At 40.6% G+C, this 71,023-nt stretch overlaps 1 protein-coding gene across 1 annotated transcript; it reads left to right on the forward strand.

Annotated features, from left to right (window-relative positions):
* Nucleotides 1-22,242: 22,242 nt before the first annotated feature.
* Nucleotides 22,243-48,060, forward strand: Smim13 (small integral membrane protein 13). The gene is made up of 2 exons (XM_046453516.2): nt 22,243-22,419; nt 43,807-48,060. The coding sequence occupies exons 1-2, from the start codon at nt 22,344-22,346 to the stop codon at nt 43,992-43,994; spliced, it is 264 nt and encodes an 87-aa protein (XP_046309472.1). The 5' UTR covers nt 22,243-22,343; the 3' UTR covers nt 43,995-48,060.
* Nucleotides 48,061-71,023: the final 22,963 nt, after the last annotated feature.

The raw sequence follows: 71,023 nt of genomic DNA on the forward strand, positions 1-71,023 counted from the left end.
GGGAGGTGGGGTAGAGCCTTTAGGAAGTGGGATCCAACTGGAAGAGATGAGTCACTGGGGACATGCCTTTGAAGGGTAGATTTTACTTCCTCTTTCTCTCTCTCTCTCTCTCTCTCTCTCTCTCTCTCTCTCCCTCTCTCCCTCTCTCCCTCTCTCCTTCTCTCCCTCCCTCATTCCCTCCCTCTCCTCTCTGATTTCTGGTCACCACAGGTGAGCAGCTGTGTTCCACCATGTGCTCTCTGCCATGATGCTCTGCGTCCCCACAGCCCCAGAATCAATGAAGCCCGAATGTCCATGGACTGACACCTCTGAACTCATAAGCCAGAATAAATATTCTCTACTCTAAGTTGATTTTCTCGGGTATTTTATCTCAGTAGCAGAAAGCTAACTAATAGTTGTCTGTATATATTATCTCCTTTCAACTATTTTTTTAAATTTTAATTCTATGCTGGATTTGAATAGGGCCTCATGCTTGCTAAGCATGGGTTTTTATCACTGAGCTATGCTCCTGGCCCCTACTATATCATGTAATCATTATAATAACACAGCCGGCTAGGTATTGTCAGCCCCTTTTTATACACAGAAAGCTGAGGGTTGGAAAGGTGAAGTAATTTGCCTGAAACACATAGTTAATCAGAAACAGAGCAGATGTTGAAATCCATGTCATTCTGACTCCAAAGTCCATGTCTTTAACCTCTAGGGTCTATCATCTAAGTAAAGGCATCCATAGAAATGAATATACTGCTGAGGGAGCACTATATTATTCTTAGTACTTTTACAGGTGTTGGAAATGTTTCTTAGGTTAACAAAGGAAATTGGAGGCCATCACAAAATCGCCATGTGATCCAGCTACACCAACAGATAGGTATTAAGCCACTTCTGTGTACATGGAACTGGGTGAAATCAGCAAATAAACCATATTGATCACTGTCTCTTCTAAATGCTCACAACCCTGAGACTGGGTGGAGGGAGACTGTGGGGAATGCTCTGATGGTGCTACTCACGGTACATGGTGGAGACAAAAAGAATCTTTTTGTCTCATTTGGGGGACTTGGGGAGCCTTTTCATCTTTTCCTCTTGGGGAACGTGGGAGCTGTAACGTGCTGGAATGATGGGTAGGGTGGTTCCAGGCAAGGCTTAGTGGGTGGGGACCACATTCCAGGCAGCTCACAGGGCTTCCTTTTGCCCCTGTTAATTACATGGCAATGCAGAAGCATCCACTGCCCCTTTCTCCATAAATCCGCAACTTGCTCCATGAGCAGATGGGAGCTGTTGGCGGGCTCCAGGCTAAGGGCATATTGCCTGTCCATGGGAGCTGCCATGTCTTTTTCGTCTGTCTCTTATAAAAAAAAAAAAAAAGCCCGGGATTGTCCTTGGATCAGTAATAGCCCCGGTCCCTTTGATCCCTGTTGTCCTTTATCTCACCAGCACACTGACATAACACATCCTTTCGTTTTGTTTAGGTCAGGCAACCTGCCAGCTCCACCTTGGCAGGAGAGCCCAGTTCCCAAGATAACCACTTTTGTGTGTCTCTGATTACACCTTGATCACAACTCTGGATGGCTCTTGGTGAGCAAGGAGCAGTTTTCACTGCAGGAGGCAGCCAAACCCTGTGCTCAGCGCAGACCCATCTGAGACTGCTTTTAGTTGGCCACCTTAGAAATGAAGCTCTTCTTCCCAGGGCCTGGGAGGACTACTTTATTTGGCATCTTTATCAGAGAAAGCTGCTACCATGGATGTAGGAGGCTGAGTAAAAGGGCTAGGCCCAGCATCCTATTTCTATTTTGTCACCTATCAGCAGCTGAAGCTTAGATTCAGACTCCCTGACCCTTTCCCCCCAAGCCTAGTGCACCCCTTCCTTACACACCCAGCAGTTGTGGTCTTCTCAGGAAAGACAAGTAGATTTGAACATTAATCAGAGAAAAATGTACACTGAGAACTAACATTGATGGCCAGTGCCTGCCCTCCAAACTGTACATTGCAATAATGAATCTAATTTTGCCAGAAGCAAAATAGTTTACCTGTCCATGCTAGCAGCTCTTGTTATTAAGTGACAACAGTGACTTAGTCATATAACCCACAGGCCCTTATTTTGAAGATATAAGGATAACTTCATGGCTATATTATCTCTGATGATGTTTTTTTATATTGACATTTTCTATTATTATGACATGGATAGTGGTGGTAGTTGTTCCTACTATCCATCCTATATTTCTGGTTTTCCTCACAGATGCAAAAAAGCATTGAATTTCTGAACTCTGGGGGTTTGGTGTGGCTGAACCATTTGCTTTAATTAAGGCAATGTACCTGGGTACCTGTAATCAGTGACTTGGGAACCCGGAGTAGGAGGATCACAAGTTTGAGACCAGGCTGGGCAAAAAAAACCAAACAAACAAACAAACAAACAAAAAAACCCAGTGTACAATGTAAGCTTCGTCTCCTCAGGTCCCCCCAGGCTTTGAGCAGCAACTCATGACTGTCCATGCTTTCTTTACCCTGCCATGGCAGCCAGAGCCTCCCTGCTGCTCCCTCAGCCTCCTTACCTTGATGATGTCAGTTGCCACCTGATGGACATGCAGCAGGAGCTCCAGATAAAATCTGATGCTTTAAGTGTCTGCAACTCTGAAGCTGGATGTGCCCTGCACCTCCTGGCCTACCTGACTGAGGCACAGGGTCTCTAAAAACCTGAGGGCTGTGGGGTAGCTCAGTGGTGGAGCACATGCTTAGAGGGGAAGCTTCTAATGAGTAAAACAAGCCTGTGGATAACCCTTGAAATAATGCCCAAAAAGGAAAAAAAATTGATTTGATCAAACATTTGCACTCTAGAAATTGGAACTAATAATAGTTTTGCCATGCTTTCTAAAAAAGTCTCGTTTTCTGATCCTCTGGACACTTATTGTGTGTGTGTGTGTGTGTGTGAGAGAGAGAGAGAGAGAGAGAAAGAGAGAGAGAGAGAGAGAGAGAGAGAGAGAGAGAGAGAGAGAAAGAGAGATACTAAATCTTCTAACAAGATTTTTTTTTTTCCAAAAACATTATAAGTTCTGGGCATGATGGTGCACGCCCATAATCCCAGAGGCTTGAGAGGCTGACCTCATCAATTGAGCTAAGCCCTAAGCAACGTAGTGAGACCCTGTGTCAAAATAAAATATAAAAATGGGCTGGAGATATGGCTCAGTGGTTAAGCACCCCTGGGTTCAATACCTGGTACCAAAAAAAAAAAAAAAAAGTTTTTTGTCAAGTGACAAGTGACCTGGGGGAAATTGCCATTGTATCTAAAAGTTAAAACTTCTCATTAAAAAAAAATTAGCTTCTAAGACCTCCTATACCCATATCCTGCAGGATTGGTCCTCTTTGAATATATTTGTTGCAAGAATCTGACAAGCCTAAATTGGCAAATCCAATATTGAACAAACTTCTGCTAATCTTCACTGTGCCAAATTCATATTTTAGCACCCTCTGCTGGAGAAATTATGTAAATCTTAGGCAAATACAGGCGATCCCTGCCAACTTGAATTTTTGAATTATGCCTTTTAAATATAGGCTCTGGAGAAGTTATTATTTAAAATATGTGCGACAAGAAGTTTCTCCCTTAAGCAAATGCCCTTCTGATACTGTCCACAAGCCAAAGATATTTTTCTCCTGTAGATCCCATAGAAAAAGAAATTTAGATGTACATATAGTCATTAATACATGTATAATTTACACACATTAAAATATACCTAAGGAAAGTGAGAAATTTGTAATATTATGCTTTTCTCCATCACAACACTCCTCTGCCACACACTCCTGTGAGTGAGCATTTGTACACATATATCAGCTTCCAGTCTTCCTACAATGTCTTCTGATTCATCTGCCAAATCTCAGTACAAATGATGTTTTCCCTGCTCATTCATTCAGCCCACAGTGCTAAGTGCTGGGAATTCCATTTTGAGTTCAACAGATGTTATTTCTGTCCTCGGTGAGTTTACAGTCTTACTGGGAAGCAGACTTTCCCCAAATGAAAAGATCAGTAGTGCTTAATTTGTAAACTACCATGTGTGCTGTGAGAGGCTACGACTCCAGGTGAAAATGTAATGAGAGACATGAGCTAGGCAGGCCAGGTCACAGGTGGGAATGGGCAGAGATAACTGAACTCAGTAAACAGGCTCTAACTAGCCGACCAGCAGGGTGAGCTGGGGTCTCAGGCTGTACCCAGAGAGAGCTTTTGATGGCTCTCCCAATGCCAGACAAACAAGGCCCCAGAGCTGAGAGATCAAGAGAGGGATAGGGGAGGGAGATCAGGTCTGGATAGACCCAGGGGACCTGTCAGTCATAGTAGGGAGTTTTTCTCTTTAATTTAAAAGTAATGGGATTTAAAAGTAATTTAATTGAATTGAAAAGTAATTGAATTTAAAAGTAAGAGCTGGGATAAGGGATTGGGTAGGACACCATCAGCTCTGTTTCAGAACACAATTACTCTTGCTGTGTTCAGAAAAGGAAGACCTATCTGGATATAACAAGAGTGACAGAATTAAACCTACTGAGAAGCATAACATTTAGGACTTTCTAACTAGGCCCTGTTTTCCCAATTTCATCCTCCCACATGCTCTATGAGAATGCCTACAACCATGCTCACTTGAAATGCCCTTGTGTGTTCTCCCCATTTTTGTACCCCTGTAGAAATGCCAGTCATCATTTTAAAAGACCAAAAACCATCTCCTTTGAGAAGCATTTTTTCTGAGTCCCCACTCACAATAAAATTTTGCTTCTACTTCCTCTGCACTTCCATAATATTGCACTTGCATTATTTCTATGTAAAGTATTTTATACTTCTCTCCATCATGAGATTGTAAAGACTATGATAGGGACAGTGTCCCCTTCTTCTTTACACCCACCTCCTCCATATTTCCTTGATCATTGCTTTAAACTCAATAAATGCAGTTTAAGGTGAAATTTCACTATGCATTTTATTATCCCTTTAATCAATTTCATTAAGTCCCCCAGAGATGCAGACTACTAAGGACACATCCACACACGTATGTGTATTTAGATGCACTCCTAAGAACAGAATGAGCCAAGGAGTAAGGAAATCATATTGCTTGATTTGAGAGAGAACAGAAAAGAAATAAGAGAGAAAGGGAGAGGAGGTGGGACTGAATAAGGAGGCGAATTAGAGCAGATGGACAAGCAGGTGAGAGGGGGACTAGTAACCAAGTGACCAGGGGGTGAGCACATCAATAACCATGCTGATCTCAAGCCAAAGGCTTGCTTCAGACCACTAATGTCTTTCTCACACATATACATTAAGGGTTGGAAAACTGATACACAACAGTTATAGAAAAAGTAGTTGAAATATTCAGGCATCCCTTGGTACCCAAGGAGAATTGGTTCCACAACCCCTGCAGATACCCAAATCCCCTGATACTCAAGTCCTTTATGTAAAGTGGTGTAGAATTTGCAAATAGCCTGTGAACATTTTCCCCAAGACTTTAGATCATCTCTAGATGACTTCTAATACCTCCTACAGTGTCAGTGCTGTGTAAATAGTTATCGTACTCTATTATTTAGGGAATGATGACAGAAAAAAAAAAGTCTGTACATGTTTGGTAGAGATAAATTTTTCCCTGATATTTTTGGTTCCAGGTTAATTGCATACGTGGATGCGGATCACGTGGGTACCAAGAGCTGACTGCATATGTGTACCTCAAGATGTAAGACAAGGTGCGATGGGTACTTACTACCCTCTTTTGCCATTTTCTACTTTGGGAAAAGCTCTAGTAGACCTACATTGATCAATGTTGCTCCCCTGCAGAGAGACCAAGGCTGAGATCTGAGCCCAAGTGTCATTTGGGAATCATTGACAACATGGGTTCTGACTGTCTGGGGAGATCTGGGATGGGGCGGGTGGGGGGAGTGTGCTGAGATTCTGCCTCAGGTGATGCAGATTCTGTTCATCTGTGCCTACACTTAAGCTCCAAGAGACGGAGGAATGGTTTGGGCTAATGCTTTCCACTTCGTTTTGCAATTATCATATTGGAAGAACTCTACCCCTGTGTAGATCTTCACCTCTCACAGCTCAATCTTGAACTCTCTGCACACACAAGCACTGGAACCGTGGTGCCAAGTTTCTTTTTATCTAGATGTACCACCATCATGATCCAAGTCCCACATGACAAATGTCACCTAATCTCCTCCCCAAGTCAAAGATTTCTGCTCACCCACTTTTATTCTGTCTCCCAGGCTAACAGTCTAGAATGTATATATATATATATCATCAGCTCTTCCCCGATCCACAGCAGCAACGCTGGAGCCTGTCTCCACAGTGTCGCTCCCATCTGTCCTTCCTTCCTTAACTTTTAGTTCTTGTGGCTTTTTACCCAGTGTAATTATGCAGTAGAATACATTAAAAGCCTAAGAAGAAAAGATGAAGAAAAAAATATGCTTTGTTTTATTATTTTTCGTTTTTTCTACTAAATTTTTTTTTTAAATAATATGTCTTTACTTTTAAACATAAGTGCTATAGTTTGAGTCTGGGATATGTCCCAAAGGCCCATGCTTGAAAGCCTTCGTCCCCAGGGTGGTGCTATTGGGAGGTGAGGGAACCTTTAAGAGGTGGAGCTTAGTGAGAGGAAGTGGGTCACTTGAGGAGGTGCCATTAAAAGGGATTTGGGGTCCTTGGTCTCTTCTTTCCTCTATTTTGTGTTCTGGACACGTGGTGAGAAGCTTGGCTGTACCACGTGCTCCCTGCTGTGACGTTCTGCCTTGCCATAGGCCCAAAGCAGCTGGGCTAGTCAGCGATGGACTGAAACCTCCAACACCGTGAGCCAGAATAAATTCTTCCTCTTTGTAATCTCATTGTTCCAGGCATTTGGTATGGCAGTGGATGTTTGACCAATACAGTAAGAGATTAGCTTTCCTAATAGTTGCCATCAAGACTAACACTGAGCCGGGCATTGTGGCCCACGCCTGTGATCCCAGCAACTTGGGAAGCTGAGACAGACCTGTTATTTTAAAGTCTTGCTTTAAATTTACAAAATTAGGCCATTAAAAACAAGGAATTTGGGGTCCTTGTGATCCCAGCAATTTGGGAGGCTGAGACAGGGGATTGTAAATTCAAAACCAGCCTCAGCAATTTAGCGAGGCCCTAATCAACTCAATGAGACCCTATCTCTAATGAAATATAAAAAAAAGGGGCTGGGGATGAGGCTTGGCGGTTAAGCAAAAAAAAAAAAAAAAGATTAACACTAGAGCCCTTACTTGGTCCTTGTTCCTTATATTATATGGTCATATATAGTAGGAAGCATCCTGAGAGCATAGTAGGAGTTTTATGTTCAGTGTATTATAGTATATTGCTGTTTCCTTGCTACAAGTTGTTGGTTTTTTCGGGGGGAGTACTGGGGGATTGAACTCAGGGGTACTCAACCACTGAGCCAGATCCCCAGCCCTAATTTGTATTTTATTTAGAGTCAGGGTCTCACTGAGTTGCTTAGCGTCTGGCTTTTGCTCAGGCTGGCTTTGAACTTGTAATCCTCCTTTTTCAGCCTCCCAAGCCACTGGGATTACAGGCATGCACCACCACACCTGGCTACAAATTGTTTTTAATGTCTAATTTTGTAAATTTAAAGCAAGACTTTAAAATAATAGGTCATCACTAGAACAGCCAAGCAAATCTTTTATACCACACAGGAGTTTTCTCTGGGCAAAATATTTAAAGGCAAGTTACACATTTTTTTTTTTTCATTTAAAATGTGTTGTATTTTGGGTTCCTAAAAAGGAAACTCCAAGGCAAATTCTGCAAATAATTATTAGGGCATGCCCTGGATTTTAACACCGGTTAAAGGTGGGGAAGAAGGAAGGAGACTGAACAGAGGGAACAGTCAAGATACATTTTAGGCCAGAGACCCCTAAAGGCCAGTTGACCCCATAGGAGATCTGGATCTAGAATGGCACTTTAAAGTTGTCCCCAGCTGGGCTGAGCTGAACAGCTCTGTATATTCCTGCATGTATCAGGCCCTGGATGGAGGCTGCCAGGAAGGGGTGTGGGTAAGGCAGTCCCTGAAGAGTCACCAGCACTCCTACAGCTGGAGCAGTACAATTATTGGATCACTGTTCATCCCAGTAGATAAACACACAAGGCTTGTTGACCACTGTGGTCTGTATGTTTTTCACCCATTTTCCCACCCCAAATCCATATGTTGAAATCTAATCTCCAAGATGATGGTATTAGGAGATGGGAGCTTTGGGGTGATGAGGCTATCAGGATAGAGCTTCATGAGTAGAATTAATGCCCTGATAAAAGGGACCCCTGAGAGCTGCCTGCCTCTCTGGCCATGTGAGTACACAGTGAGAAGGCATCTCCATGAACCAGGAAGCCCTCACCAGATACCAAGGGCCCTTGATCCTGGACTTCCAAGGCTCCAGGACTGTGAACACTAAATTTCTGTACTTTATAAGCCACCCAGCCTATGCTGTTTAGCTGGGTTATACCAAGATGCTGAACTTCTATGCAACAAAAAGAGTGATTCTCTATAGCACACCACATACTAAATGCTTTTGGGGAAAATAACAATATTTAATCTGTTTTCTCATAGAAGAAAGGATATCTTAACAATAAATGAGGAAGTCATTACTTTAGAAAGAAATTTATGGGAATTTCTTTCCTACGGAAAGAGTACTTTTTCAAGAAATGTTTAAAAACATTTCCACTGTTATGTGATTTAAGTGTCAAAAGCCATACAACAATGATACCTCCTCTGCACACAAACATGGACACAGAGTTGCCTCACTTGCACACATATTTTCTAAACAAAGTTTCTCATGGTTTTTAACCTATTTATAAAAACAACAACAACAAAATTGTAGCACCTTTCATTAGTGTTCAAGAACAACATTAGCGGGTTCAGTGGCACATGCCTTGGGAGGCTGAGGTAGATGGATCATAACAGGGAGGCACTAAGCAACTCAGTGAGCCACTGTCTCTAAATAAAATACAAAATAGGGCTGGGGATGTGGCTCAGTGGTCAAGTACTCCTGAGTTCAGTTCCAAATTACTGACCACCCCCCCCCCAATAGGACAACACATCAGCACCAGAAATATGGAAATTTCCCAGCTGAATTTTAACAAGAATCTTTGTATCATTAAGATGGATGACTCTCCCCCTCCCTAATCTCAGGGGAAACAGGATTCCCTTTCTTCCCCATCTTAGGCAGAGTTATCTGTCCTTGAGCACACACCCACCTTAGGAAGGAAGTAATCTAGACTTTGGGGAGGGCACCAGAAGATCTCAGAAATGACTGTCTCCCAAATTAACAAAGGAATCACAACTCCGACAGAGAACACATGGAATGTAACCCTTGAATCACCTCTTTAAAATCCCCCTGTGATTCTGCTGATGGGCAGAATCACAGCCTCTGGGACAGGAGTCCCCTGCATTTTTCCTTTGCTAGCAAAGCAATAAATCTTTTTCCTTTTTCTCAAAGTAAATAAATAAAGTGCATGGGATTAAAAAAATATGAGTCCCAATTCAAAAGTCAGTCAGAGATGGGCTGCTTTTATTTGAATCTCTCTATCCAATGAGATATAGAAGGAAAACATTCTCTACTCACCACACTGCTCACACACACACACACACACACACACACACACACACACACACAGAGAGAGAGAGAGAGAGAGAGAGAGAGAGAGTAGTGTTTTCACACCAATCAGTTCCATGGGTCCAGACACCCACTGGGTCTCCTACAATTCAACTCTGATACCAACTACGCAGAATTGGTGCAGACCCCACAGGTTAAGTGCTCAGTCTCAAAAAACTGTTTTCCCTTCAAATGCAGGTTACATACTCTAGCCAACCGATGGTAAATTGTGGGCTCCCATTATCTCATCCTCAGATTCCATAATTTGTTAGAGCTGTTCACAGAGCTCTGGGAAGCCTTTCACTTCTTTTACTGGTTTATAATAAAGGATATAATACAGGATACAAATGAATAGTTAAATCAAGAAGGTCCAGAAGGGTCCTCAGCACAGGGGCTTCTGAACCCATGGAGTTGGGGTGCACCACCCTCCTGGCATATGTATATATTCAGCAATACAAAAGCTCTGTAAACACAGTGTAGGGATTTTTTGTGGTGGTTTCATCACATAGAAATAAAGAGATCCTTACTCTATCTCTAGTCTTCTCCCCATGGGGTGAGGATAGGGGCTGAACATTTCAAGCTTCTAATCATGAAGCTACTAATCATGACTTGATCTTTCTGGTGATCAGCCCCCAACCAAGAGGCCACCAAGAGTCACCTCATTAAAATATAAGATGTTCCTATCACCAAGGAAATTCTAAGCCATTAAGAGCTCTGTTTCTGCAATCCAAGTTAAAGATTAAATGGTAGAATAAAAGATATTTCTAGTAACCTTAGTGTTCAGGAAACTTCAAGGGTTTTTGGAGCTCTGTTAGGCACCAGAGGCAGGGACCAAATATATTTTATATAGTTTTTCTTATGTCATAGATCTCTTTTAAAATTATGATGAACATTAGGCAATAAGAGAAGCTGAATTTAGATCATTGAACTACTGAATCTCAGAGTATTCATCATTTTCAAAAGATTTTTTTAAAGTAATGAAGACTATTTGGTGATTGTTAGGGGTCAAATTGTGTCCCATGGAAAGGTAATTCCTAGTACGTTGGATTGACCTTATCTGGGAACAGGGTCATTGTAGATTTAGCTAGTTCAATTAAGAGAGTCATAAACGGGGTGTGGTGGCACACGCCTGTAATCCCGTGGCTCAAGCGGCTTAGGCAGGAGGATAATGAATTCAAAGCCAACCTCAGCAAAAAGTGAGGCGCTAAGTAATTCAGTGAGACTCTGTCTCTAAATAAAATAGAAAACAGGGCTGGGGATGTGGCTCGGTTATTGAGTGCCCCTGGGTTTAATCCCCAGTACCAAAGAGAGGTGTGGGGAGGTCAAAAGGGTGGGCTCTTATCTGATCTTATGTAGCTAGTGTCCTTATAAGAGAGAAGGCAGAGGCCCAGGGGAGAAGCCAGGTGCAGAAAAGGCTGAGCTGGATCTTCCCCTAGGGCTTGCTGAGGGAACATGGCCCTTGGCAGCACCTTGATTTTGGACTCTCTGGGTGTTTTTTTGTTTGTTTGTTTTTGTAATTGCTTTTGGTACCAAAGGGAGCTCTCTACCACTAAATTACATTCCCAGCCATTGTGATTTCACTTTGAGACAGTTATCTTGCTGAATTGCCCAGGCTGGCCTTGAATTTGGAATCCTCCTGCCTCAGCTTCCCAAGTGGCTGGGATTACTGTGTGTGATATCACGCAGAGCAATTTCTGTCGTTTAAGTCACTCAGTTGGTGGAACTTTGTGGTTCTAACAAACTAATACAATGGTTTTAAACATTTCCTCTGCCATTAAAAATACAATTTTAAAAGGTTAAATATCTCATCTGTCTTTATCTCATCCCACTAAATGTCTACATCTGTGATTCATAATGTAAAGTAACAAGGACAATGGTTTATAAGCAAATGTGTATAAAATGTGTGTGTTGAAAAATTTTTTTGTTGTTTGGAATTTAAGAATCATATCCAATTAAAAGTGCTTGAGTATCTACTGGAAATCATGTTTGAAAAGTTATTCACAGAATTTGAAGCCCAGAGCAATGAGCTTCTTCCTTTGTCTCTGCCAAGCCCTGGGGATGTACAAATCCAGGATTTCCTTAATCCAATTTCAGAATTTAAATTTTTCTGGGTCATGGGATCAGACAAAGCCTACCCAGTCTGTAGGTTTATTTTTGGCTCCTGTTCCTCCTGGGGTGCCACTCTTTGGCATCTCTGCCCGTGTGCCTTGTAGTCTTCCAGGGCTCCAAGTCCAGGCTCTACCTTGTCCGTAGCCCCCAGGGCTGTGGGAAGCAATGCTCAGTGTCCTCTGAGTAGAGTCCCCAAATGCCCTGCCTTCATTTCCAGATACCCATTTCTATCTTCCACCCAGTTGTTCCTTATTACCTTGTTAGCGGCTTGATATTTGTAAAAAAGTGTCTTTTCATTCTGATTTTTTAATCATATTCAGTCAGAGGGTTGACCCAATTGATCTATTCTACCTTTATAAAAAGCACAGTCAAAACACATTTAGAGACCACTATTCCAAAATGCTTGCCTAGAATGTATGAGGTCTTGGGTTCAATGCCCAGCACTATTAAGATGGTAATAATAATGATCATGCTAATGATGATGATGATGTCAGCTCAAAAACAGAGTGAAATAGAGGCCACTATTATAGATTATGTCAAGAATCTCTTAAATAACCCCCAGTCTTACTCCTAATTGCTCCTCCATGTTGCTGCCAGATTGATATTTTATTATCTTAAAATTCAACTTATTTATTTTTGCGGTGCTAGGGATCAAACCCAGGGCCTCATCTAAGCTAAGCAAATGCTCTACCACAAAGTTACATCTTCAACCCTTTACGGGGTACAGTGTGTGCTTTGATACATATGTGCATGGAGTAGTGATCAAATCAGGGTAATGAGCCTATCCATTACCTTAAATATTTATAAATTTTTTTTGTGATAAAGACACTCAAAATCTTGTCTAGCTAGTTGGAGAGCTGGTTTGTGGGTGCTTGCAGGGGAGCACAGCTGCTCCTGTGTTCTTGATTGAAGCCAGTCCTCCTCTGTCAAGGTGTCCCTTTTGACAGCATGTTGCTTCAGGATGGATGCACATGAAGCTGAAGGGAGAAGGGGACACCTGCCTAGCCAGCCAGATCAGCCCAAATGAACCCTGGCAATCTGTGTGGTGGCAGATGTGACAGCCAGGTCACCTTCACATCCTCTTCTAGTTAGTTTGAAATATACAGCACAATATTGTCAACTGCTATCATCTACTGTAACTTGTACTGATTGGTCCACCCATCTCCATTCCCTGCTCCTCCGTACTCCTCCCAGCCTTTAGTAACCAATATTCCACTCTTAACCTCCATGAGATTTCTTCCTTCCTTCCTTCCTTCCTTCCTTCCTTCCTTCCTTCCTTCCTTCCTTCCTTCCTTCCTTCTGGGGATTGAACCTAGGGGCACTTAACCACTGAGCCACATCCTCAACCCTTTTTGTTTTTTATTTGGGGACAGGGTCTCACCAAGTTGCTTAGGGCCACACTTAGTTGGTGAGGCTGGCCTTGAACTTGTAGTTCTCCTGCCTCAGCCTCCTGAGCTCCTGGGATTACAGGTGTACGCCATGGCAACCAGCTGAGATTTAATTGTTTAGATTCTGTGTGAGTGAGGTCAGGCTTTGTCTTTCCTTTTCTGGCTAATTTCATTTAACACTGTGACTTCCAGTTTCTTTTGTGTTGTTTCAAATGACAGGGTTTCCTTCTCTTTATAAATTGTGTGTATGTACCACATTGTCTTTAGCCACTCAGTATCCACTGATGGAGGCTTAAGTTGATTCCATATCTTGGTTATTGTGAATTGTACCACAAAAAAAAAAGCATGGGAGTGTAAACAATTCTTCAACATACTGATTTCAAGACCTCCGGATACAGCAAAAAAAAAAAAAATGATTGTTGTATCATATGGTAATTCTGTTTTTAATTTTTTGAGGAACCACTGTACTGTTTTCCCAGATCAATATTTTAAAAGCAATGTTCTCATCAAATCATTTTCCTGATATCTCTCTCTCTCTCTCTCTCTCTCTCTCTCTCTCTCTCTCACACACACACACACACACACACACACACACAAATCTGCATCTGTAATCCCAGCTACTCAGGGAGCTGAAGAAGGAGGATCAAGAGTTTGAGGCCAGGTTGAGAAATTTAGCAAGGATCTGTTTCAAAATAAAAAATTAAAAATCAGGGGTAAGAGATAGAGCTCAGTGGTAGAGAATGTGCATGAGCTCAATTCCCAGTAGAAAGAAAAATAAAAACTGAAAAGTCTTCCATGTCTCTCTCTCACCATGTCGTCACTCTGTACTATGTCACATTAGAACTAGAATTTACCAGAATTTCCTCTCTTGCATGTTTCTGGATCAGCCACTTAGAGATGTGTTGAATGACATTTTGGAGGTAGCAATGAAGCAGTGCCAATTAAAAAAAATATTTTTTTGATGGCTCATGTCGGTTGCCAGGCACATTGTTGCCGATCTGCAACAAACTTACTTAAGGGACATAGGAAAGCACCCCAAATCACAGTTCTGTCTGCACTGGATTGAACAATGTTGTTCCTCCAAAATTCACGCCTATCAGCAACTTCAGAATGTGACCTTATTTGGAAACAGGTTTTTTGCAAATGTAATCATCTGTAGTTACATTAAGTTGACATCATACTGGAATAGGGTAGACCCTAAATCTAATGACCCTTGTCCTTATAAGAAAGACAGAGAAGAATCTCATGTGAAGGCAGAGGTAGAGATTGGAGAGATAACATCTTGGCTAAGGATGCCAACGTTTGCCATCAGCCACCAGATGCTAGGAAGATAGCCTGCCAACACCTTGATTTTAGACTGCTAACCTCCATACCTGTGAGTAAATCAATTTCAGAGCTTTACTCATGCCAGGCAAGTGCTCTACCACTGAGCACATCCCCTGCCGCAGTCTGGCTGCAGCAAAATAACCGGGGGGGGGGGTGACGAGCAACTTGTGTACATTGATACAGCAGGAGTGGGAGCCGTTTATTGTAGGACAGGAGGGGTATATATACATTCCACACAGCTTATCTTATTTAACATAAACTAGATACAGCAGTCAACCAATAAGGAATCTCCACACTTAATGGCTCCCTGGCATTACTTCACAAACCACGCCCTTTGGCAAAATGCCAGGCACCATCTTGACTTGTTTACAGACCCTAACAATCCCCTGCCCAATTTCAGTTGTTTTAAGCTACCAAGTTTATGGTTCTTTGTTATGGCAGCCTCAGTTCCTGTTAGACCTCTTCATTTTCTACATATCACCTGTGGAGGTTGGAGGTGGGGAGAGGCAGATGTGAGTTCAGTTAGTCCTTGCAGGATGCAATTGTCCTTGTTGGTCCTATTTCACCTTTGCCTCTTCCACATCTGACTATCCTTCCCAAGTCTTGCTATTGCAGCTTTAGGCTCAACATTATATTATAGGAAATAAACATGGGATGTTCCACTAACTCCTACCATTGCCTAGGTTTTACATTGTGTGATAAATCTCTTATTCCACACCTTTCTTTGTGGTTCTACTTCTCTGATCAAACCCTGAAACATCATTCAAAATTAATGTAAATTGAATGGAAACCATTCCTGCTATCCATTTCCTTCCATTACATGGTTAAAGGATATATTAGGTCATGATCTAAATGTTAATATTCCCCTAAACTTCACATGTTAGAACCTAATATGGTAGCAATATGGTAGTATTAAGAGATGGGACTAGGAGTAGTGGTGCATGCTTGTAATCCCAGTGGCTCCAGAGGCTGGGACAGGAGGATCACAATTTCAAAGCCAGCCTCAGCAATGGCAAGTTTTTAAGCAACTCAGCAAGACACTGTCTCTAAATAAAATACAAAAATAGGGCTGGGGATGTGTCTCATTGGTTGAGTACCCCTGAATTCAATCCCCAGTACCAAAAGAAAAAAAAAAAAAGAAGAAATGGAAACTTTGAGAGTGAGATTAGTGTCCTCATAAAAGAGGCTTGAGTGAACTCCCTTGTCTCTTCTATCATGTGAAGACATACCAATACAATGTCATTTAAGAAAGAGACAGTCCTCACCAATTGACAAATCTGCTGGTATCTTAATCTGGAACTTTTCAGACTCCAGAACTTTGAGAAATAAATCTCTGAAATTTATAGATTACATAATCTAAGGTATTTTGTTATAGCAGCCCAAAGTAAGACATATACACATACATATGTATATATGAAATACTAAGTAACATGCAAAACAATCTGCAGAATATCACCAAAATTGAGGCATTATTAATTGCTAAATACAGTTAACACTAGTTTCTTATGTCTGACTGTTCATCAAAACTTGGAGGATATTAAAAGATTTCAGATCCTCTATACATTCTTTCCTACTGTCAATAGGCCTAGCCTGAAAACTGGGAATCAGTTTTTAAAGCTTCTTAGGCAATTCCAACATACAGGTCAGGCCAAGACTTAGAGAAGGCACACAGACAAGTGAGCAAGAATCAGGGAGGTTGCCCAGTGTGGTGGCTCATGTTTGTAATCCCAGCAACTCAGAAGCTGAGGTAGGAGGATCATAAGTTCAAGGTCAGCCTGGGCAATGTCATGAGACCCTGTCTTAAAATAAAAAATAAAAAGTGCTGGTGATGGATGTAATTTGGTGGTAGAGTACCCCTGGGTTCAATCCCCAGTACTGAAAAAAAGGGATCAGGAGGTCTTATTGAGGGAAAGGTGGGCAGATATTGTATTGTTGTTAGACCTATTGTGGTCAGAAAAGAGGGATAAAACCATTAAATACTGGGGTGAGAAAAATAAGTAGAAGGAATCTAGAAATAACCATGATTTAAGAATAACCTGGACATATTATCTTGAAAGCAATTACAAAATTTGTCCTTTGGAAAAAATGATCTATAATATAATATAGCAAGTCATAAGATGTGTTGTATTGGTCAGTTTAACAATACTATATAAAATATCTGAGGCAACTAATTTACAAAGAGAAAAGTATTATTTATAGTTGAGGCTCAAAGGCATGGTGCCTGAACAACACTTGGTTTCAGTGAGGGCAGCAAATGATGGCACATCATGGCAGGAGCATAGGAATAGTCACATCTTGACCTGGAGCAGAGCGAGACAGACTGGGGTCCCAAGCTCCCCTTTGAAAACACATCTCCAATGACCTAAAGACCTCCTCCCCATAAGCCCCACATACTAAAGGTTCTATCACCTCCCAATAGTACCACCATGGGGACCAAGTCTTTAATACAAGTAAGGCCCAGAACCATGAGGGTAGAGGGAACATTCACCATCCAAACTATAAGGCAAATGACCGCGTGGTCTAGTAGGAAAGACCTTGGACTCTATAGAGTTTGGTTTCTGGCTGTGTTTGATTTTGCCCCAGTTATAACATCCTTCACCTTCAAAGACTAATAGCTAAGGACTTCTAAAGACCAGGATTTATAAAGATAGAGGCTCCCAAAGCTTTCTGGGGAGGTGATTGGTGTCTTCCCCAAGGCTAACATTCACCTAGAAACTCAGGCTAAAAGCCTGGGTATCCTTGCTTTTTAATTTGCCATTTTAAAAAAATTGATAGATGAAATTTTACATATTTATTGTGTGCAACCTGATAAAATACATATACATATCATAGAATTGTTAAATTTACATAATTGAATGACATATTACTTCATACAGCTATCATTTTTTTTAATTGGGACACATTAATTATACTATTTTATTTTTATTTATTTATTTATTTTATATTTTTTTTTACCATACGATTTATTTTTATTTTTTTTAGTCATACATGACAGCAGAATGTATTTTGACATATAATACATACATGGAATGTACATACATCAATCATATTGTCTATTCTATTCTGCTGCCCTTCCTATCCCTCCTACTCCTCTCCCATCCTTTCTCTCTATCCAATCTAATGTGACACACTTTTTTTTTCTTTTTCTCATCACAACATCATATATGTATTCTGTATATCAATGAGGTTCTCCTTCCATCTTCCGTGCAACTCCCCTTCTCCCTCTTTTTCCCTCCACCTCTCTTCCCTATTTAGTGGTAGTCTTCTTCTCATGCTCTTCCTCCCTATCCCATTTTGAGTCACCCCCCTTATATCAGAGAAGACATTCGGCATTTGTTTTTTAGGGATTGGCTAACTTCACTTAGCATAATCTGCTCTAATGCCATCCATTTCCCTGCAAATACCATGATCTTGTTATTTTTTTAGTGCTGAGTAATATTCCATTGTGTATAAATGCCACATTTTTTAAATCCATTCATCTATTGAAGGGCATCTAGGTTGGTTCCACATTCTAGCTATTGTGAATTGTGCTGCTATAAACATTGATGTGGCTGTGTCCCTGTAGTATGCTCTTTTTAGGTCTTTTGGGTATAGTCCGAGAAGGGGAATAGTTGGGTCAAATGGTGGTTCCATTCCCAGCTTTCCAGGGAATCTCCATACTGCTTTCCAAATTGGCTGCACCAATTTGCAGTCCCACCAGCAATGTATGAGTGTACCTTTTTCCCCACATCCTCACCAGTACTTATTGTTGTTTGACTTCATAATGGCTGCCATTCTTATTGGAGTGAGATGGTATCTTAGAGTAGTTTTAATTTGCATTTCTCTGATTGCTAGAGATGGTGAGCATTTTTTCATGTATTTGTTGATTGATTATATATCCTCTTCTGAGAAGTTTCTGTTCAAGTCCTTGGCCCATTTGTTGATTGGGTTATTTTCTTTTTTGTTCTTTACTTTTTGAGTTCTTTGTATACTCTAGAGATTAGAGCTCTATCTGATGTTTGAGGGGTAAAAATTTGTTCCCAGGATGTAGGGTCCCTATTCACCTCACATATTATTTCTCTTGCCGAGAAAAAACTTTTTAGTTTGAATTCATCCCATTTGTTGATTCTTGGTTTTAACTCTTGTGCTATAGGTGTCTTATTAAGAAATTTGGGGCCTGCCCCCACGTGATGAAGATTAGGGCCAACTTTATCTTCTATTAGATGCAGAGTCTCTGGTCTGATTCCTAGCTTCTTGATCCATTTTGAGTTGACTTTTGTGCATGGTGAGAGAAAGAGATTCAATTTCATTTTGTTGCATATGGATTTCTAGTTCTCCCAGCACCATTTGTTGAAGATGCTATCCTTTCTCCATTGCATGGTTTTAGCACCTGGTCTAATATAAGGTAGTTGTAATTTTGTGGATTTGTCTCTGTGTTCTCTATTCTGTACCATTGGTCTACCAGCCTGTTTTGGTGCCAGTACCATGCTGTTTTTGTTCATACAGCTATCATTTTTGAGGTGAAAACATTTAACATTCACTATTTTTACATTTTTCAAGAATATAATACATTGGCATGGTAGTCACCTTGTGTACATTGGTCTCTTGAACTTATTCGAACTGTAATTATATTTCCTTTGACCAACATCTCCCGGCAACGGTCCCCTCCTCTGGGAACAATTATTCTACTGTCTACTTTTCTGAATTCAATATTTTTTAGCTTGAGATCATATGAATGAGATGTGTATCTGGCTTATTTCACTCATCATTCCCAAGGTTCACCCATGCTGTTGGAAATGACATTCTTTCTCATGGCTGTGTAGCACTCTCTTGTATATACACACATTTTATCCAGTCATCCAATGAGGGACACTTAGGTTGATTATGACCTTGGTTATTATGAGTACTTCTGCAATAATTACAGGAGTGCAGATATCTGAGTATTTCACTGCTTTTGGATATAGACCTAATAGTATATTTGGATATTGCTGTATCATATAGTAATTCTATTTTTAATATTTTGAGAAATCTCCACATTGCTTTGCATAATGGTTGTGTTAATTTATATTTCTACTAACAGGGTATAAGGGTACCTACCTGTTGTCATTTGAACATGAGGTATCTCCCCAAACTTCTGTGTTAATGTAGGAAAATTCAGAGGTAGAATGTTAGATCATGAGAGTTGTAATCTCATCAGTCCATCCCAGTTTAAATGGCTAACTGGGGGGTGGTAATGGTAGGCAGGTGAGGTGTGGCTAGAGGAGGTGGGTCACTTGGGATGTTCTCTGGAAGGGTCCATCTTTCCTGTGGCCCCTTTAAACCCTCTGCTTCCTGGCCAGCCATGAACAGAGCTGCATTCTTCCACTACTAGCCCTTTTGCCTAGATGTTTTATCTCACCTTGGTCCCAAAGCAACAGACTTGGCCAACATGGACTAAATCTCTGAAACCATGTGCCAAAATAAGCTTTTCCTCCTCTAAGTTGATCTTGTCGGGTATTTTGGTCAAAGCTAACACAGTGCTCTTTTCCCACATTTGAGAGTAATTTTTGTTTCTTTTTTCCTTATAGGCCTCCACATCTAAACCATCAGTTAATTCTGGTGATTTTCTTTCTGAATCTGAAATGTGTCCTATATCTGTCCATTTTTCACAAACTCCAGTGAAGATCACCCTAATCCAAGCTACCATCTTGGTAGGGTGCTGGGGATAGAGCAGTGAATGAAACAAGATGCCTATACTCAGCATGCTTTCATTGTTGGAAAATACGATCAGCAGATCATAGAGTTTTTGGATTTAATCCGTCTGGGGCATTTCTAGCAGGTTCCCATCTTACTGAAAGAAATCATTCATTGAGAACCATAGCTTTAGAGTGCACATGAGCACACATTAGAATCACCTGGGAGCTTGTAAAAACTGTGTTTGGGCCCTACCTCTAGAGATTCAGATTCAGTATGAGGAAGAGATTTGGCTATTTGTAATTTTCCAATATCCATAGGTGGTTCAGAATGAGTATGCAGGATTGAGAAACACAGCCAAAGATTAGAGGACCAAGTTTGTCTGCTTCTTTTGCACAAGCTGTTCCTATTACCTATTATGTTCTCTCCCTAGGTCTTTCCATGGCTGGATCCTTGTCAATCAGGTCTCCGATCAAATGCATTTCCTCAGGCAGGCCTTCCTTAATCCCTCAATCTAAATAACACCTGTCTTCATCATACTGTCCTGCTTTCCTTCATAGGAATTTGCAGTTCCTGCAATATTCCTAATTATGCTGATTGCATTTTCCAACTACAATGAAGGCATGTTAGGTATAGGCATCTTGTTTCATTCACTGCTCTATCCCCAGCACCTAGAGTTATTCAATATATGTGAAACAAGACAAAACCCTTATAATAAACTTCTTCACTCTTTTCAATCAAATTTTAATAAAATGTTTTATTTTTTGCAATAGAATTGAGTCATCCATGAAAAAAAGCATAAATTGACCCCCCCCCCCCCACCAACTACCACTTAACTGTACTGGGTTCATTCTTCACAGTAATTCTATATTAGATTATTTGCAAAACAAATAATCATCCTTTAATGTATTTTCATATACAGTATTTGTTCACAATGCTGCTCCTTACAGAACCCAGCTCACAAAATAAGTCAGCCATAAATGTCTACGATATTCTTATTAAATTTAGGGATTGCTGCTTAGACTTTGCTTTTGGAAATAGAAGAGAGGGAACAGAAATTTGTGGCAGAGTAGAAAGGTTTTAAGTAGTGTGTTTGAGGTTATTAAAGTGTTTTCATACAAATATGTTCAATTCAGCGCGGCAGCCTTCAGCTGTGGGTCATAAGTCACTTGGTTTCAGAAGAATCAAACTTCCAACTCAGGCAGGTGAATTAGGGTACAGCAGATATCCTAAGTCACCCGCAGGGAATTTCTGAAATACATTACCTATGAAAAACAGAACACAACATCTGTTGCTGGGGGAAGCTGACTCCGTTCCCTCCCTCCAGAGACCAGAGTGCTTCCTCTAACGTCCGAAGTATCCAATCTTCGCAATAAGGCTGGGTTCAAGTGCAACCAGTTTTTCAGGCAGTCGCCTACCCTTTCCTCCCTCTGCAAACTTAAAACAAACGACTTAGTCCGTGGAGTAATGACTGAAGTCCCTCAGGCGCCCCAGGACAGCGCAGGAGCGGGCAGCCAAGCACTCGGATTCCGAGAACACCCGCTCGCAGTTCGCAGACAGAGGTGGCGGCCGGAGAAAGACCCAGGGCGGAGGAGCCTGCTGGAGAGGGAAGCGAAGCCTGGTTGCGATGCTTTCTGGGAGTTGTAGTCCTAGCAGGACAGCTCACTCCAGCCTCCGCCGGGCTTCGTACTACACCTCCCAGAAGCCCTCGCGTCCTGGCGGAGGCGAGCGGAGGGGGCGCTTGGTGATGAGCTGCGGCAGAGGGAGGGGGCCAGGGGCCGAGAAGCCGCTGCGGCAGCCGCCGGGAGTCGTTGACATCTGGCGTCCCTGGGGGCCCTGGGATCCTCGGGCGGGCGACAACCTGGGCCTTGTGGCCGCTGCGTGTCTCCGTGCTCACCCCCTCTCCTCAGACACTCGGCGTCTGCCATGGAAGCGCATCCGGCTGCCACCGGGGTCTTCGGGCGTCGCGGTCCCGGGCTTCCCGGAGCGAAGAGGGGGTAACGGCGCCCCGAGGCCCAGCTCCCTCCTACGCCCCGCCCGCGCGGGCGAGAAGGAGGGTCGGTGGACGGCCGCGCCGCGGTGCCCGCCTCCGCGCCGCGCCGCCCCGCCCCCTGGGGGCGCTGCCGAGGGGCGCACGCCGCCCATGCCGCCCCGGCGCTTCGCCGCGCCCGGCGCCCGCCACTGAAGCCCGCTCGCGCCTGTCCGCTGCCGCCGCCGCGCCCGCCGCCTTGAGGCGACTACCCTCCGCCCAAGATGTGGCACAACGTCGGGCTGACGCTGCTGGTGTTCGTGGCGACGCTGCTGATCGTCCTGCTGCTGATGGTGTGCGGTGAGTGCGGCGGCCGCCGCGGGGGTAGTTCCGCGCACCGGTGTGACTCGGGCTGCCGGCTCTCGGGTCGGGTCTCGTTGGGAAAGAGCCAGCTCGCGAGAAAGGCGTGGACCGACAGCTGGACAGCGTCGGCACCCCCTTCTCTCCCCACGGGGGCGCGGGGCCGTGCCCCCGCCCGTGGCAGGCCCGCGGGCATCCCTGGGACGGCGACGACGGGCTGCAGGCTGGGCATCTCCGGTGCAGGTTGAACCAGATGCTGCTTCACCCCTGGTGGCTGCCCGGGGTTGCCCTTCCTGCCACCGACTGCCCAGATTTTGACCATGTGGCCTGTTTTCCAGGGGAAGCGATCGGTTACTCTGTCCTTGTCCTCTACAGGTTCTGACCCTAATGACAGAGAGGGTTCACTACTTTCATTTAATCAGGATTGGGACATACTTAGGTTTTCAGCGCACGTGAAATTGTTTACTTCGTGTTCATGCTTCAGCTAAATTCCAGAAATGTTGAGAACAGGCAGAACTTAAAAACAACAGCTATATTAAACTTCCAGGGTCAGGTAACCTAACCCTTCGTCCTGAAGTAGTGGTACTGTTTTGGGTATGTTCCTTCTTGGAATGAGAGAACGTTAAACTTTCTTCCCATGGCAGTGTTAAGAGTAGTTTTGATCTTTTTTTTTTTTTTTTTTTAATTTCTTTATACGCAGTAATTGGTAATCATAGGTCTCAGCAAAGAGGCTGGGCAATTGTGAAAATTTGCAAAGTATTTCAAGTAGATGTGAGTTTATTTATATTTAAAGATTAAAGTAGGGGTTCCAGTTGATGCAATAATTAGTCAGAATTCACAATAAATCCTACAAAGCTTTTTCATTACACAGTTAAGGGTATTAGAGCTATGCTTGGAAAAGATATCTGTGCCTTTGTGCATATATCTTTCTATTTATACACTTGTATGTATATTTAAAATCGATTTTGATGGTGTTGAGGGCGAAATCCAAGGCCTTTATAAATAATAAGCACACACTCTACCACTGAGCTATATACCCCCAGCCCTAATTTTTTTCCTCCTATGATATCAGAGCTAAAATTTTTAACTTGCATCTTTTCTTTTCTGAGGATATAAAACAATTGAAGTGTCTCTCAAAGTTCTGTTTGTAATGTCTGCCTTTTAGGCTAATTGAAGATGTTTAAGGTTCTTAAAGTAGGAAAAACCAGATTCTTGTGATTTATTTGGCTGTGGTGAAGGAGGAATGTACGTTATCCCTTTTGATTTGAACATGCAAGTTACCTGGACATAGGGATGTGGCATACAAACCACACCACACCTTGAATAGAATTTTTGCCAAACTTACTGTGAGGCATCAGAGTTTCTATTTGCTTTGCCATTTGTCAGCATCTATTTATTCATTTTTCTAAAAGTTTCTTACTTTTAGCTTCAGGAAACACAGAATAAGAGTGGTGAGGTATATAACACCTTATTTGATTGGATTGGTCAAGAACTGATAGCTTTATGAAAAAGTAATTCAAACACTTTTTTGGAGACCTAATGGGGTAGAAGACCTAATGATGACCAGAATGGGGTTGGGACTTAGGAGAGGAGAGAAGGACCAGGCCATCCTTGAGAAATTGGGGCACTGTATTAGTTTGCTAGGGCCGCTGTAGCAAAATACCAGAGACTGGGTGGCTTAATCAATCAATTCTCACTGTTCAAGAGGCCAGAAATCTGGGATCAGGGTGTCAGCAGGATTGATTTTCTTCTGAGGGTTCACTGCTTGGTTTGTTTATGACCTTCTCCCTGTGTCTTCACATGGTCTGTCTTCTGTGTTTGTGTCCCTAATCTTTTATAAAGGACAACATTCTTTGAATTAGGATCCTCAACCTTATGACTTCATATAACCTAATTTACCTCTTTAAAGACCTTATCTCCAAATATAGTCACATTGGAAGTTAGGATTTAATATGTGAATTTGGCAACAGAGGGGACACATTTCAGTCTATAATAAGCACCATGTCTTTAGCACTGGCTGGAAGGTGAGGGAGCAGTTGGATAGTTGAGGTGGATGTCCTTAAAACAGTTGCTACCTTTCTGGTGGTCACAAGCCCTTTTGAGAGTCTGATGAATGTTATTTATGAACACTTACTTTTTTAGAAAGTTGTACCAAGACTTTTCTAGTTCAGAGATTTCATGATTTTTTTTTTTTTTTTTTTTTTTTTTGAGAAAAAGGAAAAAGAAGGTTTACTACTTTGAGAAGCACAGGAACTCCTTTCCCAGAGGCTGTGATTCTGCCCATCAATGGGATTAGGGGCTTTTAAAGAGGTGGAGGCTACATTAACTGTGTTCTTGGTTGAAGTTGTAATACACTTGTTAACTTGGGAGATAGTAATTTCTGAGATCTTCTGGCCATTCCCAAAGTCCAGATTACTTGGATCCTATGGTGGGTGTGTGCTCAAGGACAGATAACTGCCTAAAATGGGAAAGAAAGGTAATCCTGTTCCCTCTGAGATTAGGGAGGGGAGATTAGGGAGAGGGGAAGAGAAGAAACATGTCCATTTTAAAATTAAGTTGCAGTGGTGGAGCAGCAAGGGCTACACTGAAGGCATGAAATGGATCGCTGTTACATTTCCCCTGTTGATTTCTACATTCTTGTGGCTTCCCTTTCTTAAACCCAAACATAGAGTACAGATTAAAAACTTTTGCTTTGGGGGGCTGGGTCTCTTGATTTCTAATTTCATTCGTCTGCAAACTGAGTGTTCAGTGCCTCCTAGGCACTGGAAACATGATTGGATCTGCTACAAGGAATTATAGCAGAGTTTGTTTTAGAATTCTTATAGGCTCTTTTATATAGCAAATTCTTGATTTTTCAAATTTCAGGTTCCTGGGAAGGCTTTTCTTCTGTCTGTATTGGTGGTTTCTTTATTCTCACCTCTCATTCATGTCTAAAATGTTTTCCACCCCCATTATACAATGAGCTCCCTTGCCAAGTTCAGTAAAAAATGGCTGCCATGTTACCAGGTCGGTAGTTGTTTATCAATCCTAATTGAACGTGACCTGTTATACTCACTCTATAAAACTGAGCATTCTCTCACAAGCATTTCTTTCTTTCTTTCTTTTTTTTATGTATATATATACTCTTCTTTCATGGTGTTCTTCCTTCCATTCCCCATCTTCTCATCCCCTAGAATTTCTTAACTTTTTCTCTTTTTACCACAATTCATAATGAATTATATTATTCTCCATATTTTCCTAAGTACATCAATTACAAGTGTCAGTTGGTTTGTATATACATTTAACCACCATCTATGTTTCTCTTTGAAGTAGTGTATGGGCTAGTACTTGCTCTTGCTCCATGGAATGCTTGCTATTTTTATTTTTTGTGCTATGTTTCTATAATGTACAAATATATTTCTGTTTTCTACTTATTCTCTCCCTAAGCTACCTTATTCATTCCTACTGACTTACATACCAGATGTAGCAAATGAGTCCAAAATTTACGCCTCCAACTTTGATTTCCTCTTTGAGTCCCCAGCTTTTGCATTAGACTTTTGTTCTAGTCTCACTGGAGATCTAATAAGCATCTCAAATTTAATACATCTAAAACAGGACTTCTGATTCCTATCACCTGTTCCTTCCCCAGTTTTACCCATTTAAAGAATTCCGTATTTCACTCTGTGGGCCAAGCCAAGAACTTAGGTATCATCCTTGGTTTAACCCTTTCCTTTACTCCCCCTTCCATGCACATCAACCCCCTGTGCAAGTTTTCTGTTTTATTTCCCTGAAAAGAAATATGAAATATGTTCTGTTTTTTTTTTTTTAGAGAGAGAGAGAGAGAGAGAATTTTTTTTTTTTTTAATATTTAATTTTTAGTTTTCGGCGGACACAACATCTTTGTTTTGTATGTGGTGCTGAGGATCGAACCCGGGCCGCACGCATGCCAGGCGAGCGCACCACCGCTTGAGCCACATCCCCAGCCCCATATGTTCTGTTTTCTATTGTCAGTGCAGCCACCACCGATGCCTTCATCACCGTCATCACCATCATCACCATTGTCTTTGGCTGCTTTAATTTCCTTACTAGTGTTTTTTCCAGTCCATCTTTTCTTTCTGAATCACTTACCACATACTAGCTAGAATTTTTTGTTGTTGTTACTGGGGATTGAACCCAGGGGTGCTTAACTACTAACCACTGAGCCACATCCCCAGCCCTTTTTTAATATTTTATTTAGATACAGCGTCTTGCTAAGTTGTTAAGGGCCATGCTGAATTGCTGAAGCTGGCTTTGAACTCACAAAACTGCCTCATCCTCCCCAGCTGCTGGGATTAAAGACGTGTGTGTGTGTGTGTGTGTGTGTGTGCCCAGCGCCAGTTTCTTTTCTTTTCTTTTTTTTTTTTGTATGGAAGATTGAACCTGGGCACTGAACCACTAAGCCACATCTCCAGCCCTATTTTGTATTTTATTTAGATACAGGGTCTCACTGAATTGCTTAGTGTCTCCCTGTTGCTGAGGTTGGCTTTGAACTCGCGATCCTGCCTCAGCCTCCTACAGACAGTTTTTTAATAAGAAAATGTTTAATCAGATTTTAATAGAAGAAATACAGTTTCAAAAGTCAGTAGTATACGATCAAGAAAATAGTTCCTTTTAACCTTTAGATTCACTGCATTCCTGGTTATTTAATTCTGTATTTATATATAACATATTCATTGCTATCTCTGGTTTTGCAATTTTAGACATTGTTAAGGTAGAGTCTCCCCCCACCTTCTTGCCATTAATAACACAATTTTTGGCTAACTTAATAGTCAGAATTTATATTTGGACTATGTAATTATTATTCCCTGCTGGTCAAATGGTATAATGTGACCACATATAGTTTCTTCTTTGGTTCTTCATGTTTCTTGAAGTTGACAATTGCCTTTTAAATTTACTTAGTATTTTTTGTATGTTTCCATTGTTATTAGATCCCCCTTCTAGTGTTTTATAATCCTTAACACATGCTTGTGAGTAATATTTCTCATATGTTTAAATAAATTGCTCTTCCCCTTCTTTCCCCTCCCAGTCCCAGGGCCCTTCTTTCTTCCCAGCAGCTGTCATTCTCATATGGGAAGCTGAATTTTCTCTGCTACCCTGTTCTGTACATTTTCTGGATTCATGGCATCGTTTACGTTCTTGTTGGAGCATGTTTTGTAGTAACTCTAAGAAAGAATACAGGGAAAATAGTTTTTTGAGTTAACACGTACTTTTAAATGTCTTTTTTTATTTTTTACTCTTGATCAATAGACTGGGGTTGTAAATAATTTTCATTTAGAATTTTAGAATTATTACTCCATTGATTTCTAGCTTCTAGGTTTGATTTTGAGAGATTCAGTTCAACCTGTTTCTTTGTCTTTATAGGACATCTTTCTAGATGTTTTTGAATAGTCTTCTTATCTTTGACATTCTGAAATGTCAGTATGATACATCTTGGTATGTGTCCCTTTCATTTTGCTGGATCCTTTTAATTCAGAGTTTGCTTTTCATTTCTGGAAATATTTCTACTAGCCCTTTGATAATTTTCTCTAGGCTATTTTGTATGTGTGTGTTTTCCCCCTAACACTTCTGTTACTTGGAGTGGAACCTCTTGGGCTCATTCTTTAATTTTTAATTTTTGTCTTCTATTTTCTTTCTTACTGCCATCCTTCTTTCTAGAGATGTTTTGGATTTTATCTTCTATTGATTGTATTGAATTTTAGTGTTAGCTATACAGTTTTTAATATCAGAGCTTTTTTTGTTCTGATTCCCCTTTTATAGAATGTTTTTATTATTTTATTACATGTCTGCATTCAGTCTTATCTTCCAAAACATAATAGTTTTATATATGTAATATATTATTTTGATAAAGTGTTGTTCTTCCTGTATTGACTTTATTTCCCCTATGTTTCTTTCTGCTTATTTGCTTTAGGCTCCTTTTCCTTTTTTTTTTTTTTTTTTTTGTGGTACTGGTGATTGAACCAGAGCCTTATGCTTGCTAGGCAAGGACTCTATCACTAAGGTACATCCCAGCCCTTTGTATTTTATTGAGACAGGATCTTGCCAAGTTGCCCAGGCTGACCTCAAACTTGTGATCCTCCTGCCCCACAGACTCTGGATTAAGTGGGATTACAGGTGTGCACACACTAAATGGGGCCTGGGCTCTTCTTGTGGGGGTTTTTCTGAACCTGGCTAGTGGTCTGCTCTCTGTTCATATTTAAGGGTGAGGTAATAGAGGATGATGATGATTTCTCAGTCAGCTCCTGGCTAAGAGCAGGGTGGCTGGGCAGTGACAGTCTGTTCTGTAGAGTTTTACCCCGTTGTTAGTATCTGGAGGTTCTTTGTGGGTATTCTCCAGAAAGGAGTTCTCTCGTTTCGTACTTGGGTATTGTAAGAGTGCACTGTTGTGAGTAGACTTTCCACCACTCCTTTGTTGCTCTTCCTTCCAGCCTTTTGTGAGGTTTTTCCTTGTGTTTGGCTTCAACTGCTATCTTCTGCCATTCAGATATTTGTTTCCTCTGCTTTGCTAGACCAGTTGTCACTTGTCCTCAGAGTAATCTTTTAAAAATGTCCCTCCTTGGAAAGGGGAAATACTGAGAAATGATATTGGCCAAATTATATTGTTATATTTTGTGCACATATGAATATGTAACAATAAATTTCATCATTGTGTATAACTATAATGTCCCAATTGAAAAGTGGGGGGAAAAGATGATTCCTTGCTTTTACAACCCATCCTCTAGTGATTTACCATTCCTTTGAAATACTCCAAGTTTCTTACTGGGGACAACCCAGGTCTGTCTGTTGCAGCCCACCCCTATCTACCTCTCTGATCTCTCTCCATTCTCACTACTACTCAACATTCAAGGATGGGCCAGCTTTGTGCCTTTTGCAGGACATTTGTTTTCTCTTCCTCAGGCTTTTCATAGGACTGGTTTCTCATCATTCAGGTTTCATATTAAATGTCATCTCAGAGACTTTCCCTGACTACTTATGGTAGCCCATCCAAACACTCTTTTTCTCTTTTACTCTTCGTTTTCAGAGCATTTTGCACTTTCAGAAATGAGTTATTTCATGAGTCTTTTTCCTGTGTCAGAGGACAACAGTGTGACAATTCAGTTTAATGAACTGTTGAACCCAAACTCTGGAGACTAAGAGTTCTCTGAAATGAAAGGGTTTTTTGAGCTGTTATAGATATTAACTGGAAAAGGACAAGGTCCTAGGGCAAGTTCTGCAGCTACCAGCAACAGGGTTAGATAACAATTATAAATGTGTTCACTGGATTTAAGAACCAAAAGCATTTTTATAATGAAAATGTGGGAAGGAAACCATACATTGTTTACTGTGAACTTCTATTGGCTATAGGTAGAAGAGGCAGGATAACACAAAGCACAGACCATTTTGGAACAGAAGGATGGTCCATAAGGAGAGTACTTGTTGCTTCTGGATTGTTTGGGGAGAGGAGTTTGGAAATTTTATATGTAAGCAGGAGGCTATAGGAGGGGAGATGGAAGATGGATGCTGGGGGCTGTAAGTCAGAGTTTTAACATTCTTTCAGGAATAGAACAGTCTAATAGTCTAATTGGTTTCAACCCATAGACTTTTCCCTCTTCACCCTCTTACCCTTTTGTGATTAAATTTAGAGCATCTCAGAATTTTTCTTCTATCGCTTTTTTTTAAACAACAGATAATTTATTAAAAAAGTTTGGTTTAGGTACCAGCACTGGTGACTTTGGCCTTGACTCTTGACCCAGCACTATTAGAAATAATCTGCTTAACAGACTCAGGACTGTGAGCCTAGGAGTGGCTATGGCTTCTCACCTGGAAATGATTATGTCTTAGAACCTTCACACAAGGTGTAGTGTTTTTCAAAGTCTTGGTTGGCATTGGTCCTTTTACTCTTAGGCTCTTTTAACCTTGCCACCTCTAATCAAGTCAATACACACTTCTCAGGCTGGTTAGGTAATTCTGATTCAGTGAAACACAGCCTCTGGTTTCATGGGTGTCTTTCTGGTATCTAAAAAACCATGACTGTGGCGTGGCTTCCTGACTGCATTGTTTTTCAGGGAGAACGAGCAGAGCAGTGGGACTTGAAATAGGGCTGATGGGACAGAGCTGCTGCACCCACAACCGCATCTCCCTCTGGAAGACCTATCAGATCTTGATCAGCTTTATTTTTGATTCTAGAATGAGGCAGCACTTCAATTTATAAAATAGAATAAGTTCTGATGGGCCATGCTAGAAGACATAAAAGACATAGAAAGACATAAAAGAACAAATAGTAGATTTGTCATTTCAAAGTTATTTTTCTTGCAAGGTGGGGGACCAGTAGGACAGAACAATAGAAAAATAACTGATTGGTTAACATCAGGTTACTTCAGGTTACTTTTCTTGTGTAAGGATTAAGGCACAAGGAACTTCATTATCATGCCAATTGAAACTGGCCTGTTTGAGACATTTGGCTGTTCTCTACTTAATCCTGATTTGTTGGAAGGTCAGATAAGCAGTTTCAGCTCAGTGACATGGAACTTTAACCTGAGTGACTCCATTTTGATTTTTAGCCTGGTCTATACAGGAGGTTAGTCCAAAACAGTGGCCTCCTGTAATTTTTATTTAACACTACCACTTAGAGTGTAAACTCGATGAAATCAGTGACCTCTCTGGTTTGTTTACTACTCTATCCCTAGAATCTAGAATATTGCCTGGCACATTACATAGTAGTAAGTAATGAGCTTAGTCCTTGTCCCCAATGCCAGTCTAAAAATGAGGACACGGTTTTGAGAAAAAGGAAGAAGTTTTATTGCTTTGCAAGGGGGGAAAAAAAAAAGGAAACACGAGACTCCTGTCCCAAAGGTTGTGATTCTGCCCATCAGGGAACAGGGGGTTTTTAAGAGGTGATTCAGAGGAATCCTGTTTTCTGAGATTAGGGAGCAGAGATGAGGAAGGAGAAAACCAAAGAGAAGATTGGGGAGGAGAAGGTCAGGGATAAGGCCAGGGAGGAGAAAAAACATGTCAGTTTTAGAGCAACAAGGGATATATTCAAAGCATAAAGTGGATGACTGTTACATTAGCCCCTTAGCTGTTTAAAGAATGAAAAATTCCTTAGACATTATCATTATTAAAATTCTCTTTATAAGTCTTCAGTGTGGTACAAGCTAGGATTGCTTCAAGATGAATAGCCCTTATATTATTTAGTAAAATACAGTTACTGAACTTTTATGTACATTTGCTTGGGGTAGTTAGTGGTCATGGATGTCCAAAGCATGATCTCTGCTCTCGAGGACTTTATACTCTACTAGGGAAGATATTCTCACAATAGATAACTCCAGTACACAACCCAACAATACCTAATACCCAGGCTGCTGTTCTTCCTTCTGGTTGTCTCAGATCTCAGAATCTTCACCTAAAACAAAACCTGATTATTTTACCTTCCCAATTCATTCTCATTCATTGGGCAACATGCTTTCAATTTTTTCTATTTTATCATTGGACAAATAGGTTGCAATAAGGATACCATTTGGAACATAGTATGTGCTGATGAATATTTGAATGAATGAATGAATTTTTAGTCCTCAAATAATTAGCTAGGATGAGGATATAGATGGGAACCAGAGGTATATGGATTGTGGTACTTTATGTCTATTACCTACAGAGTTTATCCTTTTTTAAGGGCAATGGGGAGCTGGGTAGGAGTTTTTCACAGGGAATTTAAAATTCTGTACATTGTTATGTTGACATGTGGGGAGGGGGAGAATAGAAGCAAAGAAACCTGCTAGTATCACCTGAGGAGGGCTTGGAGAGACCTCGACTCAGGAGGATGGGGTCCTTGATGTACTTGATGGAAAAGAATTTCAGCACGAGTCAGATGAGGCACAGAGATTTATTTAGGAAAGCAAGGAGTACACATTCAAGGGAGAATGCAGGCTGTCTTGAGTGAGAAGCAGTGCCTTGGTTTGTGTTCTAATATTCACAGAGCGACAGTAGCTAGAGGGTTAAACTAGAGGTGGAGTCAGGCAGAATTACTTAGTTTTGCATCACTTTTTCTTGCACTTGCATATTGCCTTGTGCTGGGAGCCATTAGCCAAGTAGGTATGACAATTTCCTTGCCAGCGTACCCCATGTTGCAGTGACATTGAATGTACGTGACCTTGCTCAAGGACCAAGGCAGATTAGGGTGTTCCGGGTTTTAAGATAATCGTGTTTAGGGCGTTCCCAGTTTAGGTTCCAGGTTTAAGGTTTAAGATTATTCCTGCTGGGAATAGGGCGTATCCTGCTGCCTGAGTTCCCCTTGAGTTCTCACGGGATTCAGACAATATATTTTGGAGATAGAAGCCCAGTGGAGGTGAATTTGGGCAGAGAACGTGGATTTGGGCAGAGAACGTGGATTTCCCCAGAACGTGATTGTAGACGGCTGGTGTGAGTTCGGGAATAAAGAGTTGCTGTTTGAATCTACAAGCTGTGTGGTGGCTCGTGATTGTGTGCCCAGCCAGACTGCGGCATTTGTGCCCAGCCAGACTGCGGCAGCCTTGCATCATGCTGCTCTCCGTGGGCAAGGACATGGGCAGAAAGATGAGGGCTGGGTTTTCCTGTTCAGAAGTTGCTTGTTTTGCGTTCCAGGGTTCATGGACACTTCCTGCATTCCAGTGCTTCCTGGGCAGGTCTCTTTTGAGAGATTCAGTGTATCTTTTTTCCTCTTGTATCCCTAAATTCTTATCTCAGTAGGTTTACGTGAAGTGTTGGCAAAAACTTGAACTAAGGCCAAAACAGTAGAGGCTGGGAATGATGGAAGCCTTCTGATTCTAGGGTGATCCAGCAGCAGTGAGGTCACTTCTGTCTGCTCTGTCACTGTAAAGAGTATGTGGGATTTGAAGTTTTTGGGCAGACTTAGAACCCAGTCAGCATAAGTCCTAGGAGAAGATAGGAGCATAGCCCCTTCAGAGTTTGGCTTGGTTTCTCACCCTACTTCAGTCTGGCCTGCCAGACTTTGCACAGGCTATAATTAACAGGCTTGGTGGAGTACCCAGTCCCAGGTTCCTGCTGTGCCTAGCAAAATCAAGGGGTTAGTGAGAGTGAACAGAATTGGACTCAAGCCACCTATGACTGTGATCACATCACACCACCAGCATTGCCACTTACTAGCTTCGTAGCTTGAGCAATGCCCCAATCTTTAGTTTTAGCATATAGGTGAAGTCACAGATAGTGGAATCTGGGAATATGGAGGTTGACAGTTTCTGCTTATCTGCTAACATTGAAATCTCTCTAACATTGAAATACAGGTGAATAAATATGGAATTAATGTTTGAAAATGGATTTTCAAAGACAATCTAGTTTTAGACTTTTAATATCCTTAATTTAATATGGTTTTGCTTAGAATAATATATATTTCAAAGATAATGGTAGAATAAGGTAAAATGTGTTGATCAAAGAAAAGTGTGAACAGTTTTCAGGTCATCTAGTTCACTGGTTTTTGTAACAATCTGCAAAGGCCTGTTCAAAGATAAACTTAGGCACACTAACATTTTAAGCAATGTGTTTGAGCAAACTGATTCATAAATCAGGCAGCGCCAAATAGAAAGGGGTTTTACCAACAAATGGTATGAGGGAGAAAGGTGCATGGAACAAGGTAGAAAAAGTAGAAAGTTTCTAGTCAGAGGCTTGTTGGTAGTTTCTGATTGTATAGGCTTAAGTCTAGTTGTGCTGTTTATGTCAAGTTGGGTTTTGATTTGCTTATGTAGGAACCCAAGTGCTGGAGCCATTTCAACCTCAGGCCTTCCAGTTATTTAAACAGATATGTCAAGATTTTGACACATAATCACTTTTTTTTTTTTCCCGTACTGGGAATTGAACCCAGGGCACGCTATCATTGAGCTATACCCGCAGCCCCTTTTCTTTTTTAATTCTTTTTTCTTTCTTTCTTTTTTTGTACCGAAGATTGAACCCATGAGTGCTTAACCACTGAGCCACATCCCCATCCCTTTTTATATATTTTTTAAAATTTTGAGACAGGGTCTCGCTAAGTTTAGGGCCTTATTGAGTTGTTGAGGCTGGCTTTGAACTTGAAATCCTCCTGCCCCAGACTCCCCTGCTGCTGAGATTACAGGTGTATGCCACTGAGCCTGGCCTCTTTTTAAATTCTTGAGACAAAAGTCTCACTAAGTTTCTTGAGGCTAACATAGAATTTACCATCCTTCTGCCTCAGCTTCCTGAGTTTCTGGGGTTATAGGCATGCACCACTTTGCTAAACATGATTCTTATTTATGATTCTTATTTGCTGAAGTGTAATTAACTCACATCATATTAATGTCAGTGTGTTTTGAGTAGGATGTACTGTACGTCTCAGGTCAACCTGATTTATAGGGTTGTTCCTTATCTTCGTGAAAGGAAACCACCAGTTCTTGCCATATTTTAGCTACTATATTATAGAGTAGGAATCTTCAGAGCTAACATTGAACTCTGAAATAGGTCAATTGGTAGACATCCAAAAATCTTTAAATTCATGGGTAGTTTTTGTGAGGCAGCACAGGGAGAATGGAGGTTGGTTGGTTTTAAGAATCACCTGTGTGCCAGTATGGTTTTAAGGCATAGGGAATACAGTGGAAACCCTACATTTCCCTTCCTTAAGAAACTTGCATCTCATGGAGAGGACAATCAATATTAATACAGTGGTTTATGAAAAGTAAGCCTGAGGTTCTAAAGCAAACAACCAAGAGATCTTGTATTGAGGAAATAGCATTGTTGAAAGATTTTAAAATTATATTAATGATACTTAAAATTCTCTGTCACAGCGATAGTAGTCTCCTGTGTGCAGTTTGCTCTAGAGGGGAAGAGCTGGGCATGGTGGCTCATACTTTTTTTTTTTTTTTGGTGGTGCTGGTTCTAATCCTGTCAATCTGGGAGGCTGAGGCAGGAGGCTCATAAATTCAAAGCTAGCTTCAACAACTTAGGCTCTGTCTCAAAAAAAAAAAAAAAAAAAGATGGGGGGCTGGGGATTAGGGATGTGGCTGAGTGGTTATATGCCCTAGGTTCAAGTTAAGCCATTATACCAAAAAAATCCCAATACCCCCACAAAAGGGAATGTGTGTGTTAAGTTCAGTGTGTGAATTTTGCGGGAATATAAACACTCAGTTTGTAGCAGATAAGTGAAATCATACTACTCCTTAAACTGTATCTTGTGTTTCAGCCATACCTTCACCACAAAAACCTGATATGCACTGTTAAAATTTGTTGCTTTCTCTTAGGTAAATTGGCTCTCTTCAATAGCTGTAAGTTACTTTGAGCCTTTGTTTTCTTATCTAAAAAATGGGAATAGGGGTTGCTGTCTTAACAAGTTAAGAGAAATTATGAGGATTCAATAAAATGTTGAATGTAAAAACACTTTGTGATCCAAGAACTATATAATTGAAGATGAAATTACAGTTATTCCCATGGGTTTCAGGCATATTAGTGGCAGTGGTTCATCACTCAAGTTCATCTATCATTACTACCCTTCTGCTGCTAGCACACTTATCTTGAGTAGAAGCACAGTGTTTCATGAAATTTATCTTTTGACCTAATGCTTAGTAATAACTAAGCACACATAAATGAGTGGTCCTTCATTATCCCACAATACACACCCTCTATTGCCAGCCAATTTTTCTGACTTACAGTGCTTATCAGTGTGAGACTGGAGCAAGGCACAAACTCACCTTTCATGCTGTGAAGGACAGTTGTTTTAATAGTCAGCCTTAGTTTCTGATTATAGGTACCTATAGGTAGGCCTCCCTCCCTCACCCCTCCCTTTTTTTTTCTTCCTTCCCCTCTTAATCTTTCTAAATCCCAGGACAGCTGTGTAAGACACATGTCTATAAAATAAGAGTAGATAAGATGTTTCTAGTGTGTATGTGTGTCAGGCTTGAGTGGGAGGAATTATGTGATCTGTACTTCTGTACAAGGATTAAGTCCTTTTCAGTAAAAGGTTGCCTAGGTTTTTGTGGTTTTTCTTTCCTCATCCTCTGCTTCCCAAATACATATGCATACCCAGAAGAAGTTAGTTACTCTAGGACTCGGAATCCAAATTAGGTTGTTCTAGTTTTATAGTAAATAAATTATACATCCTAACTGGTGATTCTGCCCCTGTGTCTATGAAGCCTCTTCCTCTGCAAGACATACCTACGTACATTAGCTACTCTTGCAACCAATAATATGTACAGGTTGATACTTCATTTTATATTAGGGAACTTCCCATTTGTTTTTTCTTATATTCATAATATACAAGAGAATGAGCTCTGAATACATAAAGTTTACATTAACCCATTCTAGTCACCAGACAGTACAGTTCTGCTTAGAGCAGAGACATTCATCTTTATGTCCAACTTCTGTCCTCCTTAGTCTGTTTTCTACTGTTAAATGGAATACCACACACTGAGTGAATTGTAAGCAATAGCAGTTGGTTTGGCTCGCATTTCAGGTGTTGGAAAGTCCAGGAGCATGGTGCTGGCATCTGGTGAAGGCCTCTGTGCCATGTCATAACATGGTGGAGGGCCAGGCAAATGCAGGGCAAGACAGGGCCCAACTTTTAACAAAACCATTTTTCTGACACTTAACCCACTCCTGTGATAATTGTGTAAATTTACTCATGAAGGCAGAGCCCTTATGACCTGATCACCTCTTAAAGATGCCCACCACCTCTTAGTACTGGTAAAATAACAGATGAACATGAGTTTTGGAGGGAACATTAAAACATAGCACCATCCATTACACCAGATCTGTTGTCCTCCTATAACATCACCCCATTCCTAAGTGATGGCAGGGAAGTTTCTATGTAGCTCCCTTTATATACTCACAATGTCTCACTAGGAAGTATTAATGTGACCTGTGGAGTCTTCTCAGGCAGGCGCTCTGGTCAGCTGTTGCTTTAGTCTCTTCCCTAGAGGCATTTCACTGTGTATATTTTTTTCCTTTTCCTCGGCCAGTCTCCATAATTGATCAGCAGCAGCACTCTTGCTTCTTCTTCACTCTCATTTCTGTTTTTTACAAACTTACATGTGACATCAGAATTACTTAATAAGCTTAAAAATAATAAGCACAACCTTGGGGATTGACATAGGATATCTGGGATGAACCTTTTGACTCTATGGTTTCTAAAAACTCTCCAGCAGATTCTGATAAGTAGCCAGTTTGATTGCTCTTAATAATTACTGCAATAATCTTTGTTCTTTTTAGATATAGGTAATCATATCTTTTTAGCTAGAGTTATTCCATTGGAATAATGCTTTTAAACTTGCCTTACATTACAGGTGTTCTTTTTCCCTAAAAGAGAAAATATGCTGCCCGGCCTCATCCCCTGCTACCTTCTCCCCACCCCAGGTTGTCCTTCCAGAGTACCTCTTGCAATGTGGATATTCATCAAAGGTCATGTTGTGTTGGAAGTTTTAAAGGAATTAAGGCAGATTCCAAGAAGATTGAAGGTTTTCGTTAGGCTTTATTCAGCAAAAAAAGCATTGCCTGCTTGGGTGTTTTGGGTGGCTCTAGTAGTGGAAACTGTCTTGCAGGAGTATATTACCTAATAAAGATAGAGGAGACATATTACTGGGGATTCTCTCCAGTCTGTCTTACCCACACCCTTCCAGTCTTTAAAAACTTCCCATCCTTTCAGATAGGCCCTACAGCTTGTTCCCAGTACCTGCCCTGCCGGAGGGAGGTAGGGCTGATCCTTTACATAATGGAGCAGATCTTCTAGGCTGTGTTTTGAGAGTATGAGCTAAAAAGTCATAGAAAGAAAGATGGGGAAGGAGCGGCATTGTGCAAAGAGAAGCATAGAGAAGGATGAAGAAGAGTGCAGAAACAATGCTGAGAGTGACGTTAGTTCTGATCCCTGGTAGGAGTGCCTCCTCCCATGGGCTCTGAGACACCCATGTCAGTTTATTGCCATTTTTTGGTTTAGCTAAGTCTTAGAGTTTCTGTTACTTGAATTAAAAGCTGCTTTACTAGAATAACAGATGAACTATGTATATGACTTTCTCCTTTGTGTTGTATTTGTTGTAAGATTACCACAAATAAAATATTAGAGATCAGAGCCCTATTAGCTACAAGAAATGTGATATGCCAGAAATATGTGATGAGATAGTTCAGTTAAACTAAATAACAATTTGGCCATTAGGTGTTATGTGCAAAACTTTTCTATCCCCAATTTTTCTAAAGACAATTATTATTTTCCTGTCTAATTAACATATCTTTGAGTATCTTAGCAGTTTTATTTGGCATTATAGTGCCTCTCTTAGTTTCTTTGCTAAGCCATGCTTTTCCTGTGTATACCCATTGGGGGTTTATAGTGCTTCTTTTCCCAAAATGTCTTGGGTAGTTGCTTTTCCTTCAAACTACCTATAATTTTTAGTATCATCCTTTATTCAAACTGGTATCATTGTTTGATAAACACTCTGTTGTGCGTAGAAGCATCTTCAGTGCTAGGTACTGTGATTTAGAGAGTCCCCTCACCCCAGCCCCTGCTCCATCTCTCCCCAGGTTAAGTTTTTTTTTAACCAGGGATTGAACTCAGGGACATTTGCCCATTGAGCCACATCCCAGCCCTATTTTATATTTTATTTAGAGACAGGGTCTCACTGAGTTGCTTAGCACCTTGCTTTTGCTGAGGCTGGCTTTGAACTTGCTATCCTGTCTCAGCTTCCTGGTGGCTGGGATTACAGGCATGCGCCACTGCTCCTGGTCCCAGGTTGTTTTATAGTTCTGTCAAAAGTTAAGTCCCTCAGAGGACATCTTGTTGAACTAGTCAATTTAGTGACTACTGGTACCATTCTTTATCAACACTAGGATTTATCTCTTCTTTGCCCTCCCCACCCTATCATTACAATAGTCATTGTAAAAAACCCACAGTGGCTATTTGTTCATCTGCCCAGCAGATTTACTCCTCACGTTTATTAGGGGAATTTTTCTACCTCATGCTTTTTTTGTCACAGTGCCACTGTCCACATCCTTCCAAGCAAACCACACAGGACATAAACCTAGGCAGAATTGCACACTTTTAATGTTTGCTTATCTCCAGATTTGAGGATAACAATTATAGAAGTATAGAGACTCCATGGTTTAGCAGGCCTGGATGGAAGGAGAGTGGTGGTCGGGCATGGTATAATTTGCTTCTCTAGACCCTGAGGTCTTTCCCATTGTCACTGCCTTCAGAATTTTCACTTGGAATTAAATCTCCATACTATTTGGTTACTGACAGTGATTTTAAAAATTTGAGGGTGTGTGTTTTATAAAAATTGAAGAAGCTACTACCCTCAGCTCTTTATTTTGTAGATGTTTGTGCTAGAGACTTTGTTTTCTAATATTAATCATCTCAAGGTCACTAGAACATTTTATGGTTAGAAATCCAGTGGTGATGGCCCTTCAATCATGATCTCCTTTCAGTAAAAGATTTCCCCTTTCTTATCATCTCCCTTATTCTTCTTTATGGTCACTTATTACCTTGTAGACACTGTTGGAGTCTTTGGTCTTAATGAAGTAAAGACCATCATCTTTTACTGACTTATAATTTCTTTTTTTTTTTTAATTGAAAAATAATTTTATTATTCAGTCTTTGCTAAAACAAATCGGCTTCTATCCCAGTTAATACAAACAAGGGTGATTATACTGAACTATTTATTTCTGCTTTGCTAACTTATAATTTCTTGATAGTACATTCACTTTTATAATGTGTTTAACACAGTATCTTGTCAATAAGTTCTTACAACTTGAAGTTATGTTCTGAAAACTAAAGAGCTTTGGAAATTTTTTTTTTTTTTAAGTATCTATTGAAAGCAACTGACTTTACTAATTTAGGCCAATTAATGACATTGAGGAGGTATTTTAAAAAATCAGTTTATGTAAGTATTTTTATTTATTTATCAGCTTTTTTTTAAAAAAATTTTTTTAGTTATACATGGGCACAATATCTTTGTTTATTTATTTTTATGTGGTGCTGAGGATCGAACCTAGTGCCTCACATGCATGAGGCAAGTGCTCTGCCACTAAGCCATATCCCCAGCCTTATTTATCAACTTTTTAATTATTTTTCCTGATTATCAAAACCATGCATGTTTAATGTGGGAAGATTTGGGTGAGTACAGGGAAGTATTACAAAAACAGTGTAGGTCCCCTGAGTAATCTTCAGGTTCAGTTCAATCCCTATAAAAATTTTTCCTGCCTTTTCCCTAAAAGTTGACACACTTATTCTAAGACTCACCTGTAAATGCAAGTGACTCAATAATCAAAAGACCAACTTGAAAAAGAACACAGTGGGTGTATACTTGATTTCAATACTTAATACAAAGTTACTGTAATCAAGATGGTGTGGTATTGATATAAAGCTAGGCATACAAAGTTAGTAGATTTGAGACTCCAGAAATAAACTACTAAGTGATTGATTTTTGACAAAGTTGTCAAGACCATGTTCTGGGTGAAAAATATTTTCAATGATGATCTGGGGCAACTTGATATCCATAAATAAAAGAATGAATTTGGATTCACCTCTCACACTAAAATTAACTACAGTGGGTCAAAGACTTAAATGTAAGAGTGTTACCGCCGTTGACAGGTGAGTCCTTGCTTCCCCAATGTTGAAGAATAACACTAGAGAAGCACGCCGAGGCAAGGTCAGAGTGGAAATTAGAAGTTTATTAAAGGACAGCAGAAAAGACTTCTCCCGGAGGAAGAAGGGGACCCAAGAGGTGGAATCCGTGGAAGTGCGGTTGTTTCCCCTTTTTATAGTTCCTTCAGTGATGGAATGTAGGTGGGAAGGCCCGAGGGGTGGGACACAGGTGGGCCAAAGAAGTAATCTGGTCCAGAAGGACTTCTGAGTCAGCATCTTCAAGTTTGCTGGGGGCTGTTCATTATCACTTCTTTCGATGGGCTCTGGCCTTGGGCTTTTCCTGGACTTCATTAACATCCCAAGATTTGTTCAACTTTTCCCGGAATTCATTCTCAACATGGCCTCCATTTTAGGTCTCACACTCGATATTATACCCCATTTACCTAACTACACTGACTACCTAACTTTAAATCTGGCTTCAAGAGCTGAAACTATGAAGCTCTTTGAGTACATAGGTGTAAGTCTTCATGACCTTGGATAAGTCAGTAGTTTCCTATATAGGACACCAAAAGCATAATCAGCTAAAAAAACTTAAATAAAAGAGAGAGATAACTTAGACTTCTTCAAAAATCAAGAACTTTTGTGCTTCAGAGGACATTATCAAGGCAGCAAAAAGATAGCTCAAAGAATGGGAGAAAATATTCATACAACATATCTGATAAGCATCTGTGTAATACATAAAAAACACCACTTAATAATTTTTAAAATGAGTGACTACTAGATATTTATCCAAAGAAATTAGGCAAATGGCTAATAAGCACAAAAAAGTGGTCAACATTATTATTTATGAGGAAAATGCAAATCAAAATATACCTGCTAGGTTGACTGTTTAGATGGACAGTAAAAGGTGTGGGTGAGGATGGGGGTGTTGCTGGTGGTAGCGCAGAGTGCTGCAATTGCTTTGAAAAGCAGTTTAGCCATTTCTGAGGCAGTAAAATACAGACCTACCATAGGACCCACCAATTCTAGATATATACCCAAGCATGGATAGACATGCCAACACTTGTATATAGATAATCACTGTAGCCAAAAAGTGGAAACTAATTTTTATTACAGCCAAAAAGTAGAAACAACCCACATGTCCAATCAGTTGGTAAAAGTTTAAACAAAATATGATATATTCATATGGTGAAATGAAAATAAAAAGAAAATGAAGTACTTACATATGCAACAGTACAGAGGAACCTGGAAAACAGCCAAAGTGAGCAAAGGCCAAGTATTTATGATTCCATATATGTGACATGTTTGGAATAGGCAAGTTCATGGCCACATGTGTAGAGTAGTGGTTGCCAGGGGCCATGGGAGGAGAGAATAGAGAGTGCGTGCTAAAGGGTTTTGGGCTTTTGGGGGGATTGTTAAAAATGTTCTGGAGTTCAGTAGTGATACGCACATCCTTGTGAATATACTAAAAACCACTGGATTTTACAGTTTAAAAGGATGAATTTCATGGTACATGAATTTTATCTCTAGAAGAAGAAATAACTAAAAAAAACAACAGTTAACCTCAGGTGCCTCTGCTCAGGGATCACTGTAGCTCACATTAGCTGAGTTTTTTACAAAATGCATACTCAATGCCAGGCACCAAACCCTAGATAACTTGTGAATCTTCAGTGTAAATTGAGACTCCTCACTCCTTCCCAGTGCTCTTTCCAGTGATTTACTGTGCCTGTTTTGCAGAGTTTTGGGTGAAGGGAGAGCACATTAATTTGGAACATTATTAAAGTATTTTACAAAGTTAGGTGCTTTACTCAGACAAAATGCTCAAAAACGGTTATGGAAAGCAAAAACCCGAGAAATGGATTAAATATCCTGGGAGTTAGTCTTTCAGTGCTAAGGAGTGTATGTTAAGCAGATATTTTTGTTTTCACAGTTTCTTAGAATCTGTGACATTAAAAGTGGCCATTGTCTTGACCTCCTTTAACCTCTGGGTAGAAAAGCCAGTTGGGCTTTGTTTCCACAGAATATGCTATGGTTCTTTGCTGCTCAGGGTAGTATCCGAGTTTAGAAGGCACCAAGAAAACACATCGGCACAAAACCCTTTGTTATAATGGTTAATTTTGTTTATTATATGCTCTTAATGTCTTAGAGCCACCAAGCCGGGTTTAGAAGTTTTATCCTGTTTGAATTTTTATTGACTGATGTTTGTTCCTTAACAATTTTGACATGAAAATGCTGTTTTTTTAAATTAGTATTTTAAAAATCTTGAACCTAAAACTGGTTCTCTGACTTTATTCTTTTGTCTCGTAATTAAAGAAATTATTAATTTTCTATGAAAATTATTTCTAGAAACTTTTAATAGCTTGGTCTTGACTGAAATTTTCACCATAGCACAGTTGATTCCCACTATTTGTCACCTTTATTCTGGTTGATGCATACTTGCTTTTAGTCAGTATCTCTGAGATGTGAATGTTACAGACATTTGCCAAATAAATTCCTTTTTCCCCAGAAAAAATTCTCCAAAAATTGATTTTAATGTAAAATATTCTTGCTTAGATATCATAATCTCGTAATTTTAATGTGACTGCACCAAGCTTGGGTTCTAAATTCCATGAAAGCAGAAACTCTTTTTGCCATTACTATATAGTCTCAGTGTTTATCCTTAGGCCTTGTATATCATCAGTGCTTAATAAATGCTTGTTATATGAATATATCATAATTACATGTATTTATTTGTTTTTATATATTGTTTTGTCTTACACCTCCCAATTAACTCTAATGTTCCAATTGCTAATATTATAATAATTTTTTTAATGTTTTCTTTCTTTCTTTAGGTTGGTATTTTGTGTGGCATCTGTTTTTATCTAAATTCAAGTTTCTACGGGAACTAGTGGGAGACACAGGATCCCAGGAGGGAGATCATGAGCCTTCAGGGTCTGAAACTGAAGAAGACCCTTCATCCTCTCCACACAGAATCAGATCTGCACGCCAAAGGAGGGCACCTACTGATGAAGGCCATTGATCCCAGACAGGGTCCTTTATTAGTAAACAATGAAAGGCAATTGTGAGCCTCTGTCTTAGTGACTTGGCTTTGAAATATACTAAATGACTGAAGAACATTTATACTTGGATTTCATATCCAGTTCAAAAAATTTACATGTAAGCCATATAGTAATAAAGGGAATTAAAACCAAATTGGACCTTTGCAAATTTCATCTTAAAGATAATATTTTGTTTCGCTAGCTTTCTGCTCAGCACACTTATTCCTTGGCTCTTGGGATTTTTTTGTTCGTTTGTTTGCACTGGTGTGAATCTCATAAACATTTCAAGCTTGAAAAGCATATTTTAATATTCAAAATGTATTCTTCATGTTTTAACTTGTCTGAAATTGGGATGCATCTCATTACTGTCAGCCAGGATAGTCACATAATTATCCTAGCTTGTACATGTGTGAATTTATAGCTTATAGTGGCATCCCCTTAACTGACATGTATTATTGGTATCAAATGTTTCAGGTTTAATTGGCATTTTAAAATGTCTTCAAAAAGATTACACTATGACTCAGCATTGAAACGCAGGGTTATTGTATATGCGGAAAAGCATGGAAACAGAGCAGCGGGGCGAACATTTGATATTAGCGAAGCAAATATTCGCCGTTGGAGGAATGACCGAAATTCCATATTTTCTTGCAAAGCAACCACAAAATGTTTTACGGGACCTAAGAAAGGAAGATACCCACAAGTAGATGAAGCTGTACTACATTTTGTCAGTGAGGCATGTGCTAAAGGATTGCCTATCACACGCCAAGTAATGCAGTCAAAGGCAGGGGAAATTGCCAAAACCCTCGGAATTGATGAAACAAAATTTAAAGCAACAAGAGGCTGGTGTGACCGATTCATGCGTCGAGCTGGACTGTCATTAAGACATCAGACATTGTTTTGTCCAAAACTTCCCACTGACATTAAACAGAAGACAGTGGTGGAGCATTCTTTCAAGAAATGCTGCATCGCCAGTCCTCTTGAAGATGCCAAGGGCCAAGTCATGTGGGCAAATGCAGACAGCGAGGACGGTGACGTGAGAAGTGATTTAGAAGAGCTGGGTTCAGAATATGAAGTTATAGTTATAACTTGACCAGTTTATTTCCCACATTCTTTACATACACACAAGATTGGTATGACGAAAATCTTTTAAGAGCACTGTTTTAATAAATATAAAATATTTTCTATGCTATAAGGCATCAGGTTGTAGTTTCAAGGGTAGTGTTTTTCTTTGTAATAATACAGTGCATCTTAACTGATGGTATCTGATTAAATAAAAATGGTCTCGTCATTATAAATTTATTTTTCTTTTCAAGATGGTATCTATTTATTGGAATACTTAATACTGACTCATGTTAAATAGTTATCTTCTATGAAATACATTTTTTGGGTAATCTATTCAAGATTTTAGAGTAGTTAGGAATAGGAAGAACTATTCTCTAGGAAGAGTAGGGTTAGTCACTCCCTTTGTATGGGAGGACTTTATGCTTAAGTCATGTGTTGTGGAGAAACTACTTTTTCACAATAATCCAGTGACAAGACCTCAGAGGTACTGGGTGTTGAAAATATAGCGGGTGGAAATACCTGCGTAACTGTAAAACAACTCTTGCCAGGTATCCATGTTTGTCTTCACTGAACTTTGGACTGAGTGTTTACTGGGGAAGAGAGGTATGGATTCACAAACCTTACTGTTCAGTGTTCCCTGCTTTGTATAAGAATGAAATGCAAAGCCAGTTTGTTTTATTAATCTGAGTTCTTCTGTTTTTCACCTTTGTTTCTCAGAATTAGTCATCACCTCCAATTTATGGAGGTTTGTAATTATGTTTGATACCTCATTCTTTGTGCTCATTCAGTTTTGTTTGTCTCCTCACAGTCGACTAGCTCTGCACTATGTTGTGTTCCTGATGAGCACATCTTTGCTGATACTGTAGACCTTTGGACATATTAAAAGGGAATTTACAGAGCAGAACTGTGTGTGTGCTCGCAGATGCTAGAGGAGCATCTGCGAGAGGAGCACAGTCATTCTGTCTTCGTTTCCTTATTGGATGCTGTATGACTAGGGCATAAAAGAGCAGTGACACAGTTTCTAGCGTTAATTTTAATGTTTCATGTATCAGCTAAACATCACATTCACATGGTCATCAGTTAGAAAGAAAAATGAATGCCTGAAAGCATCTTGGTGCTGGAAGGATATCAAATTAGACTTTTTTATTTTAGAATGCTGAATGCTGGCTTTCTTCATGTTTGTGTTTTATGGTGGCTATATAAGGTTTAGTTAATAATTACTGAAAAACTTAAGTAGCTGATGAGTGTCCTTTTGTGTCAGTATTAAAGAATGATAGCTGATGCAGTCCTACCCCCAAATCTGTAGTCACCTGCAAATTAATGGAATGTAATCCGTGTAAAGCTATATATGTTGGGCATTATTTATTGGCACTAATACTTCAAGCTTCCCTTGTTTTATAGCATTTTAAGAAATGTTCTGCTTAACTTACTTGAGAAATATACCTAAGAGCATATAATAGATCATACTTGCCATGCTATAACTCACTGGAGGAGAGTGAAGAGAAATTACTGATGCCAATAATGAAGAATCTGCAGGCTAATCCTTTATTTAAAACTTTCTTTTCATGCACCCCACATAATATAGTGCATATTTCTAAGACCACTAAGAGACGGAAGAGAAATAGTTATTAATGCAGAATTATTTATGTGGTATGGTGTTTCTGTTCTTTTCCTGTTTTGTTTTATTGTTTTTGTAGCTGAATTTTAACCAGAACTGCATCCCAGCTGCATTTTTAGTCTCACTGAAAATGAGTCATTCAGTGGGAAGTGGACTATCCTGTGGTTAATTTCAAGGTTATGAGCATTAAAAACACATACAAATAGTAGACTTTTACCTGAACCCTCCTCCAAAATGATAGTTCTGGAGTATGCCATCTTTTTGAGGATTGATTCTAAATTCAAGGACTCAGGTAGATTGGTTTCATTTCCTTCTTAGCTAACTATTTCCAGATCAGTCTTTTGCTTTTGAACTTTTTTTTTTTTTTTTTGGTGAAAATTGCCTGTGTGGTAGCGTCTTTCAGATTTAAATGCCAAAAAACACTAAATATTTGTATAGCACTGTTAAAATGGGTTTGAAATATTTATGTCAAGTTAAATATAGAATGCACTCACTGGATTTTCATTAGGGGAAGCATTGTTATGTGTTGAACAGCCATTTCACAGACATGCCGACCCATTTCTTTAGATGTTATTAGGTTTAAGAACCATTTCAAAATATTTTGTTGAAAGATGGAAAGATATAAAGTTATGGATTCACACAACATGGCATCTTAAGAAGTTGAAAGATTGAAAGTAGTGCATTCTTTTAAGAATAACAGTTTTGAAGTCAACAACGTAATCTTTTTAAAATTCAGTCTTTCTCAGTAGATAACGTTTTAATGTAACATGTAATCAATGTAGCTTAGATTTTGACTGGTAGACTAAATGCTTATATATTTGAAGTTGACTTTAAAAAGCCAATGAGCAGTCCGCAAAGGTCCTGGACTCTTAGCGACTAATAGAATAGTGTTCGGTTTTGGAGTCTGGAGTTAAAGCACCTTGTGTTGTCTGCTTCTAAAGTGTCTCAGAGTTTTACATTTAAAGCATAAAGAGTAACATTTTATATTAAAAAGTTACATTTTCCATTTGTTAGTGTCCCTTGCTACCCCTCTGATGAGGAATGTTCACATTACCTCTGGGTCAGTTCTATGCATAACATTCACCAAATACTGCTGCTGTGGTTTCTTAAAGGAAACCTCTTGTGCTATGATGCATTGTCATCTTGCTGCTCGACAAATAAGCATATGAGGAATTAGACTGTGTGTGTTAACAATACCTTTGTACAAACAATAAGATGTAACCCTAAAGATGAGGAATGTGCGTAAATAATCTCAGTGGTTTTTGTTTAAAAATTGGTCAGTACTATATCTAAAGCTTCTGTGGTTTGTATGATGTTTTAACTTTTATTTTAAACTGCACAGAATAAATTAAAATGAAAACAAACAAGTTGTGTATTCATTAATAAAGAATTAGCACGAAGGGTACCTTGGACGTGAAGGGATCTCAAAATAGCCATTTTTACTAATGGTTCATACTTCATCTTGTTTTTCAAACTCTAGAATAAACTAAGAAAAAATAGGTTAGCAGTGGTATTTCTTAGTGCCATGAAATTATTGTCTTAGAACCTAAATTAGGGCTGAATTATTTATCTTGTTTAGCCTCTTTGCTTTCTCATATCCAGTACTCTAAAGATTTTTTAATATTCTGTTCACAGTAGATCACGTCCCACATTTTTGTCAGTATAACCAACTAGGAGCACTGAGAAAATCACAGACTAGTAAAAAGATTGAGGAATGCTTTTGAGAACCTATTTGAGATAGGAAAGCATGAATTTCAGTGGCCCAGGTTGGGATTTTTCTTCAGCAGTGCTCAGCTGTCAAGAGTAAGTGGATTTGCCAGTCTGGCTTTGTATGATGGGCTCCTCTGAAGAGTAGGGTCATTAGGGTTTGTTGGGGCTTGGCCCAACAAGGGTTTGGGCTGCCTGTAAGAAGAATCAACTTGAGGCCCTGGTGAGCTGGGTGGATGAGAAAGGGGTAGGGATTGAAATTAAAATGAGTCCAATGTAGGATGGGTAGAAGAGAGGGCTTGAGGGGGAGACAAGGACTCTGGAGGTGGAACAGTACTGAGCAGACATGTAAATAGAACCATAGGAAATGGGGAGTTTGAGAATGGGGGCTTACTCTAGGGTACGGTGTGAGTCATCAGCATGGCCACTAATACTTCCACAGGATGCTAGAGTTGGGATGGAGAAGGTGACCATGAACTTGGGTCCAGATCAGGTTGTTGGAAGACTGACCGCAAATTCTGGAATGTTAGCTGGCTTTTAAAAGGAGTTTACTGAGAATGTAAGAGGAATTGGAGGAGCTGAGGGAATGCTCACATTCCTGGCAGCTACACAGGCCTTTTACAGGCATAAATTCTTCAACTGGATTATAAAAGTAACACTATGGAGAACTTTGTGTGGGGGGAGTTGGTGACAGCAAAACCTTCATTAAGGATCTTGAAGGGTGGAGTAGGAGCTTTCCAGGTGGGGGTAGAGGGGATGAAAATTCAGAAAGAAGGAAGAGCATGTTTAAGGGCAGTCACTGGAAGAGTCTGTTTGGAGAACTAGATAGGTGCTTATTCTTGGAATAGAGAGTGCAAATGGGGACACTAGTTTGAGGCTAGAGATGTGTGAAAGATCTAGGTCACAAAAGACCTTGTATGCAATGGCAAAGGCTTTGAAATTCAAGCCGTATGTAATATATAGAGTATTGTAATATTTTAAATTGAGTGAGAACACTGATTCACTTATTATTCTTCCAGGCTACTGGACTGGGTGCAAGTGGCTTAGGAAACTTCTGCTACCTGCAGTGAGGATAGATTGGAGGCATGATGGAAACAGGGTGTATCTTAAATTGTTCAAGCAAAAACACAGAACTACTGGCGGACTGCAAGGGGAGTAATCATGAGAAAATTGGGAATGGAGACTCAGGAGGACTGAGATTGAACTGTGAGAGTGGATGAAGGAGAAGGAGTAGCAAAGATGTTTCCATCAAGTAAGTTTGAGGTCGAGAACATTGACTGATGCCCATAGAAGCAGTAGGTTTGATACTGGGTCTAGGGAAATGGAAGATGGAAGTCCAGTTTGGGGCCTACTTACTTGATTTTGAGGTGCTTCTTGGCAATTAGATGGACAGAAGCAGTCTGAAGGTATGAGTCGACACAAACTCATTGTATGTAGGTGCAGTTGAAGCAATAGACAAAAATAGGTTCCACTGGGGGGAAGGTGGAGGAAATTTTTTTCCCCTTAAATGTATGTTCGTGTTACATATTTAATCCCTAATGTGGCAGTGATGGGTACAGGGCCTTTTGAGAGGTGTCCAGGTCATGAGGACATGATTGCAGGAGTCGATTTTCCCTCTTCTGCCATGTGAGGACACTTTTCTTCCTCTCCAGAGAGCACAGCAAAGAAGAATCACTTTTTTTTTTTGATCCAGTATTAGGGGTTGAACCTAAGAACCCTTTATCATACATACCCAATCCTTTTAAAAAAAGTTATTTGGAATCAAGGTCTTGCTAAGTTGCCCAGTGTGGCCTTAAACCTAACATTCCTCCTGCCTTGGCTTTTTGAGTAGCTGGGATTGTAGACACGTGCCATGGTGCCTGCAATCTTGAAACCAGACATGGAATCTGGCAGTTGGAATCCTTGGTCTTGGACTTCCTATCCTCCAGAACTGTTAGAATCAAATTTCTGTTCTTTATAAATTACCCAGTCTCAAGTATTCTGTAATAGTAGCACAAACAGACTAAGGTCCCTAAAGAATATCAATGTTTAAGAGGCTGGTAAAAAGTTCATTAAGGACTACAAAAAGAAACAGTAATGTACCATAGAAGAGTAATCCTCTAGAAGCAAAATGAAGAAAATTTTAAAAACAAGCATTCAATGATGTTACTCAGATCTGACTATTAAAATTGTGGTAATGGTAAATTATTGTAGTAGTCCCTGCAAAAGATGCTGTGAATCCGTACAAGGCTGATGATATCGTGAAGCCATGTTGAAGATTTGGATGGGAGTCCATTTGACAGGGTATGGTAATTGATGAGATGTGGGAGACAAGGATGAGTCAATGTGGATCAGTGGTGGAGGACGCAGGGCAGAATATGTTTGAGGGGACAGTTTGGGGATAAGCCCAGTTGCATGTAAGAGCAGTGGAATTGACCAATCTGGATCTCAGGATAAAGATCAGGAGAAAAAGCATCCCATCCAAATGCTATAACTTGGGAGCAGACAATTACTTAACCTCTGTTTCCTGTCTCTGAATGAAAATGATAATATCTATTTTCTAGAAATGATATTTTAAAAATACCCATTGAGCATTTCAATATGTTGGAAGCAACCAATAACTTAAACACTGTCCTTTCCTTTCTCTTAGTTACCTTTGTACCTGTACAAACTTTCTTAATGACACCTTAGTCTAGGAGCTTCTGAGCTCATTGGAAAATGTCAGTTGAAAAGTGGAGTCACAAAAACGTGCACACTCATCCTACACAAATGATAAGGCCGAGGCTTTTTGTGTTGTTTTTTTTTTTCTCCCACAGAATAAAAACCCACTAGAGTTGCATCTCATTTTCTTTGCAAAAGCCAGACATAGTTCTGTGACTAATGGTGGTGTTCTCCCAAAATTAGAACAAGAATAGGACCTTGCAGACCAAAGATTTTTTTGTACTATATTTATCACCCATGGTCCTAGAGTTCCATTTTATAATATTGCTAATGTAGTTAGTACTAATGTAGTTAGTATTGACAGTATTTTATAGTTGATCATTGTAAAGCAGGTGTGTATTTACAGTTGCCTCATTGTATGTGTAGATGGGTAGGGTCTTTAGCATCTTGCCTTTATCTGTTTTTCCCAAAGTATTGAATTGAGTTTTCCTAAAACAGCAACCCTCATTTCATACTCATTATTTCATTTTAATATTTAATTATATAATTATGATATCAGACACATTTGGAATAAACAGGGGTGGGAGCAATTTTGGTCAAACAGAGGTCACCGGGTAAGAACAGAACTATGTGAACATGCAAGATACTAATCCTCTCTGACCATGTACCCCATTCTGGCAGGGACTGGACATCTTATATCTGAGCCACTGGAAACTGGAGCCAGGAATCCACTTCCCCTTCTCTGGAGCGTTCACAACTGTCTGTATCTGTTCCCGTCTCTCCATCCCATCTGGGGCATGAGAACAGACCCCTCCTCTTCTCTGAAATGAATCTCTCCTGTGCATTGGATTTCATCGCAACTTTTCAGCACTTGACACTATCAGTGATTTCTTCTCCCATATATCCAGTCACTCCCTAATGATTAGTTCCCTTCAACACTGAAGTATATTCCTTAAGCATATTTTGTCTTGAGAGAATGAAGGTAAGGCCTCCTTCTCTCCCTTCTCCATTTCATGCCAGAGCACACAAGACAATGATCTCTGTGATTCCTCTACTCAGAAGGACATTTTCTAGTCCTCAGCTCTGCCTGAGCATTCATCTTCATTGCTCATTCTTTCTTTATTATTTATACTATTTTTAGTTGTAGATGGACACAATACCTTTATTTAATTTATATCTGAGGTTCTGATGTGCTGAGGATCGAAGCCAGTGCCTCACACATGCCAGGCAAGCACTCTACCACTGAGCCACAACCCCAGCCTGCTCATTTCTTTCTTTGAAATGTTCTTTTCCTTGGCTTTCTATGACACTCAATTCTCCTGGCTTTACTGATTTTATTCCTGTCCAACCGGTCACACCTCCACCTCATGTTTATCTTGCAACTAAAGAGTTTCCTGAGCTTAAATTCTAGCCCTTTCCTTACTCTGTGCTGTCCTCTCAGGCCATCTATCTGTGACTTCATCTATCATGTCTTCACTGGTGGGGCCCACATTTCTCTCTTGACCCACCTGTCTTCTCAGTATCTCAGCTGATCAGATCTAACCTCTGCAAGGTCAAATCTGTGACCCTGCAAACCTGGTGTTCTTCCAGTGCCTTAAGTAATTGCATGAGTCAGCAGCCTAGGTATCATCCTTGACACCTCCCTGTTTGGTGTCCTGTATCCAACACATTATCAGGCCTTGTTGATTTACTTCTGAAATAGCTCTTGAAATCATATGCTTCTCTCTATTTTCTTATTACCCTCTGCCAGTGATGTAGTAGTAGTATTATAATAATGGTATATATTTTTAGGGTTTTTGTTGGGATTAAATGAGCCAGTACAGAGGGTGCATTTAGAGGATGCCGAGTATTGCCTGCTATTCTGTGCTCACTGTTGACCACGGCAACTGTGGCTGTCTCACGTTGACATAATCCATCTTTAGTCTTTTCTCCTTGTCACCAGGGTGACCTTTTTGAAACTGAAATTTGCTGTGTCCTTGCTTATAGCATTTGAATGGCTTCCCACTTCTGTTAGAAAAAAGGTTGGCGCCTTAACACACCCTGTCACTTGCTGCATGAACACACACTCTGTCCCCACTCCGACACGCACCCTTCATCACTGGCTCCTTCTGCCAGCCGAGAACACTTCTCCTCCCTCTCCTTATCTCCTAGTCATTCTTCAGACTTCCACTCACAAACCCCTGTCTTAGGAGGCCTTCTTGAGCACAGAATAGCAGAGAATACTTGGCATCCTCTAAAAGCATCCTCTGTACTGGCTCATTTAATCCCAACAAAAACCCTAAAAACATATACCATCAATGTACTACATCACTGGCAGAGGGTAATAAGAAAATGGAGAAGAATGTATGGTTTCAAGAGCTGTTTCAGAAGTAAATCAGATCCCCCCCACCCCCATTTCCAACCAGTTCCTCTGTCACATGTCCTCATGGAGAATCTTCCTTTCTTTCAGTGGCCTGATCCCAGGGGAGGGTTAAACATTTGCTGGTGGGTTTATGCAATTAAAGCCTATTATTCCCACTGAGTTGAATCAATCACTATTTTAATAATAGATAGCTTTTACACTGAAATAACCTTTTAGTCTGCCAGCTGCCTGTTTTCCGTCTTCCTGTCGGAACCTGAGACTCTAAAATCAAAGAGGTTTGATTCTCACCAGCATCTCTTGAAAATAGCTGCCATTTAGTTTTTTTTTTTTTTTTTGCAAGCTCCTCATCCTTTCTGTGTCTTCTGATCTACTTTATTCCTTGCCCCTTTGCTCAAGGTCAAGGGATCCTGTCTGATGCTCTCAAAAACAGCAGACTTTGACCACAAGGTGGCGATAGTTTTCAAGAGTTGGCTGGCCTGTGCCTTTTCTATGCTGGTCCAGTGAGGAGTCTTCACTTTAAAATGGTACAGATGGGCTGCACACCTGTGGTCGCAGTGGCTGGGGAGGCTGGGGCAGGAGGATCACAAGTTCAAGGCCAGCCTCAGCAACTTAGTGAGGCCTTCTATACTTTTGATCAAAGTAGAACATTTTAAGTAAAGGGGAGTAGGACATCATTGGGCCAGGAGGACAACAGAACTGTTTTGACCACATGTGAATATCTCTTGTCCCCATCTAAAGCCGAGGTAAGTCAGGGGACATCATTTATAATCCCTTGACTCCCACTGCTGAGGGGTTGAAGTCTGAGAACAGGAATGCTCCCAAATAGCGCTTGAACTTCAGCTCCTAGTATAGGGCTCCAGAGACTAGACAATTTCGGGAAATGAAAGGGGAATGGGTGATCCACCCAGCGCCCACACACCTACTTGTGAGAGTGTCATGGGAACACTCAGGCTTTGTGTTGAACAGTGCCTTCACTTGCAAAATTCTTTTTCATGTATTTCCTCCATTCAACCCCAGAGCTTCATGACAGATAAGGAAGGCAGGAATGTACCATCTTTACTTTACAGGTAAAGACCTTGAGGTTCCAAGAGGTAAAGTAACTTGACCTTGGACAGACCTTGCCAGACCCTGGGCTTCTGTTTTGTTGCTTAGAGAAGGGAAAAGCATTTTCTTTTTTTTTTTTTATTGGAAGCTTCCAAGTCACTTCATATCATTCAGCACAAAGGAAAACAAATACATATTCAAATGCAAACACAAGATGAAGCCATAATTTATATGAGCATACATGGCAGGATACACTGACTGAGAGACTCTGTGTTTATTTTCTTTTGTTTCATCTCCAGTCTTTAAACAGAGGAACCAGCCTCTGTGTCCTCCAGCTCTGGTTCTGCTTCACTCCACAGGCACGCCACAGGCTTGGGCTCCCCGGGATAATAAATCTGGACGGTCCAGCAAGGGGAAGGACTTGCAGAGGGTTGGGAGAGAAGGGCTATTTAAAGAGACCGAGCCAGTGGGTGGTGGGCTGAGAGGCTGGATTCTCAGGGATTGATAGCAGTAAACTGCACCCTGCCCACACAGCCCTGGAAGGTGGTAGGTCTCTGTAGGGGTGGCTTGCAGACACATAGGGTCTGAGCACTCACTTCCACCTTGGCATCTGCAGTGGGTCCGGGGTGCTCCTGAGAGGGAAAGAGCTTCTCTTCAAGGGAATCTCCAGGAGTCAAAAGAGGGGCTTCACTGTGGGACCCCAGATGGCTCAAGAGCAGAGTCTTTTGCTGAGTTTTCTGGGTTGTGTAGTATCCTCTGGTTCTTAGGGAGGGATGTATATTTGCCAGAAATGACTAACATTGAATGTCTCTCCACCCTGGTAAGCGGACTCAGACTCACATTTAATTTGATTGAGAAACCAAACAAAATGCATTCTAAATCTTGCTCTGAATGTTGTCAAGTTAATTCATATGCATTAATGATTACATGTGAAAACAAGCTCTTAGTGCATCTCCCAGACTAGAAAATGAAACAGAAAGAAGCCCCGGACCCAGACAGCTTCCTCCCTTCCCCACTCCATTGGCCCTTGTTGCTGAGCACCATGCCTCAGAAGCACATCACCTCTCACCTTCAAATCAAGGGCCACCTCTTCCCTGCACCCTTCCCTGTCCCCCTGTGATCCTGTGGCCTCCTGTTGGTACCTCTAGGAAACCAATTGCCATTTGTCTCTCCTCCCAAACCCGTGTTCTCAACATATAGATCCACCTGGGGGCTCACCAAGTGCAGGGGCTTGGCTCTTCCTTATTTTAGTCCCCTGAAACAGAATCTCGGGAGGTCAGAACTGGGAATCTATTTTTAACACATTTCCCCCCTGGTGATTACTGTCCCTTCTTTACCTCCTGTAGTGATGTGAACAGTGTCCCTCCAAAATAATACTGGGACTTAATGTGGCATCTACTGGGACCTCATTTGGAAACAGGGTCTTTGTAGATGTGATCAGATTAAGATGAAGTCATATTGACGAGTGTCCTTAGAAGGACAAGGAACAGTGATACAGGGACCCAGAGCAGTAACACCACATGAAGGTAGGGGCAGGAGTTGGAGAAATGTACCCACAAGCTAAAGAGCCCCCGGATGCCAGGAGGGAGGTGTGGAACAAATTCCCATTCTGAGCCTCTTAAGAGGCATGGAGCCGTCTGGCACCTGGACTCTGAACTATGTCTTCAGACTGTAGAGGATATAGGGTGTTGCACTGAACCTCCAAGTAGGTGGCACTTCACCACTGAAGCCCTAGGACATCAAAAATATCCCTCCCCTCTCTCTTTTTCTAACTTCTGCCCTGGTGGTCTGTATTTTCCCTTTCCCTCTAGAGGAAGGTACGCTTCCTATTTAAATTATTTTAATGTGGACATATGTCAGTTCTTTTGAGGGACATCTCCAAGAGGACATTTCCTCCCTCCTGTGTCTCGAAGCTGAGCCTATGTCTCAGTAAAAGCGAGAAAATCTCAGACCTTCACTTTCCCTACCTGTAGTTCAAAAGCTGGGCAAGCGCATCACCTATCACCTGTCACAATTCAGGTATCCCCTCACCATGTCTAACAATGCTCTTTCCCTTGAATCACAATAAAAAGTAGATATTATGAATATTTGCCAGTCTGATCCGGAGAATAACTCACTCTAATTTTTTTCCCTTCCTTCCTTCCTTCCTTCCTTCCTTCCTTCCTTCCTTCCTTCCTTCCAGTACCAGGCTTTGTACCTATGGGTGCTTTACCACCGAGCCACATCCCCAGCACTTTTTATTTTTATTTAGAGACAAGGTCTTGCTAAATTGTTTAGAGCCTCACTGAGTTGCTATTGCCGAGGCTGGCTTTGAACTTGCGATCCTCCTGCCACAGCTTTCCAACTCACTAGGATTACAGTTGTGCACTACCACATCCAGCCACTGTAAATTTTCTTAAATACATTTTCCCATCTTTTCATATATTTGTTGGCAATTTGAATTTTGGACTTCTGTGAGTTATCTCCATATTATTTGTCAGTTTTCTAATTTTTTTCTCTTCAGTGAATAAGGGATATTTGTACATCCCAGGTATGAACCTTTCTCTTCATTGACACTCCTTTTCTGAAACTATTTTGTCTATTAGTTTTGCTTATGATATCTTTTTCCATAAAGCGTTTTAAAAGTTTCTTGTTGAGTCAAATATGACTCAATGTTTTTAACAGTTTTAAATTCATTTGGAGTTTATTTTTCTATAATACAAGGTCGTGATCTGGGTTGGTACTCTTTCACATCCTCCTATGGCAGATGCCTGAGATTTTTATTTTAGGTGGGGGCAGTTTCCCCCCATCTTAGTCCCTGCATGGAAGACTACATTTCTTATCTCTTTCCTGGGGCAGTGTGTGGAAATTTCTAGGCCTTTCTTCATAAACGAGGGTCAGTGATGCCTGCCAGGGCTTGGTTCCAGTTCCTGTGCCTCCTGTCCATGTGGGATCTTAATACCCCATACTGCAGGGCCTTGGTCAGGCCCCTGACCTTGGTCAGCCCCTGGTGCCCTCTTACAGCCTTGGTTTGGCTTCTGCCTGGCTCCTCAACAGCTTCCTCCTTTCTTTCTTTAGCTTGGCCATGAATACTGTAGCTCCAACACTGCTGTCTCTCCAGGAGGGAAGACCTGTTCACATCCCCTTCGTCTGCAGTGTCACCTGGCGAGATCCCCCAGAATAGGCATGTATTTCTGAACATTGCAAACCAAATGTACAGTCCTATTGGGCCCTGCATGAAATGGGCTCCCCTCCCAGTCACCCCCAGGTGCTCTGCTGCTTTCAGGTGCTGTCCCAGCACTGCCAGTTCCTATTAAATGTCAAATCTCGTTCCAGTTTCATTAGCCAACCTCCTGCCCCAGGGACTCGTAATCTTCAGGGTAGGTGCTTTTTGAACTGGAACAGAAGTGGGTAGTGCAGATTCTTAAGTGCTGCTGTTAAACCCATGAGGCGTGCGTTGGGGTGAGATTAATGTGCGTGAAAGACGTCGCACCGAGAATCTGGGAGAATCCCACAAAAGCTGGAGCCCAGCCGAGCCTTTCACATCACATCGAATTTGCTATTTGCTGTTTTCTTTCTTTCTTCTCTCTCACTCTCATCAAATCTACTTATTAAGATAGATTCAAGTCAAAGAAGAGTTTCACGTTTTTCAAGGAGAGAGTTCTATGTATATTTTTTTAAGAATAACATTTTCTGAGTCAGAAGGCAAGGCTCAGGAAGCTAGACAATGTATAAATTGGTTAAAATGGAAGATGTGCCTATAAATTTATGCTACATTGGGAACATATTATGCAGCAAATTTTATATATTGTTTTTTTTTTTTAGTCATATAAATTTCATGTTGTTAGCTGTTTGTAGAAAAGTACCTGTTTATAAAGGTAGTGTAGACACATCTGGAAATCCTTCAACTTTTAAAAAAATGTCATGTCAGATTATGGCATTTGCCAGTAAATGGTTGGAGCTGAAGAATATTATGCTAAGCGAAATAAGCCAATCCCACAAAGGCCACATGTTTTCTCGAATATGCAAATGCTAATTCACAATAAGGCAGGAGGCAATAGAGAAGAATAGGGTTACCTTAGATTAGATAGAGAGAAGTGATGGGAGGGGAGGGGAGGGGATGTGGGGATAGGAAAGATAGTAGAATGAAACAGACATTATTACTTTGTGTATATATGTGACTGCATGACCAATATGATTCTGTAACATGTACACTCAGAAAAATAAGAAATTATATCCCATCTACATATATCAAAGTGCATAAATGCATTCTACTATTGTGTATAACTAATTCAATCAAATTTCAAAAAATTTAAATTCCCCCCAAAATAAATAAATAAATACTCTTATTATTATTATTTTTAAAAGGTCTCCTTTCTATCTTTTCCTCTTATTGATTTTGAAAGTTATCTTAAAATCATTTTCTCCATGTAAGAGTTCCACCTTTTGAAAAAGTAGAATTAGGTACTGCAGACCAACTCTCGTGCTAAAGATAACTGATAAAGCTAGATGAAGTGTAATTAAGTTTTAAAATAATTAACATAGTGCCTCTTGTTGAGGCACCTGGTGGGAGGGGCAGGAAGAAAGAGTGAGGACGCGGGGTGGGTCCTGTGCACTTGAAAAGCAGTTGATTGTTGGGGTCTAAGTTTTGTCTCAAAGCTGAGATTCTCAGAGTTAGGAAAGGTGTTAGGCAGGGGGCTTTGTAGTGCTTCTACTTGGAGGGCAAAAATGATAATTCCCCTCTTGCCCCTTGACCCATTCCCCAACCCAGGGCCTGTTACCAGAAGTGGCCCTCAGGACCTTGGCAGTTGAATTTAATAAGATAGTACAGCCCTCCGCCCTAGCCCAGCTGTGCCTGGCTCAGAAGCAAAGCATTTCCTCTCTTCTCTCTCCCTTCAATTCATTCTGGTAAGTTTCAAGTAGGAAAGGGGCTTCACGGGAGATGGAAGGCCCCCTGACTTTCCAGGGCTTTTAGGGGTCATGAGGATTCTTAGCCCAGGAGAAAGAGTAGGATAGTCAGAATGAACAACGAGGGAAAGAAGCTAAGGACTCAAAGGCCATGAGGTTTTACAGGCCACCATCTTGCAGAGATGAAGAGTGAGCCTAGTACTGGGGGCTACTTGTGTCCTGGGAAACATTTGCAGATCCTGAAAGGGCATCTGAAAGATTGAGCTATACTTTTAAAAACCCCTTAGGACTAGAAAGAAAAAGCTATGGTCCAGGACCTGCCTGGGTAGGAGGTATTGAGTGGACCCCACGATTTTGGATTAGAACCCTGAAGAGTTGCCCCTTAAAACAAGGATGAACTAGAATGAACCTGACCTCCCAGTGTTAGACAATGTGAATTTTTGGTGAACCTATGGGAAAGCAGGCATTTTATACACTGTGGGGGAGGATACAAAGTGGTGCAATCTTCATAAAAGGAAATTGGCAATCTCTAGCAAAATGTATTATGTATGCATTTACCACTCAATCCAGTAATCACCTTTGAAGATTAGATACAGCTGAAGAGAGAATTGGCAAATGAACAATAGGTCAGAAGAAGGAAGCACAGCCCCTCTTCAAGTGATTCAACAGGCCTAAAAATCTAAAATTCCCAATCTAAATCTACATTGGAATAGGACAAATGTGGTTGCCAACAGTGTCCTCCAGCATTATGGTATAAATAGGGAGAATCCTCTCTTGGGGCCAAGATGTATCATCTGAGGCCCCAAATTATTTCTACGCATAATTTTTCAAAAACAAATGTCTGGAATGCAATTATAAAAATAGTATGGTACTACTTTAACCTAAAAAAGTGTGTAAGTATATAAGTGTGTGTGTGTGTGTGTGTGTGTGTTGTGTGTCTGTGAATCAATCCAAAAACTAGTTTCATACTTAATCTTCACATGTCAAACCCTGTAATATTCTCCTACACTCAGGGATAAGACAGGATGCCCACTATCTCTAGTTATTTGACATTGCATTGGAATGTTAGCTAAGGAAGTTAAATAAAACAATTAGAAAGGAAGAAGTAGAATGTCTTTGTTTTAGAAAATATAATTGTATATCTGGAAGACCTCAACAGAATCAATGGAAAAGTATTAGATAATAAAATAAGAAAATAGCAGCATATATACTTACTGAAATCAATAACCTTTATATATACAAACTGTTTTAAGACTCTGTTTATAGTAACAGAAATTTAAATACTTAGACATAAGCTTAATAGAAAATAGGCAAAAAATTGCAAAAACTGTAAAATATTCTTGAAAAATTTTAAATTATTTTGAACACATTGAGTAGGAAAACTCAACATCATAAAGATGTTTTTCTCCCTAAGTTAGTTATAGATTCAATGTACATTAACAAAATCTTCTGACAAGTTGATTACAAAATTTATATAGAAGAATAAACAAGTGAGCATAGCCAGGAAGTACTTGGAAAGAACATCAATGTAGTGCATGGGTAACCCTGTAAGAATACAGTAAAACCCTGACTCAAAAAAAAAAAAAAAAAAAAAAAAGACGTGTAGATCCCTGCATCAGAATAAGACATCCAGAAATATGTCTAAGGAAAATTTAGTATATTACAAAGCAAGAACTGAAGTCAGAGGATTTTAAACAACATTGAGGTACCTGGATAGCTTTAAAAAGATAAAATTGGAGGTTTTTATTAGTGTATTCTAGGATCAGTTGCAAATGTATTAATATTTGAAAAGCAAATATTAGAAGAAAACAAAAGTGAATCTTATTTTTATAACCCAAGATTGGAGAATTCTGAGGCTGAGTTTGTTGCTCAGCGGTAGAGTATTCACCTAGGGCATCTGAAGCCCTGGGTTTGATCCTCAGCACCACTTAAAATAAATAAATAAAACAAAGGTACTGTGTACAACTAAAAGAAATAAATATTAAAAAAATTAGAGAATTCTAACTCTGATTTAAAAAAATCTAGACTCAATAAGAGATGGATAAATTTGATAGCATTGAAAAAAAACAAAGTAAGTAAAGTTCTAAGGTAATTACAAGTTGCAAAAAACAACTTTTACCACAAAGCATTAATATACTTCATTTAAAAAGAATTTCCTAAGAATTGAGAAAGACTGCCTCCCCCACATATAATAGGCAAAGGTGACTAGAGATTTCACAGAAGAAGTATGCTCATGGGCCTCATTCACGTAAGAGATGCACGTCAAAACTCTGAGATACTATCTCTATCAGATTGAAAAAATTCCCAGTGTTTGACAATGTGAATTCTTGGTGAACCTGTGGGAAATCAGGCATTTTATACACTGTAGATGAGGATACAAAGTGGTGCAATCTTCATAAAAGGCTATTGGCAATCTCTAGCAAAATGTATTATGTATGCATTTACCACTCAATCCAGTAATCACCTTTGAAGATTAGATACAGCTGAAGAGAGAATTGGCAAATGAACAATAAGTCAGAAGAAGGAACTACAAGGAGAAAAAAAAGTTAAAAAATAACTGCAAGGGGTAAGAGACACACATATCGAGTGAAAACATCTAACATAAATTTAATTCCTCAGAAAGAGAATAGAGAGAGGGAGAGGAGAGAGAGACAGAATGGGGCATAGCAATATTTTAAAAAGAAATTGGCTAGAAGGTCATATATATCCTTGGGGGCTGAGGCTGGCATTTTGGTTAAGCATAATGGACCACACATTAGTGGATGAGTTAGTGTATTTTCTGAGGATAAAGGAAGAATCAAAGTCAGGATCATGCTCCTCCCAGAGGGACAGAGGCAGAGACTTCAAGGCAGTAGCTGGCACCCTTGGGTCCCGGAATTTTCAAGTCCTAATTCTAGTATCTTGTGATGTCCACCTGTATTTCCTATTCTTTGGTTTTCTGCATCTTTATGCTAAATTCCTCTTTGCTTAAGCCTGTTTTGAAAATTGTTGTTTTAAGAGCTTGGGAATAATTTATACTAACAGATTCACTGCCATTATACTAGCTTTGCCTAAGGGGAATAATCTTTACTTGGTTATGGATATATTTTTCTTCTAATGCACTGTGGATACATTCTTCTTTTCATTTATTACTATTCTGTTTGGAATCTTTGTCTTTTTCATTAGATTAGGCAATATTTCTCTTCTCTTTTTTTGTGTGTGTTTTGATATCAAGACTATGCAATCCTTGTAAGTCCAATTAGAAGCTTGATATTTTTCTGTATTGTGGAATAGTTTAACTCACAGAGGGACTATTTATATCTTCTTCCTCAGGGCTTTGATAGAACTATCTTTAAAATCCATCTGAATCTACTATTTTATTTTGAGAATAGCTCTTTGAAAACATTTCCATTTTTTCTCCTAGGGGCTGTTTTCTACGTAGGTTCCCATTTCCTTCTGATATTGCTCTGATGACTGAATTTTCAGGGAACTATCTCATGTCCTCATTTCATCCAGATTTAGAGAGACTATGGTCACATCTTCAGGTTGTAGGTTCACAATGGTGTTGTTGTTTCCCTTTATCTCTGCACACACGTGCTATTTTATTTTATCGGGTTTTCTAAAGGCAAATATCTTGATATTACCCACCAATTCTTCATTTTGATATTTAAAAATTCATTATTTTCTGCTTTTATCTCTTCTAACCTCTTGTACTTCATTTTAGTTGATTTTATTTTCTTTTCTTACTTTTGAGTGAAAATTAATATATTTCATTTAGTTCCTTAATTTTCAATTGATTTGGGGGGATTGTGTTAGTCTAAATTTATTCATATGACATTAGATGCTTTCTTAGGAAACCTGAAAACATTATCTGTAGATTCCAGACACAGCAGTAAATTCATTAAATTGTTCTGTTCAAGGGATCAATCTGAGATAATTCACATTAGAATATGAAGTCAGATATGCAAGAGAGAATAGAAAATTGTAGTTAGTCTTATAAGTTAAAAAAGTATCTTTCTATAAAATTATTAAGGGATGTGATGGCCTGTGTCTCTTCTGTTATTGCTACTTGAGCATAGGACCATTCAAATTCCATTTCCTAAAACTGCTAATTCAAAAAAAGTCCCGAAGGAACATCTTTCTTTTAAATACTTCATCCCACTTTTCCAAAGTCTTTCTTATTCAGACCACTCGACAGCCCTCATTCCTTTCTAACCAACCAGTTTTCCAAGTTCCACCAACTTTGTTTAGAGGCATTTAAGATTTCTTTTATTAATGTGGAAAAGGGATTCATTTCCATTGAAGAGAACTTGTTCAGAATTTCCAAAATGAAACTTGAGCTTCAACAAAGGAAACTGCAGACAGAAAGGCTAATTTTTCATAAGCTACTAAAAACAGGGGACATAAAATGAAAGTCTGTCTATGACCTCCGCCTCCCCGGTTCCTGCCACAGCCTGAATGACCATTCTCCATTGTTGTTCTGTGACTCAGCCCTTGTGCATGAATCCTGGTGGAGGACAGAAGCACACAGCAGGGCGATTCTCCACTAGTTTAAATTGTTTATGGTTCCTTTTGTGCCCATAATTCACAATTTAAACATTCTTCTGTGTGCATTTGTTCGTGTGTCACTCAGGCGGCACACTGGGGCTTTTGAGAAGTTATGCACAAGTCCTCTATGAGATGTCTCCTAACCATGGAAAAGTAGGGGGGCCGGGCAGGGGTGGGAATATGACCTTCTGCCCCGAGAACATGTACAAAGAGCCCAGGGTGACTGTGGGAATCTGGGGAAAGGAACGGTTCCTCCCACAGCTGAGTGAGATAAATCAAACAGGTGCTCCAGTATTGGGGACAAATACAGGGACAAGGAGCCTGGGTGAGGAATAAGAAGACGGGTCATGAGGTGATTCATGAATGAAGAGGAAGAATGAGGCCGGTGAGGGAAATGGCGACTATGTACCAGGTGGAGGGACAGCAGGAGCAAGTCAGGACAGTGTGGAGACGTTGACGTATAACAGGGGCGGCCACAAGACTGAAGCAAGTACAGGCAGCACCTGTTGCAGGAGATGGGCTCTGGCCAAGGAGGGCTTTGTGCGCCACATAAGGAAGGTCGTATCTCACAGGAGAATTGGGGTGGGAAAGGGTGGGCCTCTTGGGATCAGGGAGTGGACAACCGTTGTAACTGGCATTCAAAAATTTACCATGGTGGCAATGAAAAGTGAAAAGATTCTGTGATGTTAGAGGCCAAATCTATTATTCTTGGTCATTGGTTGGCTATGGGGCCTGAAGGAATAGAAGGATTTAGGTTTCTGGCCTCATCAACTGGTAATGCCATTTGTTAAGCCAGATCATATAAGTAGAGGTTGTCTACAGAATGCTAGCAGAGTGATCCCATGCTGGGAGGCACAGGACAAGTGGGGGTGGCCTGAGATAGCCACCTAGAAAATGGCAAGCTGACCTGAGATTGGTTAAACACATCTGGGTCAGCTGAGGGTGGGAGCACAGAAGGCAGAGTCTGCATGGGTATAGGATTTCCCCCCTGACGTGGAGAGAGGTGGATGTTAACGGATCCCCTGGCTGGAGCAGGTGTCCCTTAGATCAGAGGGGCATGCCCTTAGATGCCAAAACGTCCCATCCAATAACAGTTGGAAGATGGGCACAATGCCAATGTCTATCAGTGAATGGATGGATAAACAAAATGTGGTGTGCCCACACCGTGGAACTCAGCCCTACACAGGAGGGAATTCTGACACATGGAGGACGCTATGTTAAGTGCAATAAGTCAACCACAAAAGGAGAAATACGTTATGACTTGGTGTTTGCCCCTGTCCTGAACACTTAAAAATGGTGGAGATGGTAACATTTATGTTATATGTTTTTGACCAATTAAAATTTCTTTTAAAAACTAAAAAAGATGCATTACAAAGCAAAAAATATTCTTAGCTTGACTTATAATTAAAAGCCAGCTAATGTAGCCAGGTGGGAGGGTCCCATTTCCCTCTTGCCTCGTGTGTCTGCTGGTCCTGAGCAGGCTCAGCCTAGGACCTGCTCTCCTGACAGCTGGAGGCTGACTTTGGTCATGACCTTGGGATTCTTGTGGGTTCCTGCAGGGAACCTGATACTCCCTGTGGCCTGCCTGGCCCTGCCTCAGGTAGGGAGGGCATCTGGTTTTGCTCTGACCACTCTTGGTTGGTGGAGAACACAGGGACCTGATTTCTCTTGTTCCTCACACAAGTCTATTTTGTACAGCTTGGCAGAAGTCCACCTTTACTGTTTATTTATTTATTTATTTTTAAAATTTTTTTTACACATCACTACATTGTAGGGCTGAGAAAGTCTCTATGATGCATTTAGCTGTGCTGTGATTTGGCTATGGCTTGTCCCACCAGGGTTCACGTGTGGGAGCTGGGTCCTCAGGGCCGTGGTCATAGGAGGCAGTGTGGAAGGTTTAAGAGGCGGGGCCTAATGGGAGGTCCTTAAGTCCTTGGGGCCTTGCCCTTGGAAAAGGTTGAGTTAGCTCCTAGGGGACCCCGGGTTGGTTCTTATGAGATGGTTGTTATACAGAAACAAGCCTGCCCCTCCACAACCTCTCCTGTTTCCTATCCCCATGTGATTGCTGTCCCCCATGGGGCTCTGTGATGCCATCCACCATAAGGTCCTCACCAGAGCTGAGCCAATGCTGGTGCCACGCCCTTGAACCTTCAAAATGGTAAGCTAAATGTCTTTAAAAGCTGCCCAGGGGATGGGGGTGTAGCTCAGTTCAGAGGTATAGTACTTGTCTAGCTTGAGCAAGGCCTTCAGTTGAGTCCTAGCATAAGGAAAATAAAAAAGTTGCCCAGCCTCCGTTTTTTGTTATAATAATGAACAGTGGATAAACGTGAGCTCTATGTCCCACCTTACAATGAGTGGAACAGAGCAAGAGGAGCACAGCAGAGCCACACCTTGGACGTCCTGGGCAACTCAGCCATGAGAAGAACAGCCCTGTTCCCAGGTCCACCAGCCACCTGTTAGCAGGTATCCTACCCCAGGCAGTATTTTGGCTGAGAACCCAGCCATGAGCAAGATAGACAAGCATTGCTTCTCACATGGGGATCATATTTTAGGGGCAAGAAGAAAGAAATAAGGACTCTGAGAGGATCAGGAGAGGTGAATGTGCTAGAAGGAGGCTGGCGGGGGTGGGGTGAGATGGGGGTGATGGCGGATTGGAAGTTGAAAGCTGCTGGGCTCTGGGTGTCAATAAAGAGCCCAATCCTGAGGATTTGGGAAGGGGACTTTCAGGGCAGGGGCATAGCAGATACAAAGGTTGAGGGCAATGACTTCAGGAAAGTTGTCCATGTGGTTGGAACATGTGTGGGAGGCAAAGAGGATCACGTCTTGATCTGGGTCAGAGGTCAGCATGATAATGAGGGGCAGGGCCCGTCAAGGTTCAGCTCAAAGAGTAAAGAGGAAGAGTGGCAGACACTGAGCAGGATGAGACATGTGCTTATATTTATTTATTTATTTATTTATTTTTTTAAAGATAGAGTGAGGGAGGGAGAGAGAGAGAGAGAGAGAGAATTTTTAATATTTATTTTTTAGTTTTCGGCGGACACAACATCTTTGTTTGTATGTGGTGCTGAGGATCGAACCCGGGCCGCATGCATGCCAGGCGAGCACGCTACCGCTTGAGCCACATCCCCAGCCCCTATATTTATTGATTTATTTATTTTTTCACAGTAGTATGCTGATTTTATTTATTTATTTATTTTTGTTTTTTATTTATATATGACAACGGAACACATTACAATTCTTATTACACATATAGAGCACAATTTTTCATCTCTGGTTGTATACAAAGTATATTCACACCAATTTGTGTCTTCAGACATGTACTTTGGATAATAATGATCATCACATTCCACCATCATTTCTAACGCCCTGCCCCCTCACTTCCCCTCCCATCCCTCTGCCCTATCTAGAATTTATCTATTCCTCTCATGCTCCCCCTCCCTACCCCACTATGAATCAGCCTCCTTATATCAGAGATAACATTCGGCATTTGGTTTTATGGGATTGACTAACTTCACTTAACATTATCTTCTCTAACTCCATCAATTTACCTGCAAATGCCATGATTTTATTCTCTTTTATTGATGAGTAATATGCAAATTGGTGCAGGCAATGTGGAACGCAGTATGGAGATTTCTTGGAAAATTGGAAATGGAACCACCATTTGACCCAGCTATCCCTCTCCTAGGTCTATACCTAAAGGACTTAAAAACAGCATACTACAGGGACACAGCCACATCAATGTTTAGAGCAGCACAATTCACAATAGCTAAACTGTGGAACCAACCTAGATGCCCTTCAATAGATGAATGGATAAAAATAATGTGTCATATATACATAATGGGATATGTGCTTTTAAAAGGTCGTTCAGACTCTGGTGTGGTACTGGCAGTGCACTTGGTGAGTGCAGAGGTGGGCAGGGCCAGTAGGGGGCGCTCACACTGTCTGGGAGACTGCAGCTTGGATAAGGTTGATGGGACTGAGTAAGATCCCCCTTCTCCCTGGGAGAAGGAGCCATGGTCCTGTGCCATGCAGTACCCATAGTGGCTCTTCAGGGCAGCTTAGCTTTCTCTTTTTAATTGACATGTGATGATGATACACAGTTATGGGGCACAGCATGATAATCCAGTATGTGAATATATTGTATAATGATCATATCAGGGAAATTAGCATGCCCCTCTATTTATACAGGTGTCATTTCTTTGAGTCGGGAACCTTCAAACTCCTTTTTTCTAGTTCTTTATAAAAGATACATAAATGGTTGTGACCCGTAGTCAACTTCCTGTGCTCTAGAGCAGCTGATTCCTCCTCTTTTTCGATGCCTATTACCCAAACTCTCTCTCTCCTCTCCTCTCACCCTTCCCAGCCTCTAGACCCAAATTCTACTCTGGTCTTCAACAAGATCAACTTTTTTCTTAGTTTCCACAAATGAGTGAGAACTTCTGGTATTTGTCTTTCTGTGCTCATTTCACTTAGCATAATACCCTCCAACTTTATTCATATTGCTGCAAATGACAGAAATTCATTATTTTTATGACTGAACTGTATTCCATGGTGTTTAAAAACCACATTTTCTTTAACCATTCATTCATTGATATGCTGAAATAATTCCATATCTTGGCCATTGTAAATAGTAGAGCTTTGCTTTTCTTGTTTCTGAGGTCCAACGGAAATTTCTCAGGATGGGGAGAGATCTTTACAAAGTGACACTCATGTACATTAGAATACTTACAGAAAAATGCCACTACCTTCTCCTTCATCCTCTCTGTGCCCCTCCACTTGGCTACTGGGGAGTTTCCAGCCCTCACTTATTTTGATGCAAAACCCAAGGAAGAAACAGAGAGTAAAAGGGTAAAGGAAATGGAGAGATGTTGGTCAATGGGAACAAAGTCTCCCTTTGTGATTGCCTACTAAGCAGGAGGAGTAAATTCTGGAGACTTTCAAACTCCTTTCTTCTAGTTCGTTATAATGAACTATGCATACTGAACAGCATGCTTAAAGACTTCAGTTAATCAAAAAGCACTGCATTTCTGAAATTTGCTAAGACTGTAGATCTTAAGTATTCTCACCACACACACACACACACACACACAAATTAGGTGAAGTGGTGTAGATATGTTAATTAACTTCATTGTGATATCCATTTCACAATGCAAAACATCACATTATACTTCACAAATATACAATTTTTATTTGTCAATTATACCTCAAGTAAACTGGGAGGAAGAGTCAAGACTTGAAAGAATGATCAAATTAAAAGAAGTTAGGGCAGGATTGTTCTGTCGAAGATTCAGAAACAAAAGTCACAGGAAATGAATAAAACCCAGTCTGAATGCCAGGCCTTCTGCTGAGGCAGATCAGAGTCCAATTCCTTTTTTTTTTGTACTGGGGATTGAACTCAAGAGCACTTAACCACTGAGCCACATCCCTATCCCTTTTTGTATTTTATCAGAGACAGAGTCTTGCTGAGTTGCTTAGGGCCTCACTAAGTTGCTGAGACTGCCTTTGAACGAGCAATTCTCCTGCCTCAGCCTTCTGAGCTGCTGGGATTATAGGCGTGAGCCACCACACCCGGCTCCAGAGTCTAGTTTGATAGGCAGATGTGTCAGCTTTTCATCACTGTGACCAAAATACTTGACAAGAACAACTCAGAGGAGGAAAAGTTTATTTGGGGCCCATAGTGTCCGAGGTTCAGTTCATGGACAGTTGAATGTATTGCTCTAGGCCTGAGGTGAGACAGAACATCATGGCGGAAGGGTGTGGCGGGCAAAAGCTTCTCAGCTCATGGCAGTTGTGAAGCAGAAGGAGAGCTCAAGGAACCAGGGATACAATATATAACCCCCAAGGCATGCCCCCTGTGACCTACTTCCTCCAGCCACACTTGCATTAACACAGAAGCTTTTGGGGGGACACCTCATTTCCATACCATAATAGTAGATAATCAAGGACACCTGCACATTTGGAAACAAACTATGAAAATGCAAACAATGTGCCACTTTGCACCAAAACCCCAAGAAAATGTTCTCAGAAAACCATCACTGGATTCCACCACATCCTGACCGTATGGGTGGTTTTCTCTAGTCTGTCATTTCCTTCTCCCACTTTCCTTCCTGATACATAAAGAAACTGGCAGATGTGACTGGATCTTCAGTACCATTATTTTTTAACTAAATGGTTGACCACCTAGCTGGCTGATAGCAAGAGGAAATGGGTGGAGAAAAAGCTTTCTGTAAAAAGATCCATTCGTGGTGCGTTCATTCCACTTTTATTTTTATATGTCATGATGTTATTTTACTTTCATTGTTTGACAAATAATAGCAGCAACAATCACATAATCCTTGGCATGCCTTATTGGATTAGCAAATTTCAATTATTATTGTAAAACCATAGACAATTTTATGACTCTTTTTGAATACAGCTGTTACATGTAGGGCAATCTGTTTTTTAAGTTGGGGTAAATTTCAGGAAAACAAAAGAGTCCTAGGGAGCTTCCCTTTCAAGTCAAGAGTCTTTTTAGATGAACTTCTTGTTTTAAAGTACTAATATAAAAAAGCGTATCACTGTATTGGCAGAACAGTGAACCCCTTTCTTAAAACAATATGTCCATGAAGCGCAGGTCTATGGTGTCACGTCGGGGCTGAGAGCAGGGCTGTGAGACATGGGGGCCAAGACAGAATGTTCCAGGTTCACAACTTGCTAGAGATTTGGCTCCATCAGGGCAAAGTGTGGTATAGCTAGAGGGACAGATGGTCTGCAGATCTTTGGAGGAACCTCTGGGAATATTTCTAACCACCCCTCTCTGGCACAGTCACCTTGAGCTGCCCTCCACCTGGATTCTTTTAGGTGGTCATCTTCCCGGAACTTGGGGGAACAACCTGGTGCTTTCTCGAAAGCCCTGCAGCATGAGTCTGGGATGGCTGAGGATAGTGCTTGCTCAGGCCCTGCCAACATTTCTGATTTTCTCAGCGAGAGACTTCGGGAACTTTGCAAAAAAGACTTAGTTGCCCCAACTCTGCTGTCTTCCAGGAGAATAGTAGAGGCCAAACATAAAACTTTATCAGGTGTTTGGTAGGTAGTAAGACATTCTATGAAGTTTGAAATAGTTACAGCTGTAAGAAGACTGTTTCTGATTTTCTAATTGCTTTGCATCTTAGAACAAGGTGGAC

This window comes from Marmota monax, unplaced genomic scaffold (genome assembly GCF_021218885.2).
Source record: "Marmota monax isolate L192 unplaced genomic scaffold, Marmota_monax_Labrador192_F-V1.1 WCK01_AAM20220418_F8-fsc00029, whole genome shotgun sequence".
Lineage (NCBI taxonomy): Eukaryota > Metazoa > Chordata > Mammalia > Rodentia > Sciuridae > Marmota > Marmota monax.

Coding starts and splice junctions, on each gene's coding strand:
- Smim13 (XM_046453516.2), top strand. CDS start 22,344: ATGTGGCACAACGTCGGGCTGACGCTGCTGGTGTTCGTGGCGACGCTG. Junction 22,420..43,806: donor CCTGCTGCTGATGGTGTGCG/GTGAGTGCGGCG, acceptor TTCTTTCTTTAG/GTTGGTATTTTGTGTGGCAT.